General features: G+C 46.7%; 2 long non-coding RNA genes across 3 annotated transcripts; one reads left to right on the forward strand and one right to left on the reverse strand.

The window, feature by feature from the left end:
- Positions 1 to 11,845: 11,845 nt before the first annotated feature.
- Positions 11,846 to 31,842, reverse strand: LOC140458902 (uncharacterized). 2 transcript variants are annotated; one of them, XR_011953731.1, is made up of 3 exons: positions 31,204 to 31,842; positions 12,782 to 13,129; positions 11,846 to 12,187 (listed from the first exon to the last, which is right to left on the reverse strand). It is a non-coding gene; the product is annotated as an uncharacterized lncRNA (long non-coding RNA). The 2 variants fall into 2 exon arrangements; XR_011953730.1 differs by having other exon boundaries at positions 12,782 to 12,991; positions 31,204 to 31,840.
- A 22,894-nt stretch (positions 31,843 to 54,736) lies between these two features.
- On the forward strand, positions 54,737 to 56,752 carry LOC140459030 (uncharacterized). The gene is made up of 2 exons (XR_011953827.1): positions 54,737 to 54,905; positions 56,015 to 56,752. It is a non-coding gene; the product is annotated as an uncharacterized lncRNA (long non-coding RNA).
- Positions 56,753 to 64,690: the final 7,938 nt, after the last annotated feature.

Consider the following 64,690-nt stretch of genomic DNA (forward strand, 5'->3'; position numbering starts at 1 on the left):
AAGGAGTTTGGGGTGGGTTATATCTGGTATAACAGGTACCTGGGAGTGAGTTACCGACTGGAATCTAATCAATGGGATTGAAATGGTAGACAATCTGTGACTGTGTGGAGTTTGCACATTCTCCCCGTGTCTGTGTGGGTTTCCTCCAGGTGCTCTGGTTTCATCCCACAATCCAAAAATGTGCAGATTAGGGTGGATTGGCCATGGTAAATTGCCCCAAACTGTCCAGGATGTGCAGGTTAGGGTGGATTGGCCATGGTAAATTGCCCCACACTGTCCAGGATGTGCAGGTTAGGGTGGATTAGCAATGGTAAATTGCCCCACACTGTCCAGGATGTGCAGATTAGGGTGGATTAGCCATGGTAAATTGCCCCACACTGTCCAGGATGTACAGATTAGGGTGGATTAGCCATGGTAAATTCTCCCACACTGTCCAGGATGTGCAGATTAGGGTGGATTAGCCATGGTAAATTGCCCCACACTGTCCAGGATGTGCAGATTAGGGTGGATTGGCCATGGTAAATTGCCTCACACTGTCCAGGATGTGCAGATTAGGGTGGATTGGCCATGGTAAATTGTCCCACACTGTCCAGGATGTGCAGATTAGGGTGGATTGGCCATGGTAAATTGCCCCACACTGTCCAGGATGTGCAGGTTAGGGTGGATTGGCCATGGTAAATTGCCCCACACTGTCCAGGATGTGCAGATTAGGGTGGATTGGCCATGGTAAATTGTCCCACACTGTCCAGGATGTGCAGGTTAGGGTGGATTAGCCATGGTAAATTGCCCCACACTGTCCAGGATGTGCAGATTACACTGTCCAGGATGTGCAGATTAGGGTGGATTAGCCATGGTAAATTGCCCCACACTGTCCAGGATGTGCAGGTTAGGGTGAATTAGGCATGGTAAATTGCCCCACACTGTCCAGGATGCGCAGATTAGGGTGGATTAGCCATGGTAAATTGCCCCACACTGTCCAGGATGTGCAGATTAGGGTGGATTAGCCATGGTAAATTGCCCCACACTGTCCAGGATGTGCAAATTAGGGTGGATTAGCCATGGTAAATTGCCCCACACTGTCCAGGATGTGCAGGTTAGGGTGAATTAGCCATGGTAAATTGCTCCACACTGTCCAGGATGTGCAGATTAGGGTGGATTAGCCATGGTAAACTGCCCCATCGTCTCCAGGGATGTGCAGATTCGGATGGATTAGCCATGGCAGATGTTGGGGATAGGATTGGGAGGTGGGGTTCTCTTGGGAGGGTCGGCACAGAGCTGATGGGCCAAATGTCCTCGATCGACATTGTAGGGTTTCAATGAACAAATCTGTAAGGGGGTAGGGCAGGAGGCTGATAGCTGAGTGAGTTGGTCTGTGTGGAGGCTGTTGGGGGTGAGGTGGGGGGATGGTCAAGGGCCAGTTGGGTGGCTGAGTTGAGAGGTAGGTGAGAGGATGGATGGATGGAGTGACAGGTAGGTGAGGTGCTCAGTGGACAGTCAGGCTGGGAGGCTTAGTTCTGACTGGAGCTGGTCAGGTCCGTCTGGAGTTAGTCAGTTAGGTTGTGGGGCTAGTCACCTCTCACAGGGGAGGTGGTTGTGTCATACAATCATGGTTAGATTTGTAGGGGTGCAGTCTGGGCTTCTACAGGTACCAGGGAGGTTGAGCTGCAGTGTCAGGTGACGAGTGGAGGGTGTTGGGGTGGGGGCTGGAATGACTGTGTTGTCAAGGAGTATGTTGGGGCTGGAGTGTTCAGTGTGAGTGATCAGAGTGTCAGCCATGAAACAATAGTCAGACAAGCTTAATTTAATTCCCTTGTTATAACTATCCAGCTGAACACTCTGTTACTTTTCAATGTCTCTGACTATCCTTCAGAGCCTTTTCTGCAAACACCTGCAGTTTGTGTCTGTTTGATGTTTAAACTTCCTGCACAATTCCCATGTGTCAGGAGGTCTGCGCTGGTGAATGCACCCTTCTTTGGCGATATCGCAACAACATCTCTCACCATGACTCAGATACCTGACTATCCAGAGACCCGGAAATTCAGGCCAGTGCAATTCTGAGTGAATCCAGCTCCTCTTTTACTGATAAAGCAGTGTGGTGGCTGGATTGCCGTGCAGACTGATGTCAACAACACTGTTTCAATCCCTGTCCCAACTGTGCCAGTTTAGGCAGGTCTGACTCCCAGTCTTGACCCAGACACTGATGTGGAGTGGGGCTAATTATTTCTGATTGTTTTCCCTCGCTCAGATAGAGAGACAGCTATGGTCCCTTGAAGGGGCTACACCTCCTTCCTTGTTAACCAACAAACCCCCCGTATCATTTGACAATATGAGCGCAAACAAAAACGAAAAGAACAAATTAAGTAATGATGGTAAACCATTTGAGGTAAGGTCAAAACTTCATCAAAGTATGAACAACTGATTGATATTCGTGATCATTGATGCTTTATTAAGAGAATGGAAGAACAAGTTGAAGCAAGAAAAGCAACGTTCAGACTGACATTAACAGAACAACATTTGCTGTGGAGATTTTGAATTAAACTCTTCAGATACAACAGGGACAGGTGGGACTTGAACTGAGCTGCTTTCCCTGAGTCTATCCATTTCAGTAATCTGTGGACATTTCACCGCACAGCTAAGGCACTCGTGCCCACTCCCTGGTATGTCAATGTGAACAGGGTTCACCTGCCCACTATCACAGTGATGTCACACAGCCCCTGAAGGTCTGCCGATCTCATTATGGCTTTAAGTTGCTACAAGCCGGTTTATAGGCATGACAATGTTACTGAAGGTTCTGCCATCCAGATCAATACACAGTCGAAGCCAGAATACACCTCATCACCCTTATAGATTGCATTAATACATGTCGATTATAATTGTTACATTAAGACAGTTGCACAGCCAATTAAAAGAGTTAGAAGCCAATACAGCTTTGCAATGCTCTTTCCAAGAGTCTAGCTGTCCCAACCCAGTAATGGTTACTGGCTGGAACAGACTCTACTCCAACCCTGTCACCTCTTCAATCTGACGTATCAGGGGCTCGGTTGCATCATCACTGGAAGATTCTGCTGAGCTGTCTGCTGAAAGATTCAGTATAGATTGAAGATTTGAAGGTGCCACATTGGCTTCCATTGCCTTCATCACGCTGCGAGCATTTGCAGCTGGTGTGTTAGTTGACATCATTGTAGTTGAGACATCACATAAGCACAGAAAAGGGGAGGAACAAAGAAAACACTTTGGTTAAAAAAAACTCTTTGCAATGCCAGAGACAAGCTTCCTTGACAGTAGAACTCCATTATCATTTGATGCAGTGGATGTTTTAAGTGACATGTAATTAAATTCTTCGGCACAATATACAGACTAGTTCCAAAGCCTGGACATGTTCTGCAGTGAAAGTCAAATGAGGATCTGGTACTGGGTTCAGTTCTCTCACATTGTTCCTTGGTCTTTGTTCTCAAAACATTCACACATTTCTCAGCAAGGGGTTGACTTTGAGGTTTGCACCGAATCATTCTACATTGCTGATTGAGGAATTAATGATTACTGTGCTTTCTTGATCCTGGTGTAGGATTAGACTCTGAGATCGTAATAGGGCAGGAGACTAAGACTATTAAAACTAGGCTTTGGAACATCTGACCCCAGATCTCTTGAGAACTCGGGAGTTACCCTTTTCTTTTCATTCTCCTTCTGTGGAGCTCCTTGGGAACTTTTGATTTGAGGGAAAGACATTTGGGGTGGCACAGTGGCTCAGTGGTGAACACTGCGGCCTCACAGCACCAGGGACCCGGCTGTGATTCCAGACTGCAGTGATTGTCTGTGTGGAGTTTGCATGTTCTCTCCATGTCTGCGTTAACACCTCAGGTGCTCCAGTTTCCTCCAACATACCAAAGATATGAAGACTGGGTTGATTGACCATGCTAAATTGGCCATAGTGTCCAGGGATGTGCAAACTAGGTGGATTAACCATTGGAAATGCAGGGTTACAGGGATACTGGAGCAGGGCTGGGTCTAGGTGGGATGCTCTTCGGAGAGTCAGTGTGGGACTCAATGGGCCGAATGTCGTCTCTTTGCACTGTAAGGGTTCAACAATATATCAGTGTGTAACCATTGATTGGTTAGCAAACTGATTCCAGGACGGGAATGGGTATTGGTGTCCCTCTCTGAGTGTAAATAACTACTTGTTGGACACTTCAGTGTCTTTGGGGGTAATTGAGGATTGAGTTCAACATCAGAGAAATCCCAAAAATAAATGAAAACAGAACAGACTTACCGTGAGCAATGCACAAACAGATAATGGTGAAAGCAAGAACCAACTTCATTGTCAAGCTTTGATGGGGTCTGTCAGAGACACAGGTCAGTCACTTCTGTCTGTTATTGAGCTGCTGTTGTCTTCCTGATCACAGCTCTCCACTCCTCACTGCAGATACTCACTTGGTGTCTGCTTTATATTGAGACAGGACCATGACTCATGATGTTACACACACCTCAACTGACCGAATTATTCCTGTCAAGTTACTTGTGAAGTAAATCACATGATTAGTCAATCTTCTGGAAAATTCCTCTGTGGTCACAGCCAATGGAATTTGGACAGGACGGGATGCCATTGCATTGGAGGCTTTTCGAGAACGTTCTCCAGATAATTCCAGAGATGAAAGGTTTGTCTTCTGAGGAGATATTGAGCAGTTAAGGCCTGGGTTCACTCGAGTTGGAAAGGACCTGAAGTAATCGAATTGAGGTACATAAGATGCAAAGGGAGACTGATAAAGTCAACGTGGAGCAGATATTTTCCCTTGTGAGTCGATTTCGGTTACCAGTTTAAGGGAAAGTGGCAGCAAATGTAAAACAGAGATCAGGAGGATTTACTTCTGTCAAACGGGTTGTGATTCTGTGGCGTTCAATACCCCAGAGTGCAATGAATGCTGGGACACTGAATAAATTTAAGGAGGAGATCGACACATTTTTAATTAGTAACAGTTTAAAGGGCTTTGGAGACCAGGCAGGAAAGTGGTGTTGAAGTTGAGATGAGAACAGCCGCGATCGTATTGTATGATGGAACAGGCTTGAGTGGATGAATGGACTGCTCCTACTCCTATATCTTCCAACACTGGGTGCATTCCCCTGGTCACTGTATTGACCAATCAGAATCAACTGGCCTGATTCAAATTTAAACAAAAGCTTTGCAGGTAACTGCTCTCTGGTGAATCCTCCAGCACATTGCCATGACCAATCAGTGTATTTATCACAAGCGCCCTGTCTACATCTAGCCTAAATTGGTGTTCTCTTTGAGACTTGGCTTTCTTGTGATTCTGTCCTGATAAGTATGAGACAAATATCTTTGAAAGCACATTTCTTTCCTCAGTAACGTATAGCTGAACGATTGATCGGATTTTGCTGTCTCAGTACAGGGACGCAGATGCACAAAAACAGACTCAAATACCAGTTTGTCAATGTCCCTGCTCATGGTCAAATACCAATTTCCAGATTCCGTTAGTTAGATTCACAATTGCTGAGCAATAATTGTGGAATTTTCAGATTAATTTTGAAGTAATAGTCTCAATAAGTATTGAGCCCTTGATTCTGTCAACACAGTTTTGGTCCCCGCACTGACAGAAGGATGTGAATGCGTTAGACGTAGCTCAGTGAAGGCTTACTCGACTCATACCTAGAATGAGTGGTTCACCTTATGAGGATAGGCAAGGTAGGCTGGGTCTGTATCCTCTGGAGTTTAGAGCCATAGAGTTGCAGACTCTTTGGTCCAACTCATCCTTGCTGACCAGATATCCCATGGTCCTGTAGTCCCATTTTCCAGCATTTGCCCCATCTCCCTCTCAATTCTCCATACTCATGGACCCATCCCGATGCCACTTAAATGTTGAAATGTTACCCACCTACAACACTTCCTCTGGCTGCTCGTTCCATACCTGCACAACCTACAGCATGAAACAGCTACCCTTGAGGTCCCTTTTATATCTTGCCTCTCTCACTTTAAACCTATTCCCTCTGGTTTGGACCCCCCTGCCTTGGTATAAAGGTCTTCGCCACTCACCCAATGCATGCCCCTCATGACCCCATGGACCTCTATGAGGTCAACCCCCTGCCTCCAACACTCCAAAAGAAAAAGCCACAGCCAATTCAGCCTCTCCCAATGGTCAAAAGTGAATCATTTGAAACAGGAATCTTGATCAGATGGGCCGAAGAGCTGAGAGGTACCAGATGGAGTTTAATTTAGATCAATGTGTGGTGCTGCATTTTGGGAAAGCAAACCTGAGCAGGACTTATACACTTCATGGTAAGTTCTTGGGGAGTGTTGCTGAACAAAGAGACCTTGGAGTGCAGGTTCATAGTTCCTTGAAAGTGGAGTTGCAGGTAGGTAGGATAGTGAAGAAGGCATTTGGTATGCTTTCCTTTATTGGTCAGAGTACTCAGTTCAGAAGTTGGGATGTCATGTTGCTGCTGTACAGGACATTGGTTTGGCCACTTTTGGAATATTGCATGCAATTCTGGTCTCCTTCCTATCAGAAGGATATTGAGAAACTTGAAAGGGTTCAGAAAAGATTTACAAGGATGTTGCCAGGGTTGGAGGATTTGAGCTATTGGGAGAGGTTGAATAGGCTGGGGCTGTTTTCCTTGGAGCATGGGATTGACGGGTGACCTTGTAGAGGTCTGTAAAATCATGAGGTGCATGGATAAATAGACAAAGTCTCTTCCCTGGGGTTGGGGAGTCTAGAACAAGAGGGCAAAGGTTCAGAGTGAAAGGGGAAAGATATAAAAGAGACATAAGGGGCAACCTTTTCACACAGAGGGTGGTACGTGCATGGAAAGAGCTGCCAGAGGAAGTGGTGGAGGCTGGTACAATTGCAACATTTAAAAGGCATCTGGATGGGTAAAGGAATAGGAAGGGTTTGGAGGGATATGGGCCAGGTGCTGGCAGGTGGGACTAGATTGGGTTGGCATATCTGGTCGGCATGGACAAGTCGGACCGAAAGGTCTGTACATCTCTATGAACCTATGACTCAATATAACGCCCTGAGGGGACCTGACAGGGTGCGTGTAGAAAGGATGTTTCTTCTTGTGGGAGAATCTAGATCTCAGGGGTCACGGTTTGAAAAGAAGTGAGTACCTGTTTGAAACAGAGGTGGGAAAACATTTTTTCTCTCAGAGAGTGAGAGTCTTTGGAATTGCGTTCATCAACAGGCAGTGGATGCAGAATCTTCAAATATTTTTAAGGCAAAAGTAGATCGATTCTTAATGACCAAGAGTGGGTGGGATTATTGGGAAAGGTGCAGGAATGTGGAGTTGATGTTAAAATCAGATCTACTGTGATCTTTGTGGAAGGCAGAACAAACGTGAAGGGCCATGTGGCCAACATTTGTTCCTTCTTTGGCTGTTCTTCCTGATGTGCGATTCTCTGTCAGGAATGTGTTGATCTGCAAATCAGGTCTTGAATATCTCAGAGCCTGAACGGTAAATTCTCTATTAATGATCTGACACAAACATCCCACTTGGAATTTTTCATTGGCAATACCAGTGTTTATCACCCATTCCTAATTTGATGAAGGGCTGTTCAAAATCAACCACATTGTCGTGGGACTGTAAATGTAAGGTGTTGCATTTTGGTCAGGCCAATCAGTGCAGGGCCTACGTACTTAATGATAGGGCTGTGCCAGTGTTGCTGAAAGAGAGACCTCAGGGTACAAGTTCATAGTTCATTGAAGGTGGAGTCGCAGGTAGACAGAGTGGTGAAAAAGGCGTTAGGTACGCTTGTCTTGAAAGGTCAGTGCATTGAGTATAGGAGTTGTGATGTCATACTCTGACAGTACAGGACATTGCTTTGGCCATTTTTGTAATACTGCACATTAATCTAATGTCCCTGCTTTCAGAGAGATGTCACTACACTTGAAATGATGCAGAAAATACTCACAAGGATGTTGCCAGGGTTGGAGGTTTTGAGCTACAGGGAGAGGCTGAATGGGCTGGGGCTGCTTTCTTTGGAGCATCGGAGGCTGAGGGGTGACGTTAAAGTTTATAAAATCATGTGGGACATGAACAGGGTGAAGAGCCAAGATCTTTTTCCCAGGTTAGGGGAGTCCAAAACTAGATGGCAAAGCTTTAAGGTGAGAGGGGAAAGATTTGAAAGGGACTCAAGGGGCAGCTTTATCATGTGTGTAGAATGATCTGCCAGAGGGGGTGTTGGAAGCTAGTGCAATTGCAACATTTAAATGGGTGGGTCCCTGAATAGGAAGGGTTTAGAGAGATATGGTCTAAATGCTGGGAAATGGGAATACATTAAATTAGGACATCTAGTCGGGATGGAAGAGTTGCAGCAAAGGATCTGTTTCCGTGCTGTACAATTCCATGACTGTATGAATGGTGGTATGGTTCCAAGTCAGTGTGTTGAGTGTCTTGGAGTTGAGCTTATAGCTTATTGTATGCGAATTCTTTTGCTTCCCCTGACTGTCTTGGTTATGGGTTGGGAAGGTTTTTCCTCAGGACTCTTGCTTTGGTACTGCATTGCATCTTGTCCCTGTGCTGTTGCAGGCATGTTAGATGGGTCCATGACCATTGCAACATTCTGTGCCTTCCGTCATTCCTTGAAGTCACATGGACTGAATCAAATTGGCTAATGGCTGATGCTCATGATGCTGGGAATCTCATGGGGGAGACCGAGATGGATCACCCACTTGGGACTTCTGGCTGAAGGTGTTGTAGATGCTTCAGCCTCATCTTTTGGACCTGATGGGTTGGGATCCTCCAGTCAGTGAGGTTGGAGGTTAATGATGTCGTCCAATTAATGATTTAATTGCCCACCACCAGTCACAATGGAATGTGGAACGACTGTGTAGGATTACTTATCCCTGCCTATTGCAAGTTGATCTCCTACCGTTGAGCAACCCTGTGTTGTGACATGAGTAAATTAACTCCTTGTTTGCGAATGTTTGGTGTTGTTCCATTGTAGCCCTCCTACACTGCTCATTTGACCAGATTTGATAACCCCAACACGGTCAGTTCTTCTATCACGCGATGGTTGCATTAGGCATCCTGCCAAGGAATGGTGATTCGGAATTGATAAGAGTTTGATGCATCATCACTATACATGTGTAATGTTTGTATTAATATTGAATTCTCTCCACAGTTTCAAGATCAGATCATCAAAACTTGAAAAAACACAGTAAGCATTGCAGAAACTCAGCAGGTCTGGCAGCATCTGTGGAGAGAGAAACACCATTAACACTGAATCTAATGTGACTCATCTTCACAACATCAAACACTGACTAATTTGACAAACCTTTGAAGTTTATTCGGGATTTGGTGCTCCACAGTGTCACTACCGTCTGAAGGGAGCTGTGGCGTGGGGAAGGGCTTCACCAAGAATCCCGTGGGATCTGTCTTGACAACATCTCCTACCTGAGGCATTGTGGGAATTGTTTCTTCATGTGATTTATCTGTAACATGTGTTTGCCTTGGGTGTCTTAAAATGCATAAAAGTGGGTAAACCCCCACGACCTGATCAGGTGGGCTCGAGAACTCTGTGGGAAGGCAAGGAATTGAACCCAGGTCCCTCGTGCTGTGAACCAGCAATGCCAACCGCTGAGCCACCATTTGGATGTAGTTGTGATTGCACCAGATGGGGTATGGAGGAGATTCCCCACGATGTTGGCTGGCATGGAGCAGTTCAGTGATGAAGTTTGGGTTGTTTTCTTTGGAGCAGGGAGGATCGAGGAGGGACCTGATAGAGGTGTATTAGAGTGTGATGGGCACGGACAGCTTGGATATGAAGCAACAGTTCCCCATAATCACAGGGTCAATAACAGGGGGGGGCTCATTTTAAGGTGATATGCAGGAGGTGAGAGGGGATTTGAGGGGCACTAACACCCAGAGGGTACAGAGAATCTGGAATGTACTACCTGAGAGAGTATTGATCTCATAATCTTTAAAAAGCACTTGGAGGAGCAGTTGAAATGTCAAGGCTCTGGGCCTAATGCAGGGAAGAGGGGCTGGTGTACACAGTGGTGTTCTACTGGGAAGGCTGATACCAAGTAGAGTCATAGAGTCAGAGAAATGTACACCTGCCAGCACCCGGCCCATATCCCTCCAAACCCTTCCTATTCCTTTACCCATCCAGATGCCTTTTAAATGCTGCAATTGTACCAGCCTCCGCCACTTCCTCTAGCAGGTCATTCCACATACGTACTACCCTCTGCGTGAAAAAGTTGCCCCATAGGTCTCTTTTAAATCTTTCTGCTCTCACCCTAAACCTATGCTTCTCTAGTTCTGGACTCTCCCATCCCAGGGAAGAGACTTTGTCTATTTATCGTAACCAAGCCCCTCACGATTATATAAACCTCTATCAGGTCACCCCTCAGCCTTCGACGCTCCTGAAAAATCAGCCCGAGCCTATTCAGCCTCTCCTATCGCTCAAATCCTCCAACCCTGGCAACATCTTTGTGAATCTTTTCTGAACCCTTGCAAGTTTCACAACATCCTTCTGACATGAAAGAGACCAGAATTACATGAAATATTCCAAACGTGGCTTAACCAATGCCTGATGCAGAATACTCATTTAGTATCTTCCCCCATCTCCTGCAGTTCCACACGTGGGCTCTCTTGCTGATCATGATGGGACACTGTTCTCTCCCTCGTTATCCTTCTGTCCTTCATATATTCATAATATCTCTTTGGATTCTCCTTAACCCTATTTGCCACAGCTATCTCATGTCCCCTTTTTGCCCTCCTAATTTCCCTCTTTAGTGTGCTCCTACTGCCTTTGTACTCTTTTACAATTGACTCAATCTCTGCTGTCTACCCTGGACACGTTTCCTTCTTTTTCTATACCAAAGCCTCAATTTCTCTCATCTCCCATCATTCACTACAACTACCAGCCTTGCCTCTCACCCTACAGGAATATGTTGTCTCTGGACTCTCAAAATCACATTTCTGAAGGCTTCTCATTTTCCAACCTTCCCTTTCCCTTTGAACATCTGTCCCCACTCAACTTCTCAATGTTCTTCCCTAATACCATTAAATTGGGCCTTCGTCCAATATTGAACTTCAACTTTTAGATGCGGTCTATCCTTTTCCATCACTAATTTATTTTAAAACTAACAGATTTACAGTCACTGGCCCCTAAGTACTCCCCCACTGACACCTCAGTCATCTGCCCTGCCTTATTTCCCAAGAGGAGGTCACGTTTTGTAGCTGCCCTCGTAGGTACATCCAGATGCTGAATCACAACATTTTCTTGTACACTAAACCCTGAAAACTATGGCAGTCCAGGTCTAAGTTTGGAAATTACCATCCAATTTTTCTTACACATAACTGAGATCTCCTTTAAGATTTGCTTCGCGATTTCCCGCTGCCTCTTGGGGTGTTCAAGAATATAATCCCAAGAAGGTCATCGTCCCTTTCCTATTTCTCGGTTCCACCCAAATAACTTCCTTGGATGCATTCCCAGGAATATCCTCCCTCAGTACAGCCATAATGCGAACACTTACCAGAAACACTGCTCCCCCTCCTCTCTCACCCCCTTTTGTATCCTTCCTATTGCATTGGTATCCTGGAACATTAAGCTGCCAGTCCTGTCTGTCCCTGAGCCACGTCTCTGTAATTGCTTTGATGCCCCAATACCATATCCCTAACCATGCCCTCAATTCATCTGCCTTCCCAATTAGGCTTCTTGCATTGAAATAAATGTAGTTTAATTTATCAATCCTATCTTGTTCTCTGTTTTTGTTCTGCCTGCCCTGACCGTTTATCTCACTCCTTTTCCCAACTGTACCAGTCTCAGATTGATTTGGAGATGCTGGTGTTGGACTAGGGTGTACAAAGTTAAAAATCACACAACACCAGGTTATAGTCCAACAGGTTTAATTGTAAGCACTAGCTTTCGGAGCGCTGCTCCTTCATCAGATGGTTGTGGAGTACACAATTGTAAAACACAGAATTTATAGCAAAAGTTTACAGTGTGATGTAACTGACATTATACATTGGAAAATAGCTTGATTGTTAAGTCTCTCATCTGTTGGAATGACCATGATAGTTTCACTACTTTCATATGTAAATCACAAAACCCTTTTTAAAAGTTACATTCTCAGGTTAACTGTAACAATTGGTGTCAGGCCAGATAAGATGTTGAAGGTATTAGCCCCCTGTGTTCTGTTGTCTGTGCCATAATATATCGACTGATTCCAATCTAAAAAATGAGTTAACAGAGATGGATTCATACAGGTTTTGGTCAAAGTACAACGCAACTCTGCAAGTCCAAATTCACCCCACAAACGTATATGTGTGTGTGTGTGTGTGTGTGTGTGTGTGTGTGTGGTGAGGGCTTGTGAGTGTCTGTGAGAGAGAGTGCATATGTGTGTGTGAATGTAAAGGGGTCTAAGTCTGTGAGAGGGTGCATGTGTGAGTTTGGGAGTGTGTGTGCCTGCAGGTGTGTGTGTGAGTGTCTGTGTGTAAGTGTGTCTGTGTATGTATAGGAGTGCCTGTGTGGGTGATTGTGTGTGTATATAGGTGCGTTTGTATGTGTGAGTATAGGAATGCCTGTGTGTGTGTGTGTGCGTGCGTGTAGAAGTGTCTGTGTGTGTATAGGACTGCGTCTGTGTGTGTGTATTGGAGTGCTTGTGAGTCTGTGTCTGTGTCTGTGTGTATCTCTGTGTGTGTGTGTAGGTGTGCCTGTGTGTGTATAGGTTTGTGTGTGTGTGTGTATTGTGCAATGGTGGTCACCTGGAGTGTGACATGAACCTAAGGTCCCGGTTGAGGCCCACCCCATGGGAACAGAACATACCTATTGACCACTTTACGCTGCTGCCTGTCCCAAAGTCCAACTTCAAGGATGGTCACCCGAAGGTCCAAGGTCGAATGTCCTGGACCACTGAAGTGTTCCCCAACTGAGAGGGAACCCTCCTGTCTGTTGATTGTTGTGCGGTGCCCATTCATGTGTCGCCATAGTCTCTGCTCGGTTTCCCCAATGTACCATGCCTCGGGGCAATCCTGCCTGCAGTGTATAAGATAGACAACGTTGGCGGGGTCACATGATCTCCTCAGGAGTCAGACACGTGCTGCAACTGACAGGGTCCCCTTCGTTGTCCAGTATTTCCCAGGAACCGAAACACTATGCCATGTTCTTCGCGACCTGCAACACATTATCAATGAGGATGAGCACCTCATCAAGACCTTCCCCACACCTCCACTACTCACCTTTAAACATCCGCCAAACCTCAAACAGATCATTGTTCGTAGCAAACTGCCGAGTTTCAGGACAACTCCACACAACACTGTCACGGTCAGCGCTGCAAGACGTGTCAGAGTGTGGACATGGATACCATCATTACGCATGGGGACACCTCCCACTATGTACGTGGCAGGTACTCATGTGTCTCAGCCAACGTTGTCTATCTTATACACTGCAGGCAGGGATGCCCGGAGGCATGGTACATTGGGGATAAAGAGCAGAGGCTACGGCAACGGATGAATGGGCACCGCAAAACAATCAACAGACAGGAGGGTTTCCTCTCAGTTGGACAACACTTCAGTGATCCAGGACATTTGACCTTGGACCTTCGGTGAACATCATCCAAGGTGAACTTCGGGACAAGTAGCAGCGAAAGGTGGCCAAGCAGAGCTGATAGCTAAGTTCAGTTCCCGTAGGGAGGGCCTCAACAGGGACCTTGGGTTCATGTCACATTACAGGTGATCACCATTGCACTATATACACACACAGATACTCCACACACACACACACACACACACAAGCGCACACTAACACACTCCTATACACATGCAGACACACACACAGACACTTACACACACTCCTGCAGGCACACACACTCCCGAACTCACACATGCACCCTCTCACAGACTTCGACCCCTTTACACTCACGTACATATATACACTATCTCTCAAAGACACTCACAAGACCCCACCCCAGACATACACACACACACACACACACACACACAAACCCAACTGCACACATATACGTCTGTGGGGTGAATTTGTACTTGCAGAGTTACATTGTACTTTGCACAAAAACTGCATGAATCCATGTAAGACTGTTAACTCATTCTTTAGATTAGAATCAGTCGAAATATTATGGCACAGACAACAGAACACAGGGGGCTAACACCTTCAACATCTTATCTGGCCTGACACCAATTGCTACAGTTAACCTGAAAATGTAACTTTGAAAAAGAGTTTTGTGATTTACATATGAAACAAGTGAAACTATCATGGTCATTCCAACAGATGAGAGACTTAACAATCAAGCTATTTTCCAATGTATAATGTCAGTTACATCACACTTTAATCTTTTGCTATAAATTCTGTGTTTTACAATTGTGGACTCCACAACCACCAGATGAAGGAGCAGCGCTCCGAAAGCTAGTGCTTCCAAATAAACCTGTTGGACTATAACCTGGTGTTGTGTGAGTCGTAACTCAGTCTCACAGTGATCTCTTTCCTCACTAATTCCCTGGACCCTCCCCAAAACTACGAGTTTCAACCCTCCTGAGCAGCTCTTGCAAATCTCCCTGCTAGTATATTAGTCCCCGAGAAGACAAAAGCTTTGCGGTTACTTTGTTAAGCAAAGTTTAATTAACTTATTACAAAGAAAATTTACTTGAGAAGACCGATGTCAGTGACACTGTGGATCCCAAATCCCTCGTAAACCTCACAAGGCTGTCAAAAATTGGTCAGTTTTTGATGTCGTGAATATGAGTCACATTAGACTCAATGTTAACGGTGTTTCTCTCTCCACACATGCTGCCAGACCTGCTGAGTTTCTACAATGTTGATTGTGTTTGTTTCAAGTTTTGATGATCTTCTCTTGAAACTGTGGAGAGATTTCGATATTAATATGAACATGACCCATCTATATCACTGATGCATAAAACTCTTATCAATTCCTCACCAACATTTTTTCAGATTGTCTGATCTTTTTTGTCCAGAATTCCAATTGATTTTTTTTTTAACCTTGAATCTCTCATTCTGTTATAATGTGTGTTTCATCAACGTGAATTTGCTGGAACACGATTGAAGAATTGGGGACACTTTTGACAATATGAACTTTTAAAATGTGCGTTGGCTGTGACATGATTGGTACCAACATGTTAAGTGCTGTTCCTGAAGGGTGATTTTACTATAACATGGAGTTGCACATGAATGGAGTGTAGGTTCATAGCTCCTTGAAAGTGGAGTCGCAGGTAGATAGGATAGTGAAGAAGGCGTTTGGTATGCTTTCCTTTATTGGTCAGAGCATCAAGTGTCGGGGTTCGGAGGTCATGTTGTGGTTGTACAGGACATTGGTTCGGCCACTTTAGGAATATTGCATGCAATTATGGTCTCCCTCCTATTGGAAGGATGTTGTGAATCTTGAAAGGGGTCAGAAAAGATTACAGGAATATTGTCAGGGTTGGATGATTTGAGCTATAGGGAGAGACTGAATAGGCTGGGGCTGTTTTCCCTGGAGCATCAGAGGCTGGGGAAGACCTTATAGAGTTTTATAAAAACATGAGAGTCATGGATAGGATAAACAGACAAAGTCGTTTCCCTGGGGTGGGGAGGTTCGAAACTAGAGGGCATAGGTTCAGGAGGAGAGAGGAAAGATTTAAAAGCGACCGAAGGAGCAGCATTTTTTTATGCAGAGAGTGGTGTGTGCTTGGAATGAGCTGCCAGAGGCAGTGGTGGAGGCTGGTACAATCACAGCTTTTAAAAGGCATCTGGATGGTTACATCAATAGGAAGGGTTTAGAGGGATAAGGGCCAGGCACTGACGAATGGGACTAGGTTAGGTAGAATATCTGGTTGACATGGATGAGTTGGAGCGAAGGGTCTGATTCCGTGCTGTACATCTCTATGACTGATGCAATCGTCATGTTACAGAAGAACTGGTTGTGCTGGCATCATCAAATCAGCTAAAATGTGATGTGTAGGAGGGCTACCACAGAGCAATACCAAACATACTCCAAAGAAGGAGTTAATTTACTGATTTCACAGCACAGGGTTGCCCAACAGTGGTAAATCAACTTGCAATAGGCAGGGATCAGTAATTCTACACAGTTGTTCAACATTCGGTTGTGACTGATGGTGGATAATTAAATAATTAATTGGGGGGAAGTCAATCACCTCGAACCTCACTGATTGGAGGACACCAACCCATCAGGTCCAAAAGATGAGGCTGAAGTATCTGCAACACCTGCAGATATCTGCAAGTGGGTGATCCATTTCGGTCTCCCCCATGAGATCCCCAGCATCATGAACATCAGCCATTAGCCAATTCGATTCAGTCCATGTGACATCAAGGAATGACTGAAGGGACAGGATATTGCAATGGTCATGAATGCATCTAAAATGCCTGCAACAGCACTGGGACAAGGTGCAATGCAGGACCAAAGCAAGAGTGGTGCAGAAAACCCACCTCAACTCATGACGTTGAAAGATCAGGGGAAGCAAAAGAATCGGCACACAAGAAGCTACCAGCTCAACCCCAACACACTGACTTGGAACCATATCACCATTCATACAGTCAGAGAGTTAGACAGCACAGAAACAGATTCTTTGGTGCAACTCTTCCATACCGAGCAGATATCATCATTTAGTCTAATCCCATTTGCCTGCATTTGGCCCATATCCCAAATTTACAGCTGTACTCATGTTTTGAAGTGGACAGGGTGAGGTAAATCACAAAGGTGGTCTGTAAAAATGGTAATATGGAAGACTGTTATCTCACAGCATCACGAACCTGGGTTTGATTTCCACCTCAGGCTTCTATCTGTGTGGAGTTTGTGCATCCTCCCCTTGTCTGCATGGGTTTCATCTGGGTGCTCCGAATTCCTCCCACATTCCAAAGATGTGTAGATTCGGGTGAATTGGCCATGCTACTTTGTCCCACAGTGTCAGGAATATGCAGAATAGGGTGGATTGGCCGTGGTAAATTGTCCCATAGTGACCAGGGATGTGCAGGTTAGGGTGGATTGGCCATGCTAAATTGTCCCATAGTGTCCAGGGATGTGCAGGTTAGGGTGGATTGGCCATGCTAAATTGTCCCATAGTGTCCAGGGATGTGCAGGTTAGGGTGGATTGTCCGTGCTAAATTGTCCCATAGTGCCCAGGGATGTGGAGGTTAGGGTGGATTGGCCATGCTAAATTGTCCCATAGTGTCCAGGGATGTGCAGGTTAGGGTGGATTGGCCATGCTAAATTGTCCCATAGTGCACAGGGATGTGTAAGTTAGGGAGAATTGGCCATGCTAAATTGTCCCATAGTGCCCAGGGATGTGTAGGTTAGGGTAGAATACTAAAGGGATGGGTCTGGGTGGCTTACTCTTCGGAACTTTGGTGTGGACATATTGGGCCAAAGGGCCAGTTTCCACACTGTAGGGATTCTATGGGAACAGATTGGGGGTGAGGGGTATGTTATACCACCTTTCACACTTACTTTTATTAGATTACGAGGCGATCTTCTCTGTGTGTTTCAGTTTTATTATCAGAGGGGTGTCAGCCTCTGCTCTGTAACAGATAGACCAAACCATGAGCCAACATTTCATGTTGTAGATCACCTCCGAGGCAACACACCAAACAGCAGCAGCTGAAATAACAAATAGGCTGCAATCAAAGCTGCAACTGCTGGAGCAGTGATGACAATTCCAGACACAATAACTGGGTGAATTACAGAAGCTGACAGCTCCATGATGTTTGATGTGTCCTTCTTTATGATTCAGTGAAATTCATCCTAAAAACATTCAACTGCATTTATATTTGCTGTTAATATCTCCATCATGTCTTTTGATGTCACAGATTCATGATCGAGATTGGAGTTGTTCACACTGTGATGTTGGACCATCAGATACAGGAGCAGAATTGGCCCATCGAGTCTGTTTCCCATTGGATCATGGCTGATATGGTTCTCAACTCCATTCTCCTGCCTTCTCCCCCTAACCTATGGTCCCCCTCACTAATGGAGAACCTATCTGTCACTATATTAAATACACTCAGTGACGTGGCCTCCATAACCTTCTGCAGCAGTGAGTTGTACAGAGACACCACTCTCTGTCTGAAGAAACTCTTCCTCATCTCCGTTCGAAAGGGTCACCCCTTCACTCTCAGGATGTGCCCTCGGGTCCTAGTCTCCCCTCCCCGTGGATATATCTCCACCACGTCCATTTTATCCAGGCCTGTCAGAATTCTGTAGGTTTCACTGAGATCATCCTCATCCTTCTGAACTCCATTGAGAACAGACCCTGAGTCCCCAATTGCTCCGAGAATGATGATCAAATTTTGTACATTAAAACCTCCAAAAGGATTTCATAAATACATTAAGTACAAAAGGGTAACTAGGAGGACAATAGGCCCCCTCAAAGATCAGCAAGGCATCCCACATGTGGTGCTGTAGGAGATGGGGGAGATACTAAATGAGTATTTTGCATCAATGTTTACTGTGGAGAAGAACATGGAAGACATAGAATGTGGCGTCTTGTTGAAAAATGCCCATATTACAGAGGAGAAGGTGCTGGATGTCTTGAAACACATAAAAGTGGATAAATTCCTAGGACCTGATGAGGTGTACCCCCGAAATTTGTAGGAAGCTCGGGAATTGATTGCTGGGCCTAGATTAGAGTGGTGCTGGAAAAGCACAGCAGTTGAGGGAGCATCCGAGGAGCAGGAAAATCGATGTTTCGGGCCCAGATTGCACCAGATTGGGAACGGAGGAGATTCCCCAGGATGTTGGCTGGGATGGAGCAGTTCAGTGATGAAGAGAGGCTGGCTAAGTTTGGGTTGTTTTCATTGGAGCAGGGAGGATTGAGGGGGGGGACCTGATAGAGGTGTATAAGAGTATGAGGGGCACGGAGAGCCTGGATACGAAGTAACAGTTCCCCTTAATCACAGCGACAATAACAGGGGGGGCCTCATTTTAAGGTGAAAGGCAGGAGGGTTCGAGGGGATTTGAGGGGCACTATCACCCAGAGGGTGGTGGGAATCTGGAATGTACTACCTGAGAGGGTATTGATCTCATAATCTTTAAAAAGCACTTGGAGGTGCAGTTGAAATGTCAAGGCTGTGGGTCTAATGCAGGGAAGAGGGGCTGGTGTACACAGTGGTGTTCTACTGGGAAGGCTGATACCAAGTAGAGTCATAGAGTCAGAGAAATGTACACCTGCCAGCACCCGGCCCATATCCCTCCAAACCCTTCCTATTCCTTTACCCATCCAGATGCCTTTTAAATGTTGCAATTGTACCAGCCTCCAACACTTCCTCTGGCAGCTCATTCCACACACAGACCACCCTCTGCATGAAAACTCTTTTATATTTTTTCCCCTCTCACTCTAAACCTACGCCCTCGAGTTCTGGACTACCCAAGCCCCAAGAAGAAACTTTGTCTATTTATCCTTTCCGTGTCTCTCATGATTTTATAAACCTCTATCAGGTCATCCCTCAGCCTCCGATGCTTCAGAGAAAACAGCTGCAGTATATTCAACCTCTCCCTTTAGCTCAAATCCTCCAAACTTACAGTCATAAATTCATAGAGATGTACAGCATGGAAACAGACCCTTCAGTCCAACCTATCCATGCCAACCAGACATCCCAACCCAATCTAGTCCCACCTGCCAGCACCCGGCCCATATCCCTCCAAACCCTTCCTATTCATATCCACATCCAAATGCCTTTTAAATGTTGCAATTGTACCAGCCTCCACCACTTCCTCTGGCAGCTCATTCCATACATGTACCACCCTCTGTGTGAAAAAGTTGCCCCTTGGTCTCTTTTATATCTTTCCCCTGTCATCCTAAACCTATGCCCTCTCGTTCTGGACTCCCCGACCACAGGGAAAAGACTTTGTCTATTTATCCTCTCATAATAATGTAAACCTCTATAAGGTCATCCCTCAGCCTCCGAAGCTCCAGCGAAAACAGCCTCAGTCTGTTCAGCCTCTATAGCTTAAATCTCCAACACTGGCCAACATCCTTGTAAATCTTTTCTGAACCCTTTCAAGTTTCACAACATCTTTCCGATAGGAAGGTGACCAGAATTGCATGCAATATTCCAACAGTGGCCTAACCAATGTCCTGTACAGCTGCAACATGACCTCTCAACTCCTGTACTCAATACTCTGACCAATAAAGGAAAGCATACCAAACGCCTTCTTCACTATCCTATCTACCTGCAACTCCACTTTCAAGGAGTTATGAACCTGCATTCCAAGGTCTCTTTGTTCAGCAGGACTCTCTAGAACCTTACCATTAAGTATATAAATCCTGCTAAGATTTGCTTTCCCAAAATGCAGCCCCTCCCATTTATCTGAAGTAAACTCCATCTGTCACTTCTCAGCCCATTGGCCCATCTTGTCAAGATCCTGTTGTAGTCTGAGGTAACTTTCTTTACTGTCCACTACACCTCCAATTATGGTGTCATCTGCAAACTTATGAATTGTACCTCTTATACTCACATCCAAATCATTTATGCAAATGACAAAAAGTAGAGGACCCAGCACCCAACACTGATCCTTGTGGCACTCTACTGGTTACAGGCCTCCAGTCTGAAAAACAACCCTCCACCACCACCCTCTGTCTTCTACCTTTGAGCCAGTTCTGTCTCCAAATGGCTAGTTCTCCCCGTATTCCATGAGATCTAACCTTGCTAAGCAGTCTCACATTGGGCATCACTGTCAAAGGCCTTACTGAAGTCCACGTAGATCACATCTACTGCTCTGCCCTCATCAATCCTCTTTGTTACTTCTTCAAAAAACTCAATCAAGTTTGTGAGACATGATTTCCCACGCACAAAGCCATGATGACTATCCCTAATCAGTCTATGCCTTTCCAAATACATGTACACCCTGTCCCTCAGGATTCCCTCCAACAACTTGCTCACCACTGACGTCAGTCTGTCGTTCCCTGGCTTCTCCTTACCACCCTTCTTAAACAGTGGCATCAAGCTAGCCAACCTCCAGTCTTCTGGCACCTCACCTGTGACTATCGATGATACAAATGTCTCAGTAAGACGCCCAGCAATCACATCTCTAGCTTCCTACAGAGGTCTAGGGTACACCTGATCAGGTCCTGTGGATTGATCCACCTTTAACCATTTCAAGACATCCAGCACTTCCTCCTCTGTAATCTGGACATTTTGCAAGGTGTCACTATATATTTCCCAACATTCCATATCTTCCATATCCTTTTGCACAGTAAACACTGATGCAAAATACTCTGGAAACATCCTTGTAAATCTTTTCTGAACTCTTGCAAGTTTAACAACATCGTTCTGATAAGAAGGAGGCCAGAATTGCACACAATGTTCCAAAAGTGGCCTAATCAATATCTGATGCAGAATACTCATTTACTATCTTCCCCCATCTCCTGCAGTTCCACACGTGGGCTCTCTTGCTGATCTTGATGGGACGCTATTCACTGCCTAGTTACGCCTTTGTCTTTCGTATAGTCATAAAATCCCTTTGGGTTCTCCTTAACCTTGTTTTCCACAGCTATCTCATGTCCCCTTTTTGCCCTCCTGATTTCCCTCTTAAGTATACTCATACTGCCTTTATACTCTTTTACAGATTGACTTGATCTCTGCTGTCGACCCTGGACATGTTTCCTTCTTTTTCTGAACCAAAACCTCAATTTCTCTCATCATCCATCATTCCCTACACCCACCAGCCTTGCCTTTCACCCTAACAGGGATATACTGTCTCTGGACTCTCGTTATCTCACATCTGAAGGCTTCTCATTTCCAGCCATCCCTTTACCTGCGAACATCTGTCCCCACTCAACTTTTGAATGTTCTTGCCTAAAACCATCAAACTTGGCCTCCCTCCAACTTTGAACTTCAACGTTTCGATGCGGTCTATCCTTGTTCATCGCTAATTTATTTTTAAACAAACAGATTTACAGTCCCTGGCCCCTTACACAAGTAACAGATAAATCACATGAATAAACAATCCCCACAATGCCTCAGGGAGGAGATGTTGTCAAGACAAATCCCACTGGTTTCTTAGTGAAACCCTACCACACGCCACAGCTCCCTTCAGATGTTAGTAACACTGTGGATCCCAAATCCCTTGTAAACCTCACAAGGCTGTCAAATTGGTCAGGTTTTGATGTTGCAAAGATGAGTCACATTAGACTCAATGTTAATGGTGTTTTTCTCTCTCCACAGATGCTGCCAGACCTGCTGAGTTTCTGCAATGCTTCTCAAGTTTGTTTCAAGTTTTAATGATCTGATCTTGAAACTGTGCAGAGAATTCGATATTAATACGTATATTACGCATATATATTGCTGGTGCATCAAACTCTTATCAATTCCTTCCCACCATTTCTTCAAACTGTTATTTTTGTCCAAAATCTCAATTGCTTTTTTTAAAAATCACCATTCCCTCAGGGGCCAATTGCTGGTCATTCTGCTGTAACGTGTGTTTCATCAACGCAAATTCGCTGTAACACAATTGAAGAATGGGGGACACTTTCTACAGCGTGAACTTTTAAAATGTATGTTGGCTGCAACATGATTGGCATTGAAGTGCTGTTTCTGAAGTGTGATATTTCTATAATGTGGAGTTACTAATGCAGTGCAGGTTCATAGCTCATTGAAAGTGGTGACGCAGATAGATAGGATAGTGACGAAGGCGTTTGGTATGTCCTCCTTTATTATTGGAGCATCAGGTATAGATAGGAGTTGGGAGATCGTGTTGCGGCCGCACAAGTGATTCGGCCACTTTTGGAATACTGTGTACAATTCTGGTCACCCTCTTATCGGAAGGATGTGGCGATACTTGAAAGGGTTCAGACAAGATTCGCAAGGCTGTTGTCGGGGTTGGATGGTTTGAGCTGTAGGGAGAGACTGAATAGGCTGGGGCTGTTTTCCCTGGAGCATCGGAGGCTGAGAGGTGACCATATAGAATCTTATACAATCATGAGGGGCATGGATAGGATAAACAGGCAGGATCTTTTCCCTGGGGTGGGGGAGTCCAAAACTGGGGGGCACAGGTTCAGGACAAGTGGGGAAAGATTTAAATGGGACCTAAGGGGCAACTTTGTTTGTGCAAAGGGTGATGTGTGCATGGAATGAGCTGCCAGAGGAACAGGTGGAAGCTGGTGAAATTACAGCATTTAAAAGGCATCTGGATGGCTACATCAATAGGAAGGGTTGAGAGGGATAAGGGCCAGGCACTGGCAAATGGGACGAGGTTAGGTAGAATATCTGGTTGACATGGACGAGTTGGAGCCAAGGGTCTGATTCCGTGCTGTACATCTCTATGACTGATGCAATCGTCATGTTCCAGAAGAACTGGTTGTGTTGGTGTTATCAAATCTGGTCAAATGTGATGTGTAGGAGGGCTACCACAGAGCAATACCAAACATACTCCAAACAAGGAGTTAATTTACTAATGTCACAACAAAGGGTTGATCGACTCTGGGAAATCAACTTGTAGTAGGCAGGGATAAGTAATCCTACACAGTCATTCCACACTGGGTTGTGACTGGTGGTGGACAATTAAATCATAAACTGGGGGAGGTCCCACACTAGCGTCTAAGAGCCTGACTGTAGCCCCCCTTGACACACACTGGGCTGGGAAGAGAGGGGGATATTTGCTGAGGATCTGTCGGGATTTTCCTACTGTATGTGTGGTTCCAAGGACCAAACTCTCTGTCTCTGTCCCTCGCTGTCTCTCTCTCTCTCTCTCTCTCCCTCGCTGTCTCTCACTCGCTCTCTCCCTCTCAGTGTCTCTCTCTCTCTCTCCCTCGCTGTCTCTCTCTCTCTGGTTCCAGCTCTGGTCTGACGACTCCTCGGGGCAGAAATGATTTGATTCCCTCTGTCTCTGCACCGTCCCGAGTTTCAGCTCCTGGAGCTAATCCCCCCCTCAGGGTGGGGTGGCGGGGAAACAGACTGAGAGGGAACTAAGAATCGACTTGAAACAAAATACAGCAGTGACACCAAAAGCACAGCAAGATCCCACTGCTCTCTGCCTGCCAGTCTCCCACTTTACCCTGCGATACTGGGTCAGTTTAATCACTGCATCATTAATGCATTGCAGAACATCACAGCAACATCGAAATACAAAGCAATCACTAAAGAGCAATTGGCCTGAGGCTAGAAACACACAGCAAGATCCCACAAGCAGCAGTGTGACCACAGATAGATCATCTGTGTTACTGACCCTGGTTAAGGGTTCGATCCTGTCTCCATGATGACAGAAGGACCAATCCTACTGTCTGACAATTCCCAAACAATACTCCCGTCTTCTCTGTTCCTCTCTCCCCCTCTCTCTCTCTGTTCCCCCCCTCTCTGTTTCTCCCCCTCTCTCTTTGTCCCTCCCCCGTCTCCCCTCTCTCTCTCTGTTCCTCCCTCTCTCTCTGTTCCCCGCGCTCTCTCTGTTCCCCTCCTCTCTCTCTGTTCCCCCCTCTAAGTTTCCCGCTCTCACTCTGTTCCCCCATTCTCTCTGTTCCCCTCTCTCTCTGATCCCCCCCTCTCTCTATTCCCCCGTTCCCCCCTCTCTCTCTCTCTGTTCCCCTCGCTCTCTGTTCCCCCCCTCTCTCTCTCTCTTTATTCCCCCCGTTCCCCCCTCTCTCTCTGTTTCCCCCATTCTGTCTCTGTTCCCCCTCTCTAACTGTTCCCCCCCCTCTCTGATCCCCCTCTCTCTATTCCCCCGTTCCCCCTCTTTCTCTGTTCCCTCTCTGTTCCCCCCCCTCTCTGCTCCCCCCTCTCTCTCTGTACCCCCTCTCTCTCTGTTCCCCCATTCCCCTCGCTCTCATCCCCCTCTCTCTGTTCCCCCTACCTCTCTCTGTACCCCCTCTCTCTCTGTTCCCCCGTTCCCCCTCTCTCTGTTCCCCCTATCTCTCTCTGTTCCCCCTCTCTCTCTGTTCCCCCGTTCCCCCTCTCTCTCATCCCCCTCTCTCTGTTCCCCCTATCTCTCTCTGTTCCCCCTCTCTCTCTGTTCCCCTCTCTCTGTTCCCCCTCTCTCTCTCTCTGTTCCTCCTCCTCTCTGTACCCCACCTCTGTTCCCCCCCTCTCAGTTCCCACCCCCCTCTCTGTTCCCCCTCTCTCTCTGTCCGCCCTCTCTCTCCCTCTCTGTTCCCCCCCCTCTCTCTGATCCCCCCTCTCCGTTCTCTGTGCTCTCTCTCTCTCTCTCTGTTCCCCCCCCTCTCTGATTTCCCCTCTCTGTCTGTTCCCCGCACCCTCTCTGTCTGTTTCCCCCTCTCTCTCTGTCGACCCCCGTTCCCTGCGTGCTCTCTCTCTATTCCCCCCTCTCTCTGTTCCCCCCTCTCTCTGCTCCCCCCTCTCTGTCTGATTCCCCCCTCTCTGTTCCCCTTTCTCTCTCTATTCCTCCTCTCTCTGTTCACCCCTCTCTATCTGTTCCTCCCCCTCTATGTTCCCCTTTCTCTCTCTGTTCCCCCCCTCTCTCTCTGTTCCCCCCTCTCTCTGTTCACCCCTCTCTATCTGTTCCTCCCCCTCTATGTTCCCCTTTCTCTCTCTGTTCCCCCCCTCTCTCTCTGTTCCCCCCTCTCTCTGTTCTACCCGCTCTCTCTGTTCCCCCCTCTCCATCTGTTCCCCCCCTCTCTGTTCCCCCTCTCTCTGTTCCCCCTCTCTCTCTCTGTTCCCCCTCCTCTCTGTACCCCACCTCTGTTCCCCCCCTCTCTGTTCCCCCCTCTCTCTCTGTTCCCCCTCTCTCTCAGTCCGCCCTCTCTCTCTCTCTCTGTTCCCCCCCTCTCTCTCTGATCCCCCCTCTCCGTTCTCTGTGCTCTCTCTCTCTCTCTCTCTCTGTTCCCCCCCTCTCTCTGATTTCCCCTCTCTGTCTGTTCCCCGCGCCCTCTCTGTCTGTTTCCCCCTCTCTCTCTGTCGCCCCCCTGTTCCCTGCGTGCTCTCTCTCTATTCCCCCCCTCTCTGTTCCCCCCTCTCTCTGCTCCCCCCTCTCCGTCTGATTTCCCCCCTCTCTGTTCCCCTCTCTCTCTCTCCATTCCTCCTCTCTCTGTTCACCCCTCTCTCTGTTCCCCCTCTCCCTCTGTTCCCTACCACTCTATTCCCCCCTCTCTCTCTGTCTCCCCTCTCTATCTGTTCCTCCCCCTCTATGTTCCCCTCTCTCTCTATGTTCCCCCCTCTCTCTCTGTTCCCCCCTCTCTCTGTTCTCCCCGCTCTCTCTGTTCCCCCCTCTCCATCTGCTCCCCCCTCTCCATCTGTTCCCCCCCTCTCTGTTCCCCTCTCTCTCTCTATTCCCTCTCACTCTCTATTCCCCCCTTCTCTCTGTTCCCCCCTCTCTCTCTCTGTACCCCACCTCTGTTCCCCCTCTCTCTGTCCCCTTTCTCTCCCTCTCTGTACCCCCTCCTCCGTTCCCCCTCTCTCTATTCCCTGTGCTCTCTCTCTCTGTTCCCCCCACCGTTCCCCGCGCGCTCTCTCTCTGTTCCACCCCCTCTCTCTGTTCTCCTGTCTCTCTGTTCCACCCTCTCTCTCTGTTCCCCCTCTCTCTATTCCCCCGGTTTCCCCTCTCTCTCTGTCCCCCCTCTCTCTCTGTCCCCCCTCTTTCTCTGTTCCCCCTCTCTCTGTTGCCCCACTCGCTCTCTGTCCATCTCTGATAACTCTCTGATTTAATCCTGCACAGTGAATCTTTATCCCTCCCCTTCCCCACCTACCCTCCCCCCCACCCGCCCTCTCCCCACTTTAAATAATGACAGGGTAAAAACAAAGACTGCAGATGCTGGAAACCAGAGACAGATTACAGTGGTGCTGGAAAAGCACAGCAGGTCAGGCAGCATCCGAGGAGCAGGAAAGTCGATGTTTAGGGCAAAAGCCCTTTGTCAGGAATAGAGGCAGAGTGCCTGAAGGGTGGAGAGATAAATGAGAGGAGGGTGGGGGTGGGGAGAAAGTAGCATAGAGTACAATAGGTGAGTGAGGGTGGGGATGAAGGTGACAGGTCAGGGAGGAGGGTGGTGCAGATAGGTGGAGAGGGAGATAGGCAGGTAGAACAGGTCATGGGGTCAGTGCTGAGCTGGAAATTTGGAACTGGGGTGAGGTGGGGGAGGGGTAAATGAGGAAACTGGTGAAGTCCACATTGACGCCCTGGGGTTGATGTGTTCCAAGGCCGAAGATGAGGTGTTCTTCCTCCAGGTGTCTGTTGGTGAGGGAGCGGCGGTGAAGGAGGCCCAGGACCTCCATGTCCTCGGCAGAGTGGGAGGGGGAGTTGAAATGTTGGGCCACAGGGCGGTGTGGTTGATTGGTGTGGGTGTCCCGGGGATGTTCCCTAAAGCGCTCTGCGAGGTGGCATCCAGTCTCCCCAATGTAGAGGAAACTGCATCGGGAGCAACGGATACAATAAATGATATTGGTGGATGTGCAGGTAAAACTTTGATGGATGTGGAAGGCTCCCTAGGTGAGGGAGGAGGTGTGGGCACAGGTTTTGCAATTCCTGCGGTGGCAGGGAAGGTGTCAGGATGGGATGGTGGGTTTTTTGTGGAGGTGGACCTGACCAGGTAGTCACGGAGGGAACGGTCTTTGAGGAAGGCGGAAAGGGGTGGGGAGGGAAATATATCCCTGGTGGTGGGGTCCGTTTGGAGGTGGAGGAAATATCGCTGGATGATGTGGTTTATGCGAAGGTTGTTAGGGTGGAAGGTGAGCACCAGGGGTGTTCTGTCCTTGCTACGGTTGGAGGGGTGAGGTCTGAGGGCGGAGGTGCGGGATGTGGATGAGATGCATTGGAGGGCATCATTAACCACGTGGGAAGGGAAATTGCAGTCTATGAAGAAGGAGGCCATCTGGTGTGTTCTGTGATGGAACTGGTCCTCCTGGGAGCAGATACAGCAGAGGCGGAGGAATTGGAATACGGGATGGCATTTTTGCAGGAGGTAGGGTGGGAAGAGGTATAATCCAGGTAGCTGTGGGAGTCGGTGGGTTTGTAAAAAATGTCAGAGTCAAATCAGCCGTCATTAATGGAGGTGGAGAGGTCAGAGATGGTCCAGGTGAATGCCTCATCTTCCGCCTCGGAACACTTCAACCCCAGGTCATCAATGTGGACTTCACCAGTTTCCTCATTTACCCCTCCCCCACCTCACCCCAGTTCCAAATTTCCAGCTCAGCACTGTTCCCATGACTTGTCCTACCTGCCTATCTTCCTTTCCACCTATCTGCACCACCCTCCTCCCTGACCTATCACCTCCATCCCCACCCCCATTCACCCATTGTACTCTTTACGACCTTCCTCCACCCTCTCCTCCCTGACCTATCACCTCCATCCCCACCCCCATTCACCCATTGTACTCTTTACTACCTTCCTCCACCCTCTCCTCCCTGACCTATCACCTCCATCCCCATCCCCCACTCACCTATTGTACTCTATGCTACTTTCTCCCCACCCCCACCCTCCTCTCATTTATCTCTCCACCCTGCAGGCACTCTCCTCTATTCCTGACGAAGGGCTTTGGCCTGAAGCGTCGACTTTCCTGCTCTTCAGATGTTGCCTGAACTGCTGTGCTTTTCCAGCACCACTCTAATTATTACATAGTGACAGCGCATTTCGTTGTGTGTGGGTTGGTTTTATTTGTTTGAAAACTCAACAAAAGAAACCTGGAGAGAAAGACAGAGACCCCCCTCCCAGAGACACAGTGAATTGAATTGAAATGGGCATCCTGTATGTATTTCTATTATCTGACATTAGCACTGGTCTTTGGAGGGAGTTTCCCATTGAAGGTTTCAATTCCCTCCTCAGGGAGTCCTGCCTCCCAGATCCTGGGGATTAACCTGTTTGTGTCACAATCCCGAGTCCTCGGTTACTTTAACCCCAGGCTTCAAACCCGTTTTAAACCAATGAACCTTCCACTGGAACAGTCAGCTCTCTCCCTCTCTCTCACCCTCTCACTCACTCCTCCCCACCCTCCCTCTCTCGTTCTCCCTTTCTGCCCCTCTCTCTGCCCCTATCTACGTCTCCATCTCGGCTCAGCTTTCTCCTACTCTCGAGAATTGATCTATGTCTTTCCCACACCCTCTCTGTCCTCTCTCCACCCCATCCCCCACCCGTCCCTTCTCTCTCTCCCCCTCCCCCACTCTCCATTCCCCCTCCGTTCTGACAGAAATGCCCTCTCCTCTCCTCCCTCCCTCCCTCCCATTTAACGTGGGTTCCCATCTCCCTGTCCTGTAGCCATTAGCCAGGTCAATACCACATTCTGAGGGGAGGGGGAGGAGAGAATGGGTGGGGGGAGAGTGAGGCATGTCTTGGGGGAAGGGGGGGAATGATACACCCCCTCCCGCTGTCACACCATCAGCAAACACAGCCTGGGCCCTGTCCACAGGCTGCTCTGATGTGTAAGGGGTGACCCACAGGCAGAGGGGTGCACAGCAAGATCCCACCGGCAGCTGGGTGTGGCACCCCTGGGGTATTTCACCTTCTTTGTCCCATGCCAGAACACTCCACCCCATCCCCAGCAACAATCTCTCCACAAGCACACCACCCTCCCCCATGTACTTTTCACACAGCAAGATCCCAATCGTGCCAGCAATTTCACAATTCAGTTTGTGATTGGGGGTCTCCCTGACTTGCTCTCCCAGCCTGTCTCTCTCCTGGTCCTGTCTCACTCTGTGTCACCAAATGCCCCTTCTCTGTGTCACCATCACCCCCTCTCTCTCTCTGTCACCATCTCCCCCTCTGCCCCCTCTCTCTGTGTCACCATCTCCCCTTCTCTCTCTATGTCACCATCTCCCTCTCTCTCTCTGTGTCACCATCTCCCCCTCTGCCCCCTCTCTCTGTATCACCATCTCCCCTTCTCTCTCTGTGTCACCATCACCCCCTCTCTCTCTCTGTGTCACCATCACCCCCTGTCTCTCTGTGTCACCACCTTCCCCTCTCTCTCTCTCTGTCACCATCTCCCCCTCTCTCTCTGTCACCATCTCTCTCTCTCTCTCTCTGTCACCATCTCCCCCTCTCTCTCTGTGTCACCATCTCCCCCTCTCTCTCTGTGTCACCATCTCCCCCTCTCTCTCTGTGTCACCATCTCTCGCTCTCCCTCTCTCTCTATGTGTCACCTTCTTCCGTTCTCTCTCTCTGTGTCACCATCTCCCTTTCTCTCTCTCTGTGTCACCATTTCCCTTTCTCTCTCTCTGTGTCACCATTTCTCCCTCTCCCTCTCTCTCTGTCACCTTCTCCCTTTCTCTCTCTGTGTCACCATCTCCCTTTCTCTCTCTCTGTGTCACCATTTCTCCCTCTCCCTCTCTCTCTGTCACCTTCTCCCTTTCTCTCTCTGTGTCACCTTCTCCCTTTCTCTCTCTCTGTGTCACCATCTCTCCCTCTCCCTCTCTCTCTGTCACCTTCTCCCTTTCTCTCTCTCTGTGTCACCATCTCTCCCTCTCCCTCTCTCTCTGTCACCTTCTCCCTTTCTCTCTCTCTGTGTCACCATCTCCCCACTCTCTCTCTTTGCGTTGCCATCTGCCCTTCTCTGTGTCACCATCTCTTCATCTCTTTCTGTCACTATCTCCCCCCCTCTCTCTCTGTCACCATCTCCCCATCTCTCTCTTTGTGTTGTTATCTCCACCTCTTCCTCTCTGTCACCATCTCCTCCCTCCTCTGTGTTGCCATCTCACCCTCCCCCCCTTCTCCCTGTGTCACCATTTCCCCCGCCACCTCACTCTCTCTCTCTGTTGCCATCTTTCCCTCCCCCTCCATCTCTGTTGCCATCTCCTTCTGTCTCTCTATGTGTCACCATCTCCTTCTCTCTGTCTCTCTATGTGTATTGCCATCTCCCTCTTAAATCTATCCATCTCTCTCTCTCTGTCTGTCCAATCTGTATTTGTTTGAAAAATCCAACAAAAGAAAATCAAGAGGGTTCACAATAGGGGACATAGAGAGAAAGACAGAGAGAAGCTCACTCCCAGATACTCAGTGAATTGAATTGAAATGGCCAACCTGTGCCTTATTTCTACAATTTTCACATTTAAGCCCATGGCCTATACACATCTCACATTACTCTGACATTAGAACGGGTCTATGGAGAGAGTTTCTCATTTAAGCTTTTAATTGCCTCCTTGGGAGTCCTCTGTCTGTCAAACACTCGCTGCGATTGACATGTTTGTGTTAAATCCCAAGGTCCCAGTTACTTTAAGCCCAGGCTTCAAACCTGTTTTAAAACTGCTAGGGCCGCAATCTGACAGGACCCAATTAACCAGAGGCCCCGTAAAAAGCCAGTCCACCCATCCCCCAGGGAGGGGATTAAATCACAGGGTAATATGCAGACAAAACTCACCTGGGCCCCCACAGGGTGCAGCCTGTTGAACAGGCCTCAGAACTGTGTTCCCCCACTGGAGAAAGTTCTTGTTCAAAGGTTTCCTGGTCTCAAACTCTCTCTCTACAAGTCTTCAAGTGGCTGGAAAGTTCCCTTTGGAAGGTACGAGGCAGCATTCGTTGAAAGGCAAAGCAAGAAAATCTTTTGGGGGGAGATGGCACAGCAAGATCCCAGGGCTTTTCCCCTGTCAGTGACACAGACAATCTCGCAGCAACATCCAAACACAAACATGGTGGGCGATGAGTTTAATTTTCATGTTGAAAAGCTTTTCAATTGACGAGTCAGCTGATTAAAACACTCACTACCTGCAACGGTGTCCTCAGGGCAACTGATGCACAACGAGATCCCACATGTGACAATTCTGCAGCAGCTCGGTAATCTGATCGTTTTTATTTCACTCTGTGATGCTGGTTCAGTTTAAATATTTCCAGTCAGCCCAGAATTGAAAATTACAGCTATTTCACAATCTCACAAGACCTCTCCATCTCTCTCCTTATGTTTCTCCCATTGTCTCCATTTATCGATTCTTTCTCTCACTCTCCTTCTCTCCCTGTTGAATTTTATCAGCCTGCCCTCTCAATGACCCATATTCCTCTGACAGTGTGACAAGTTTTTACAGAACGTCAGATATTTTGGGTTTTAATTCCCTCCTGAGGGAGTCCTGCCTCCCAGATCCTGGAGCTTATCCTGTATGTGTCACGGTCCCGAGTCCTGGTTATTTTAACCCAAGGCTTCAAACCCTTTTTAAAAATGACAGGGCCACAATCTGACAGGACCCAGTTAACCAGAGGCCTCTGCAAACCAGGCTCTTTCCCACCACACTCCCCACCCCCAGAGGAGATGAAACCTTGGGGTAATAAACAGGCCACAACTCACCTGGGCCCAACGGGGTGCAGCCTGGTGAACAGGCCTCAGGCCTGTGCTCCCCCTCTGGAGGTTGTTCTTGTCCAAGGCTTTCCTGGCCCCAGTCATTTTGGACCTTCACTTTACAGCTTTCCCAAAAAAAGGTCCCTCGGGACAAAAGAGAGAAAAGATGAGACTGGTTTTGTTGGGGTGGGTGGGGAGGTGGGGAGTGAGAGCACGTTGATGCAAAATTACACAGCAAGATCCCAGGTTTAAACGCAACCCACCAACCCTAATACATTATGTAACATCACCACAACATCGAAATACAATCAAATTGTAAGAAAGCAATTACCCGGCGGCACGGTGGCGCCAGAGACCCGGGTTCATTTCCCGCCTCAGGCGACTGACTGTGTGGAGTTTGTACATTCTCCCCGTGTCTGCGTGGGTTTCCTCCGGGTGCTCCGGTTTCCTCCCACAGTCCAAAGATGTGCAGGGCAGGTGAATTGGCCATGCTAAATTGCCCGTAGTGTTAGGTAAGGGGCAGATGTAGGGGTATGGGTGGGTTGCGCTTCGGCGGGGCGGTGTGGACTTGTTGGGCCGAAGGGCCTGTTTCCACACTGTAAGTAATCTAATCTAATCTACCCAGTTGCTGAAACATTAACACACAGACACACACACACTCACAGACACACACATGCAGTGTTTTAGAATGAATCTAACAATTTCCTGTCCACATATCTCCTCACCACAATAGACATCTCACAACAACTAACAGACAGGAGTGTTCCCTCCCAGTCAGAGAATACTTCAGTGGTCTGGGACATTCCACCTCAGCCTTTTGTTTGACCCTCCTCCAAGGCAGACTTCGGGACAGGCAACAACACAAAGTGGCCGAGCAGAGACTGACAGCCAAGTTTGGTTCCCATGGGGATGGCCTCAACTGGGACGTGGGGTTCATGTCACACTGCAAGTGACCCCACTGCACTACACACACACACATACACATGCACACTCACAGACAGACAGACAGACATTCCTGCACACACACACACACACATGCTCTCCAACAGACTCTCTCACATGCGCTCACACATACACTCCCACACTCACACAAACCCTCTCACAGACTTATACTCTTTTACACTCACACACGCACGCGCGTGCACACACACACACTCTGTCACAGACACTTGTATCACCCCCTACACACCCACAAGTGGACACACACTCTCTCTCTCCAAAATTCCTTCACTCACAAAGTCTGTCATACCCTCTAACACACACACGCTCACAAACACACTCTCTCACACTCATGCCCACACACACACACGCTCTTTCTATTGTGCATCCACAGTCTCACATGCACACACTCTTTCTTTCACGCACGCAATCTCTATTTCTCTCACACGCAGGCTCAGACAGTCGTTCCCTCTCGTGCACACCCTCTCTCTTGCGTGCACATATTCTCTCTCTCATGTAAGCACACACCCACTCTGTCTCACAAGGGCATGCTCTCTCTCTCTCGCTCACACACACTCTCACAAACACACTCTCCTTCTCTTGCAGGCACACTCACACAAAGTGCACACACGTACACACCCTCTCATACACACACACACACTCGCTTTCACACACGCAAACAATCTTTCTCGGGCAGGCTCTCTCACAAGCATACCGTCTCTTTCTCTCATGCAGGTACACGTTCTCTCACACGCTCTGAAACATGCTGTCTCTCACTCACACACTCTCTCTCTTGCATGTGCTCACTCACTCTAGCACGCCTACACTTTCTCTCACAAGCACACTCACATGTATACACATTCTTCCTCTCGCACACACGCAGATCTCTTTCACAAACATGCTCACTATCACACTCACGTTCACGCACAGTCTCTTCCTCTCACATACCCAGATACTCACATATCTCTCTCACTTTTGTGTGCTCTCTTTCGCACACTCTCTCATGTATGTACTCTCATGTGCACACACACTCTTTCACGCTCGCACATTCTCACACACACACTCTCGCGCTTGCACTTACTCTGTCACGTTCATACATCCTCTCTCTCATGTTCATGCACATTCCCTCTCTCACATTCGCACACACACTCCCGCGATCGCGTGCACTCTCTCTCACGTTTGCTCACACACACTCTCTCGCATTCACACACATATAGTCTCTCGTGTTCGTGCACACACACCTGCATTCGCATGCTCGCTCTTGTGCTTGCACCTTCTCTCGTGTTCACACAGTCTCTCTTGTGCATTCATGCTCACTCTCTCGCTCACGCACACTACCTCTCTCGCATTCCAAACACACTCTCTCTCTTTCACTTTCATTCACACTTTCTCTTGTGTTCACACACACTCTCTCATGCACTGTCTCTCTCTTGCGTTTATGCAATCTCTTTCTTGTGCATTTGCATACTCTGTCTTGCATTCACACATACTGTCTCTCTCGCACTCACTCAAACACTCTCTCTTGTATTTGGGTACTCTCCCTCTCTCTCGTGTTCGCACACTCTCTTTTGCATATGTTCACCCACTCTCCCTCTCGCACCTTCGCACTCTTTTTCTCCTGATTTCTGGACATACGCTCTCTCATGCTTTTGTGCACTCTGTATCTCACGTATTTGCACACACTCTCTCATGTTTGCACAATCTCTCTCTCGCATTTGTGCACTCTTGCGTTTCTGTACACACTTTCATGCATTTGTGCAAACTTTATCTCTTGTGTTTGCACACTCTCGCTCTCTCGCGGTCGCACACACTGTCCCTCAAGCTCGCACAGTCTCTCGCGTTCGTGCACACTGTCTCTCTCGTGCACACTCTCTCTCTCGTTCACACACACTCTCTCACATTCGTGTACACTCTCATTCTTGCATTAGCGTGCACTCTCCCTTGCTCACGTTTGTGCACACTCTGTCTCTCACATTTGCACACACTCTCTCACGTTAGCACACTGTCTCACTCGCGTTTGCCCACACTTTCTCCTCACATTCTCTCTCTTTCTCTCTCGCGTTTGCACAGACTCTCTCTTATGTTGGCACACTCTCTCTCATGAATTTAAGCACTCTCTCTCGCATTCACACATTCTCTCTTGTGTGCGTACACTCTCTCGTGCTCGCACACACACACACACACTCTCGCACTGGCACACACTCTCTCGCGCTTGCACACAATGTTCCTCTTGCACACGCACTCATTCTCTGTCCCATTCACACACACTCCCCTCTCTCACATGCATGCACTATCTTTCTGTCTCACGCTCACACACATTCTGTTCAAACTGATATCCAGGGATTCTTTCATGGAGCTTTAATATTTGAAAGTTCCAGTGTACTTGGTCATTCCATGTTCCTGTGTAACTGTGTGAGCATGTCTGTGACTCTGTGTGTGTGTGTGTGTGTGTGTACCACCAGGGTCCTGCATTATTAGGTCCAATATGACTTTACTCCAGGACTTAATAAATATTCAGCAATATTTTCCACATCCTTGTTCAGAAATCGCAGGAAGCCAATGGGATGGTGTCCCCAAATTTGAAAAATGCTTTTGAGACATTTTCCCCTCTCCTGTGCTGACAGGATTCCAGAGCCATCACTGAAACCTTCTCTGCTCCTGTCCCCCCCAAGGTTAACATTGTACCATTTAGTCTGGATTGTCTCTCTGCAGGCTAACATCCAAACACCATCGCTTCCCACCTCACTGTAGGAGGCTGAGAAATGATCGTGGACAAACTGTGAGGGGCTGTTTTAATCGACAAAGCCAGCACAAAGGATTCTGAAGGTGTCTGCCATCTTAGGTATGTTGGCAGCCATTTCATGTTAGCCCAGCACTGACATTGACTTTACAAATAGGGAGAGGCAAGAAAGACTGGGAAGTTGGGGAGTGTGTGTGTATCTGAGTGCAGTATAGATTCCCCAGAATGATAACTAGACAGGAAGGGGTCACTGGGGAGGGAGGGAAGTGAACGAAACGCAGGATTGTCTCCCTGGGATTTACCAGGATCAGAGGGAATAGATGTTTTTGAGACAATAATGACAACTGCTGGGATAGAGAAAGAGAAAGGTGTCTTGCTGCTTCTGGGTCTAGGATTAGAATCAATGTCTAAAACTCTAACAATACTCTGAAACAGTTTCAAGATTAAAATGAAGGAACAAAGCCTCCCATTTCTGTCTGTGATACTGCAAAGACTATGTCTTACTCACTCAATGAACCTGTCCAACTCCCTTCCCACCCTTTCTGCGTGCGCCTTGCATTTTACTGTCCCACATCACTTTGTATTATCGGTAAATGGAACACGGGATCCCATCATCTCAGTCATTCACAGAGACTGTGTCCAGCGCACTGTGGGTACCAGTGAATAATTCACTCCCATCTGCTACTGTACAACTCATGTCTGTCTCAGAGTGAGCTCTGAAACATCTCCAGGACACTCCCATCCTGTTTCTGTGTGTGTCTGGCTCTGTATCTGTGTCTGTAACTCTCTCGCTATCTGCCTCTGAAATTAGTTTCCCTATTCCCTCAATCACACACTGAGGACATTACAAAACTGCTCCATTCCCTCGAACCCAGTTTGAAATTACACTGAAGGCATGGAATGTGTTTTATAAATGTCCATCCCTCAGTTATTTTGTGGGGTTGCAGTGTCAGGCTGTGATTTGGGTTAAATCCAGGCCAGGCCTCTTCCCCCAAGGACATTGGGTGACCATTTTGCTCTTTCTGACAAACAGAGAAAGCCCTCAGCCCTCACATGGCTATTTCGCTGGAATTCTGTGCTTCATATTAATTGGCCAACAACAGGAAGGAGGTCTCTCTGTGAGTGTTTTACTGAGATACCACCAGCAATCCTGTGGACCACTTTCATCCTCAGACATCTTCCCAATGACAGTAAACAGCACCTGCTTGTATCCTCCGATAGTCTACTGCTCTTCCCTGTATACTCCATTGGCGATTTGTGTATCATCCGCACATTCCAATGATATGTCCTGTTTAATGGGACGGAGTAAAGCTGCCTCGACACTCTGCATTAATGACTCCCAGAACAGGTACAGCATGGGGAGAGCTCTCTATGATGTTGCAGTCAAATATCTGAAGGATAGGCATTCCCCAAGCAGAGGCTCAGAGTGAGCTAAGTTTAAGCTGTCTCCATCACACCCCCCCCACACTCAGATACAAATAAAGATACAGTCCTGAACTCTCATCCGTGGTACAACAGGTTCACTACATCACTGACTCGACATTCTCTACTCTACACTTCCACTAATTCAACACAATGTTCTTTGTTTGATCCTCTCTGTTCTGTTGTCATTCTCTGCTGGATTCCTGGTTCTGAGCATCCTCATGACCAGATGTTCTAATTCCACCGGACATGTCCTGCTCCTAAACACAGCGTCTGATTTCATTCTGGTGTGTGATACAGGAGCCCCTCAGTGTCAGGGAAGGTGAATCTCTCACGTACAAACTCTCTTTCTATCTCTGTCTCGTGCACGATCTCACTGTTTTTCTCTCTCTCATGTAAAATCTCACAATTTCTTTCTCCTTCCCATGTACGATATCACTATCTCCCTCTCTCTCAGCACGTCTCATAAATTATAGAGTCATTGAGTATACAGCATGGAAACAGACCCTTCTGTCCAACCCGTCCATTCCGACCAGATATCCCAACCCAATCTAGTCCCACCTGCCAGCACCTAGCCCATATTCCTCCAAACCCTTCCTATTCATATATCCATCCAAATGCCTCTTAAATGTTGCAATTGCACAGCCTCCACCACTTCCTCTGGCAGCTCATTCCATACAAGTGCCACCCTCTGTATGAAAATGTTGCCCCTTAGGTCTCTTTTATATCTTTCCCCTCTCACCTATGCCCTCTCGTTCTGGACTCCACCACACAAGGGAAAATACACTGTCTATTTATCTTATCCATGCTCCTCATGATTTTATAAACCTCGACAAGGTCACCCCTCAGCCTCCAACGCTCCAGGGAAAACAGGCCCAGCCTATTCAACCTCTTCCCATAGCTCAAATCCTCCAACCCTGGCAACATCCTTGTAAATCTTTTCTGAACCCTTTCAAGTTTCACAACATCTTTCCAATAGGAAGGAGACTAGAATTGCACGCAATATTCCAACAGTGGCCTAACCAATATCTTGTACAGCCGCAACATGACCTCCCAACTCCTTTACTCTGACCAATAAAAGAAAGCATACCAAACGCCTTCTTCACTATCCTATCTATCTGCGACTCCAAGGTCTATTTGTTCAGCAGCACTCTCTAGAACTTTACCATTAAGTGTATAAGTCCTGCTAAGATTTGCTTTCCCAAAATGCAGCACCTCACATTTATCTGAATTAAGCACCATCTGCCATTTCTCAGCCCATTGGCCCATCTGGTCAAGATCCTGTTGTAATCTGAGGTAACCCTCTGCACTGTCCACTACACCTCCAATTTTGGTGTCATCTGCAAACTTACTAACTGTACCTCTTATGCTCGCATCCAAGTCATTTATTTAAATGACAAAAAGTAGAGGACCTAGCACCGATCCTTGTGGCACTCCACTGGTCACAGGCCTCCAGTCTGAAAAACAACCCTCCTCCACCACCACCCTCTGTCTTCTACCTTTGAGCCAGTTCTGTATCCAAATGGCTAGTTCTCCCTGTATTCCATGAGATTTAACCTTGCTAATCAGTCTCCCATGGGGAACCTTGTCGAATGCCTTACTGAAGTCCATATAGATCACATCCACCGCACTGCCCTCATCAGGCCTCTTTGCTACTTTTTGAAAAAAATCAATCAAGTTTGTGAGACATGATTTCCCACACACCAAACCATGTTGACTATCCCAAATCAGTCCTTGCCTTTCCAAATACATGTACCTCCTTTACCCTCAGGATTCCCTCCAACAACTTTCCCACCACTGAGGTCAGGCTCACTGGACTATAGCTCCCTGGCTTGTCCTTACCACCCTTCTTAACAGTGGCACCACGTTTGCCAACCTCCAGTCTTCCGGCACCTCACCTGTGACTATCGATGATACAAATATCTCAGCAAGAGGCCCAGCAATCACTTCTCTAGCTTCCCACAGAGTTCTCGGGTACACCTGATCAAGTCCTGGGGATTTATCCACCTTTAACCATTTCAAGACATCCAGCACTTCCTCCTCTGTCATCTGGACATTTTGCAAGATGTCACCATCTATTTCCCTACATTCTATATCTTCCATATCCTTTTCCACAGTAAACACTGATGCAAAATTCTCATTTAGTATCTCCCCCATTTTCTATGTCTCCACACAAAGGCTGCCTTGCTGATCTTTGAGGGGCCCTATTCTCTCCCTAGTTACCCTTTTGTCCATTATGTATTTGTATAAACCCTTTGGATTCTCCTTAATTCTATTTGCCAAAGCTATCTCATGTCCCCTTTTTGCCCTCCTGATTTCCGTCTGAAGTATACTCCTACTTCCTTTATACTCCTCTAAGGATTCACTCGGTCTATCCTGTCTATACCTGACATATGCTTCCTTCTTTCTCTGAACAAAACCCTAAATTTCTTTAGTCATCCAGCATTCCCTATACCGACCAGCCTTTCGTTTCACCCTAACAGGAATTTACTTTCTCTGGATTCTCAATACCTCATTTCTGAAGGCTTCCCATTTTCCAGCCGTCCCTTTACCTGCAAACATCTGCCCCCAGTCAGCTTTTGAAAGTTCTTGCCTAATACCATTAAAATTGGCCTTTGTCCAATTTAGAACTTCATCTTTTAGGTCTGGTCTATCCTTTTCCATCACTATTTTAAATCTAATAGAATTATGGCCGCTGGCCCCAAAGTGCTCCCCCACTGACACTCAGTCACCAGCCCTGCCTTATTTTCCAAGGGTGGGTCAGGTTTTGCACCTTCTCGAGTAGTTACATCCACATTCTGCTGGCCCCGCTCTCCCGTGAGAACATTCGAAGTGCTCTCTGAAACATCATTGATCCTGGCGACAGGGAAGAAACACACCATTTGCTTTCTTGCTGTCGGCCACAGAAACGTCTGTCTGCACCTTGGACGACAGAATCCCCTAACAAAATTGATCTCTTGGAACCCGACGTACCCCTTGTTGCGTTAGAGCCAGTCTCAATACCAGAAACATGGCTGTTCGTGCTACGTTCCCCTGAGAATCCATCACCCCCTACATTTTCCAACCAGCAAACCTGTTTGGAATGGGTATATCCATAAAAGACTCCTGAACTAGGTGCCTACCTGTCTTACCTTTCCTGCAGTTAACCCATCTATGTGACTGTATCTGAGACTTTCCCCCCTTCCTATATCTGCCATCCATCACATACTGTTGCTGTTGCAAATTCCTCACTTTCAGACATTCAGACCCAGGGTGGTTTTGTCCCTGAGGGAGGGCAGGTTCAGATCTGCAGGAAGAATAGAAATATCAGAACGCGTCTGTTTAAAGTGGTGAGAAAATCTGAAATTAATGTCTGGGGGTTCAGCTGATCTTGTACACATATGTCAGAGAGTTAACGCAATGATAGTGTCAGGAAATAGGAGGACAAACATTATTTCAATGTAAGGGAACTAACAGGGAAGGCCGATGAGCTCAGGGCACGGTTAGGAACATGAGGCTGGGATATCATAGTGATTACAGAGACGTGGTTCTGGGATGGACAGGACTGGCAGCTTAATGTTCCCTGATACAAATCCAATAGGCAGTATAGGAAGGTGGGGCAAGACAGGGGAGGGAATGGCATTTTTGATCAGGGATAATATCACAGCTGTACTTGGGCAGGATATTCCTGAGAATACATGGAATGAAGTTATTTGGGTGGAACTAAGGAATGAGAATGGGATGATCACCTGATTGGGATTGTATTATAGACTGCAGGAGAAAGTGAGGGCTGAAGATGCTGGAGATCAGAGTCGAGAGTGTGGTGCTGGAAAAGCACAGCAGGTCAGGCAGCATCCAAGGAGCAGGAGAATCAACGTTTCGGACGTTTCACGTTCCTGATGAATGGATTATACCCGAAAAGGCAATTCTCCTGCTCTTCAGATGCTGACTGACCTGCTGAGCTTTTCCAGCACCACACTCATGTACTATACCCTTATTCAGCAGGAAATTGAAGTGTCAGTGGGAGAACACTTTGGGGCCAGCGAACATAATTCTATAATTCTATTAGTTTTAAAACAACGATGGAAAAGGATAGACTGGGTCTAAAAGTTAAAGTTCTAAATGGGAGGAAGGTCAATTTTGACGGTATTAGGCAAGAACATTCAAAAGAACAGTGTGGGAGTTGGGGGAGGGATGATTTGCTGATAAAGGGATGGCTGGAAAATGGGAAGCCTTCGAAAATGAGACAATGAGAGTCCAGAGACAACATATTGCTGTTAGGGGGAATGGTAAGGAAAGGTAAGGTATTGGGAAAGCTGGATGACGGGAGATATTGAGGTTTTAGTTAAGAAAAGAAACATATGTCAGGGATAGACAGCAGAAATCGAGTTAATCCTTGGAAGAGTATAATGGCTGCAGGAGTATACTTAAGAGGGAAATCAGGAGGGCAAAAAGGGGACATGAGATCGATTTGGCAAATGGGGTTAAGGAGAATTCCCAAGGGATTGTATCAATACATTAATGACAAAAGGGTAACGAGGGAGACAATAGGGCTCCTCAAAGATCAGCAAGGCAGCCGATGAGTGGGACTGCAGGAGATGGGGGTAGATATTAAATGAGTATTTTGCATCAGTGTTTACTGTGTTTTCAGAGTGGAGGCCTGTGGCCAGTGGTGGGCCACAAGTGTCACTGCTGGGTCCAATGTTTTTTATCACTTATATAAATGGTTTGCATGTGAATGCAGGAGGTATAGTTAGTAAGTTTGCAGATGACACCAGAATTGGAGGTGTCGTAGACAGTGAAGAAGGTTAGCTCATAGTACAACGGGATCCTGATCAGAGGGGCCGATGGGTCAAGGAGTGGCAGGTGGAGTTTAATTTAGATCATTGTGAGGTGCTGCATTTGGAAAGTCAAATCAAGGTGTGATGCACTTAATGGTAAGGTCGAGGGGAGTGTTGCTGAACCAAGAGACCTTGACATGCAGCTTTATAGCTCCTGGAAAGTGGAGTCACAAGCAGATAGGATAGTGAAGAAGGCATTTGGTATGCTGTCCATTATTGGTCAGAGGATAGGAGTATTGAATAAAGGAGTTGGGAGGTCACATTGCAGCTGTACAGGACATTGGTTCGGCCACTTTTGGAATATTGTGTGCAATTCTGGATGATGTCGCAGTCAGAAATGTGAAGGACAGGCATTCCCCAAGCAGAGACGCAGAGTTCAACTCAGTTCAAACTGTCTCCATCAAATGTATCCCACACCCAGACACAAACAACCTCTCGACTGTGCAACAACAGGGTCGGTATATCACTGGCTCTGTATTCTCAACAGGAACTGTACTCTTCCACAAATTCAGCACCGAGTTCTTTGATGATTCTCTCTGTTCTGCTGTCATTCTCTGATGGATTCCTGGATCTGAATGTCCTCATGAACAGACGTTCTAATTCCACCGCCATGTCCTGCTCCGAAACACAGTGTCTGATTTCATTGCGGTGTGTGATACAGGAGTCCCTTGGTGTCAGGGGGAGGTCAGTCTCTCTCGGGTACAATCTCACTATCGCTCTCTTGCACACAATCTCTCTCTCTATCTCTCTCTCTCTCTCTTTCCCCCTCTCCCATAAACGATCTTGCTTTCGTTCTTGTGTCTACATGAACCAAGGGACATGAGGGGGAGAATGGGATTAGAGAATTGCGCTTGATGATCGCACTCACTCTCTCACAGTCTCTCCTGCACGTACTTTCACACATGCAAGTGACTGTGTGTGTGTGTGTGTGTATGCATTTCTGGTGTCCTTCTTATCGAAAGGACGTTGTGAAACTTGCAAGGGTTCAGAATAGATTCACAAAGACGTTGCCCCTCAAATCCCCTCAAAACCTCCTGCCTTTCACCTAAAATGAGGCCCCCCCCCTGTTATTGACCCTGTGATTATGGGGAACTGTTGCTTCATATCCAGGCTGTCCGTGCCCCTCATACTCTTATACACCTCTATCAGGTCCCCCCCTCAATCCTCCCTGCTCCAAAGAAAACAGCCCAAACTTAGCCAGCCTCTCTTCATCACTGAACTGCTCCATCCCAGCCAACATCCTGGGGAATCTCCTCTCTACCCCATCTGGTGCAATCTGGGGCCCAGCAATCACTTCCTGAGCTTCCTACAAATTTCAGGGGAGCACCTCATCAGGTCCTGGGGATTTATCCACTTTTATGTGTTTCAAGACATCCAGCAACTTCTCGTCTGTAATATGGACATTTTTCAACAAAACACCACATTCTATGTCTTCCATGAAGGGGAACTGTTGCTTCATATCCAGGCTGTCCGTGCCCATCACACTCGTATACACCTCTATCAGGTCCCTCCTCGATCCTCCCTGCTCCAAAGAAAACAGCCCAAACTTAGCCAGCCTCTCTTCATCACTGAACTGTTCCCCTTTGTATTCTACCCTAATCTGCACATCCCTGGACACTATGGGACAATTCACCACGGCCAATCCACCCTATTCTGCATATTCCTGACACTGTGGGACAATGTAGCATGGCCAATTCACCCGAATCTACACATCTTTGGAATGTGGGAGGAATTCGGAGCACCCGGACGAAACCCACGCAGACACGGGGAGGATGCACAAACTCCACACAGATAGAAGCCTGAGGTGGAAATCAAACCCGGATTCATGGTGCTGTGAGACAACAGTCTTCCATATTACCATTTTTACAGACCACCTTTGTGATTTACCTCACCCTGTCCACTTCAAAACATGATTACAGCCGTAAATTTGGGATATGAGCCAAATGCTGGCAAATGGGATTAGACTAAATGATGATATCTGCTCGGTATGGAAGAGTTGCACCAAAGGATCTGTTTCTGTGCTGTCCAACTCTCTGACTGTGTGAATGGTGATATGGTTCCAAGTCAGTGTGTTGGGGTTGAGCTGGTAACTTCTTGTGTGCTGATTCTTTTGCTTCCCCCGACCATCCACGTCATGGGTTGGGGAAGGTTTTCTGCACCACTCTTGCTTTGGTCCTGCATTGCATCTTGTCCCAGTGCTGTTGCAGGCATTTTAGATGGGTTCATGATCATTGCGATATCCTGTCCCTTCCGTCATTCCTTGATGTCACATGGACTGAATCAAATTGGCTAATGGCTGATGTTCATGATGCTGGGAATCTCAAGGGTGAGACCGAGATGGATCACCCACTTGGCACTTCTGGCTGAAGGTGTTGCAGATGCTTCAGCCTCATCTTTTGGACCTGATGGGTTGGTGTCCTCCAATCAGTGAGGTTCGAGGTGATTGACTTCCCCCCAATTAATTATTTAATTGTCCACCATCAGTCACAACCGAATGTTGAACAACTGTGTAGAATTACTGATCCCTGCCTATTGCAAGTTGATTTCCCACTGTTGAGCAACCCTGTGCTGTGAAATTAGTAAATGAACTCCTTGTTTGGAGTATGTTTGGTATTGCTCTGTGGTAGCCCTCCTACACATCACATTTTAGCTGATTTGATAACACCAACACAACCAGTTCTTCTGGAACATGACGATTGCATCAGTCATAGAGATGTACAGCACGGAATCAGACCCTTCGCTCCAACCCGTCCATGTCGACGAGATATCCGAACCTAATCTAGTCCCATTTACCAGCACCTGGCCCTTATCCCTCTAAACCCTTCCTATTGATGTAACCATCCAGATGCCTTTTAAAAGCTGTGATTGTACCAGCCTCCACCACTACCTCTGGCAGCTCATTCCAAGCACACACCGCACTCTACATAAAAAAAGTTGCTCCTTTAGTCGCTTTTAAATCTTTCCTCTCTCCTCCTGAACCTATGCCCTCTAGTTTTGAACCTCCCCACCCCAGGGAAACGACTTTGTCTGTTTATCCTATCCATGACTCTCATGATTTTATAAAACTCTATAAGGTCACCTGCAGCCTCAGACGCTCCAGGGAAAACAGCCCCAGCCTATTCAGTCTCTCCCTATAGCTCAAACCATCCAACCCTGACAACATCCCTGTAAATCTTTTCTGACCCCTTTCAAGATTCACAATATCCTTCCGATAGGAGGGAGACTCGAATTGCACACAATATTCATAAAGTGGCTTAACCAAAGACCTGTACAGCCACAAAATGGCCTCCCAACTCCTACACTTGATGCTCTGACCAATAAAGGAAAGCATACCAAACGCCTTCTTCACTATCCTATCTACCTGCGACTCCACTTTCAAGGAGCTATGAACCTACACTCCATTCATGTGCAACTCCATGTTATAGTAAAATCACCCTTCAGGAACAGCACTTAACATGTTGGTGCCAATCATGTTACAGCCAACACACATTTTAAAACTTCACATTGTCAAAAGTGTCCCCAATTCTTCAATCGTGTTCCAGCAAATTCACGTTGATGAAACACACATTATAACAGAATGACCTGCAATTGGCTCCTGAGGGATTCAATTGGAATTCTGGACATAAAAAAGAACAGACAATCTGAAAAAATGTTGGTGAGGAATTGATAAGAGTTTTATGCATCAGTGAGAGAGATGGGTCATGTTCATATTAATATCGAAATCTCTCCACAGTTTCAAGAGAAGATCATCAAAACTTGAAACAAACACATTAAGCATTGCAGAAACTCAGCAGGTCTGGCAGCATCTGTGGAGAGAGAAACACCATTAACACTGAATCTAATACGACTCATCTTCACGACATCAAAAACTGACCAATTTTTGACAGCCTTGTGAGGTTTACGAAGGATTTGGGATCCACAGTGTCACTGACATCTGTCTTCTCAAGTAAATTTTCTTTGTAATACGTTAATTAAACTTTGCTTAACAAAGTAACCACAAAGATTTTGTCTTCTCGGGGACTAATATACTAGCAGGGAGATTTGCAAGAGCTGCTCAGGAGGGTTGAAACTAGTAGTTTTGGGGAGGGTCCAGGGAATTAGTGAGGGAAGAGATCACTGTGAGACTGAGTTACGACTCACACAACACCAGGTTATAGTTCAACAGGTTTATTCGGAAGCACTAGCTTTCAGAGTGCTGCTCCTTCATCAGGTGGTTGTGGAGTACACAATTGTAAAACACAGAATTTATAGCAAAAGATTAAAGTGTGGTGTAACTGACATTATACATTGGAAAATAGCTTGATTGTTAAGTCTCTCATCTGTGTTCTGTTGTCTGTGCCATAATATTTAGACTGATTCTAATCAAAAAAATGAGTTAACAGAATCTTACATGGATTCATGCAGTTTTTGAGCAAAATACAATGTAACTCTGTAAGTACAAATTCACCCCACAAATGTATATGTGTTTATGTGCATGTGGGTTTATGTGTGTGTGTGTGTACATGTATGGGATGGGGGCTTGTGAGTGTCTGTGAGAGAAAGTGTATATGTGTGCGTATGTGTGTCTAGGGTGGGGGCTTGTGAGTATCTATGAGAGAGAGTGTATATGTGCGTGTGTGAGTGTAAAGGGGTCTAAGCCTGTGAGAGGGTGCATGTGTGAGTTCGGGAGTGTGTGTGTGAATGTCTGTGTGCGTGTCTGTGTGTAGGCGTGTTTGTGTGTCTGTATAGGAGTGCCTGTTTGTGTGTGTGTGTGTGTGTTTGTGTGTGCGTATAGTGCAATGGTGGTCACCTGTAGTGTGACATGAACCCAAGGTCCCCGGTGAGGTCCTCCCTATGGGAACCGAACTTAGCTATCAGCTCTGCTTGGCCACTTTTCGCTGCTGCCTGTCCCAAAGTCCGCCTTGGAGGATGGTCACCCGAAGGTCCAAGGTCAAATGTCCTGGATCACTGAAGTGTTGTCCAACTGAGAGGAAACCCTCCTGTCTGTTGATTGTTTTGCGGTGCCCATTCATCCGTTGCCGTAGCCTCTGCTCTTTATCCCCAATGTACCATGCCTCCGGGCATCCCTGCCTGCAGTGTATAAGATAGACAACGTTGGCTGAGACACATGAGTACCTGCCACGTACATAGTGGGAGGTGTCCCCATGCGTAATGATGGTATCCATGTCCACACTCTGACACGTCTTGTAGCGCCTACAGGGTTGTATGGAGTTGTCCTGAGAGCCGGGCAGTTTGCTACGAACAATGATCTGTTTGAGGTTTGGCGGTTGTTTAAAGGTGAGAAGTGGAGGTATGGGGAAGGTCTTGGTGAGGTGCTCATCCTCATTGATAATGTGTTGCAGGTCGCGAAGAACATGGCGTAGTGTTTCGGTTCCTGGGAAATACTGGACAACGAAGGGGACCCTGTCAGTTGCAGCACGTGTCTGACTCCGAGGGAGGTAATTATGGTTCTCATGTGACTCAACCAGCGTTGTCTATACACACACACACACACACACACACACACACACACACACGCGCAGTCCTTTCTACACACACACACACACACACAGTCCTATACACACACAGACACTCCTACACACACGCACACACACAGGCACTCCGATACTCACAGATACAAACATACCTATATACACACACACAGTAACTCACACACACACACACAGGCACACCTATACACAGACACGTACACCGACACTCACACACACACACACACACACACACACACGTTTGTGGGGTGAATTTGTATTTGCCAAGTTACGTTGTACTTTGACCAAAACCCGTATGAATCCATCTCTGTTAACTCATATTTTAGATTAGAATCAGTCGAAATATTATGGCACAGACAACAGAACACAGGGGGCTAACACCTTCAACATCTTATCTGGCCTGACACCAATTATTACAGTTAACCTGAGAATGTAACTGTTAAAAAGAGTTTTGTGATTTACATATGAAACAAGTGAAACTATCATGGTCATTCCAACAGATAAGAGACTTAACAATCAAGCTATTTTCCAATGTATAATGTCAGTTACATCACACTTTAATCTTTTGCTATAAATTCTGTGTTTTACAATTGTGTGCTCCACAACCACCTGATGAAGGAGCAGCGCTCCGAAAGCTAGTGCTTCCAATTAAACCTGTTGGACTATAACCTGGTGTTGTGTGATTTTTAACTTTGTACACCCCAGTCCAACACCAGCATCTCCAAATCAATCTGAGACTGGTACAGTTGGGAAAAGGAGTGAGATAAACGGTCAGGGCAGGCAGGACAAAAACAGAGAACAAGATAGGATTGATAAATTAAACTACATTTATTTTAATGCAAGAAGCCTAATTGGGAAGGCAGATGAATTGAGGGCATGGTTAGGGATATGGTATTGGGGCATCATAGCAATTACAGAGACGTGGCTCAGGGACAGACAAGACTGGCAGCTTAATGTTCCAGGATACCAATGTTATAGGAAGGATACCAAAGTGGGTGAGAGAGGAGGGGGAGCAGTGTTTCTGGTAAGTGTTAGCATTATGGTTGTACTGAGGGAGGATATTCCTGGGAATGCATCCAAGAAAGTTATTTGGATGGAACCAAGAAATAGGAAAGGCATGATGACCTTCTTGGGATTATATTCTCGATCACCCCAAGAGGTAGCGGGAAATCGCGAAGCAAATCTTTAAGGAGATTTCAGATATGTGTAAGAAAAATTGGGTGGTAATTTCCAAACTTAGACCTGGACTGCCATAGTTTTCAGGGTTTAGTGTACAAGAAAATGTTGTGATTCAGCATCTGGATGTACCTACGAGAGAAGCTACAAAATGGGACCTCCTCTTGGGAAATAAGGCAGGGCAGGTGACTGAGGTGTCAGTGAGGGAGTACTTAGGGGCCAGTGACTGTAAATCTGTTAGTTTTAAAATAAGTTAGTGATGGAAAAGGATACACCGCATCTAAAAGTTGAAGTTCAAAATTGGACGAAGGCCAAATTTAATGGTATTAGGCAAGAACGTTCAAAAGTTGAGTGGGAGATAGATGTTCAAAGGGAAAGGGAAGGTTGGAAAATGAGAAGCCTTCAGAAATGTGATTTTGAGAGTCCAGAGACAACATATTTCTGTTAGGGTGAGAGGCAAGGCTGGTAGTTGTAGTGAATGATGGGTGATGAGAGAAATTGACGCTTTGGTATAGAAAAAGAAGGAAACGTGTCCAGGGTAGACAGCAGAGATTGAGTCAATTGTAAAAGAGTATAAAGGCAGTAGGAGCGTACTTAAGAGGGAAATCAGGAGGGCAAAAAGGGGACATGAGATAGCTGTGGCAAATAGGGTTAAGGAGAATCCAAAGAGACAATATGAATATATGAAGGACAGAAGGATAACGAGGGAGAGAACAGCGTCCCATCAAGATCAGCAAGAGAGCCCACGTGTGGAACTGCAGGAGATGGGGGAAGATATTAAATGAGTATTCTGCATCCGGCATTGGTTAGGCCATTTTTGGAATATTGCATGCAATTCTGGTCTCCTTCCTATCGGAAGCATGTTGTGAAACTTGCCAGGGATGGAGGATTTCAGCTACAGGAGAGGATGAATAGGCTCGGGCTGTTTTCTCAGGAGCGTCGAAGGCTGAGGGGTGACCTGATAAAGGTTTATATAATCATGAGGGGCATGGTTAGGATAAATAGACAATGTCTCTTCCCTTGGGTGGGGGAGTCCAGAGCTAGAGGAGCATAGGTTTAGGGTGAGAGGGGAAAGATTTAAAAGGGTGCAACTCTTTCCCACTGAGGGTGGTACATGTGTGGAATGAACTGCCAGAGGACGTGTTGGAGGCTGGTACAATTGCAACATTTAAAAGGCATCTGGATGGGTATAGGAACAGGAAGGGTTTGGAGGGATATGGGCCGGGTGCTGGCAGGTGTACATTATGACTCTATGACTCTACTTGGTATCAGCCTTCCCAGTAGAACACCACTGTGTACACCAGCCCCTCTTCCCTGCATTAGACCCACAGCCTTGACATTTCAACTGCTCTTCCAAGTGCTTTTTAAAGATTATGAGATCAATACCCTCTCCGGTAGTACATTCCAGATTCCCACCACCCTCTGGGTGTTAGTGCCCCTCAAAGCCCCTCTCATCCTCCTGCATTTCACATTAAAATGAGCCCCCCCCTGTTATTGACCCTGTGATTATGGGGAACTGTTGCTTCATATCCAAGCTGTCCGTGCCCATCACACTCTAATACACCTCTATCGGGTCCCTCCTCGATCCTCCCTGCTCCAAAGAAAACAACCCAAACTTCATCACTGAACTGCTCCATGCCAGCCAACATCCTGGGGAATCTCCTCCATACCCCATCTGGTGCAATCACAACGACATCCAAATGGTGGCACGGTGGCTCAGCGGTTGGCATTGATGGTTCACAGCACCAGGGACCTGGGTTCAATTCCTTGCCTTCCCACAGAGTTCTCGAGCCCACCTGATCAGGTCGTGGGGGTTTACCCACTTTTATGCATTTTAAGACACCCAAGGCAAACACATGTAACAGATAAATCACATGAACAAACAATTCCCACAATGCCTCAGGTAGGAGATGTTGTCAAGACAGATCCCACGGGATTCTTGGTGAAGCCCTTCCCCACGCCACAGCTCCCTTCAGACGGTAGTGACACTGTGGAGCACCAAATCCTGAATAAACTTCAAAGGTTTGTCAAATTGGTCAGTGTTTGATGTTGTGAAGATGAGTCACATCAGATTCAGTGTTAATGGTGTTTCTCTCTCCACAGATGCTGCCAGACCTGCTGAGTTTCTGCAATGCTTACTGTGTTTTTTCAAGTTTTGATGATCTGATCTTGAAACTGTGGAGAGAATTCAATATTAATACAAACATTACACGTGTATAGTGATGATGTATCAAACTCTTATCAATTCCTAATCACCATTCCTTGGCAGGATGCCTAATGCAACCATCGCGTGATAGAAGAACTGACCGTGTTGGCGTTATCAAATCTGGTCAAATGAGCAGTGTAGGAGGGCTACAATGGAACAACACCAAACATTCCCAAACAAGGAGTTAATTTACTAATGTCACAACACAGGATTGCTCAACGGTAGGAGATCAACTTGCACTGGGCAGGGATAAGTAATCCTACACAGTCGTTCCACATTCCATTGTGACTGCTGGTGGGCAATTAAATCATTAATTGGACAACATCATTAACCTCCAACCTCACTGACTGGAGGATCCCAACCCATCAGGTCCAAAAGATGAGGCTGAAGCATCTGCAACACCTTCAGCTAGAAGTGCCATGTGGGTGATCCATCTCAGTCTCCCCCATGAGATTCCCAGCATCATGAACATCAGCCATTAGCCAATTTGATTCAGTCCATGTGACACCAAGGAATGACTGAAGGTACAGGATGTTGCAATGGTCATGGACCCATCTAACATGCCTGCAACAGCACAGGGACAAGATGCAATGCAGTACCAAAGCAAGAGTCCTGAGGAAAAACCTTCCAACCCATAACCGAGACAGTCAGGGGAAGCAAAAGAATTCGCATACAATAAGCTATAAGCTCAACTGCAAGACACTCAACACACTGACTTGGAACCATACCACCATTCATACAGTCATGGAATTGTACAGCACGGAAACAGAACCTTTGCTGCAACTCTTCCATCCCGACTAGATGTCCTAATTTAATGTATTTCCATTTCCCAGCTTTTGGACCATATCTCTCTAAACCCTTCCTATTCATGGACGCACCCTTTTAAATGCTGCAATTGCACCAGCCTCCAACATCCCCTCTGGCAGCTCATTCTACACACATGATAAAGCTGCCCCTTGAGTCCCTTTCAAATCTTTCCCCTCTCACCTTAAAGCTTTGCCATCTAGTTTTGGACTCCCCTAACCTGGGAAAAAGATCTTGGCTCTTCACCCTGTTCATGTCCCACATGATTTTATAAACTTTAACGTCACCCCTCAGCCTCCGATGCTCCAAAGAAAGCAGCCCCAGGCCATTCAGCCTCTCCCTGTAGCTCAAAATCTCCAACCCTGGCAACATCCTTGTGAGTATTTTCTGCATCATTTCAAGTGTAGTGACATCTCTCTGAAAGCAGGGACATTAGATTAATGTGCAGTATTACAAAAATGGCCAAAGCAATGTCCTGTATTGCTGCAACATGACATCACAACTCCTATACTCAATGCACTGACCTTTCAAGACAAGCGTACCTAACGCCTTCTTCACCACTCTGTCTACCTGCGACTCCACCTTCAATGAACTATGAACTTGTATCCCGAGGTCTCTCATTCAGCAACACTTGCAGGGCCCTATCATTAAGTGCAGCAGGTCAGGCAGCATCCAAGGAACAGGAGAATCGACGTTTCGGGCATCAGCCCTTCTTCAGGAATCCTGTTCGATTCTCTTGTTCCTTGGATGCTGCCTGACCTGCTGCACTTTTCCAGCAACACATTTTCAGCTCTGATCTCCACATCTGCAGTCCTCACTTTCTCCCCTATCATTAAGTACGGAGGTCCTGCACTGATTGGCCTGACCAAACTGCAACACTTTACATTTACAATCACACGACAATGTGGTTGATTTTTAACAGCCCTTCATCAAATTAGGAATGGGTGATAAACACTGGTATTGCCAATGAAAAATTCCGAGTGGGATGTTTGTGTCAAATAATTAATAGAGAATTTACCATTCAGGCTCTGAGATATTCAAGAGCTGATTTGCAGATCAACACATTCCTGACAGAGAATCGCACATCAGGAAGAACATCCAAAGAAGGAACAAATGTTGGCCACAACAAAGAAGGAACAAATGTTGGCCACATGGCCCTTCACGTTTGTTCTGCCTTCCACAAAGATCACAGCAGATCTGATTTTAACATCAACTCTACATTCCTGTACCTTCCCCAATAATCCCACCTACTCTTGGTCATTAAGAAACGATCTACTTTAGCCTTAAAAATATTTGAAGATTCTGCATCCACTGCTTGTTAAGGAAGGGAATTTCAAAGACACTCACTCTCTGAGAGAAAAAATGTTTTCCCATCTCTGTTTCAAACAGGAGCTCACTTATTTTCAAACCATGACCCCCGAGATCTAGATTCTCCCACAAGAGGAAACATCCTTTCTACACTCACCCTGTCAGGTCCCCTCAGGACGTTATATTGAGTCATACGTTCAAACAGATGTACAGACCTTTCGGTCTGACTTGTCCATGCCGACCAGATATCCCAACCCAATCTCGTCCTACCTGCCAGCACCCGGCCCATATCCCTCCAAACCCTTCCTATTCATAAACCCATCCAGATGCCTTTTAAATGTTGCAAACGCACTAGACTCCACCATTTCTTCTGGCAGCTCATTCCATACACATACCACCCTCTGCGTGAAAACGTTGCCCCTCAGGTCTCTTTTATATCTTTCCCCTTCACTCTGATCCGATGCCCTCTAGTTCTGGACTCCCCAACCCCAGGGAAGAGACTTTGTCTGTTTATCCTATGCATGCCCCTCATGATTTTACAAACCTCTACAAGATCACCCCTCAGCCTCTGACACTGCAGGGAAAACAGCCCCAGCTTATTCAACTTCTCCCTGTAGCTCAAGACCTCCAACCCTGGCAACATCCTTGTAAATCTTTTCTGAACCCTTTCAAGTGTCACAATATCCTTCAGATAGGAAGGAGACCAGAATTGCACACAATATTCCAAAAGTGGCCAAACCAATGTCCTGTACAGCAGCAACATGACATCCCAACTTCTGGACTCAGTACTCCGACCAATAAAGGAAAGCATACCAAATGCCTTCTTCACTATCCTATCTACCTGCAACTCCATTTTCAAGGAACTATGAACCTGCACTCCAAGGTCTCTTTGTTCAACAACACTCCCCAAGAACTTACCATGAAGTGTATAAGTCCTGTTAAAATTTGCTTTCCCAAAATGCAGCACCACACATTTATCTAAATTAAACTCCATCTGGCACCTCTCAGCTCTTCGGCCCATCTGATCAAGATTCCTGTTTCAAAAGATTCACTTCTGACCACTGGGAGACGCTGAATTGACTGTGGCTTTTTCTCTTGGAGTGTTGGAGGCAGGGGTTTGGCCTTATAGAGGTTCATGGGGTTATGAGGGGCATTCATTGGGTGAGTGGCCAAGATCTTTATACCAGGACAGGGGAGTCCAAACCAGAGGGAATAGGTTGAAAGTGAGAGAGAAAAGATATAAAAGGGACCTCAAGGGGAGCAGTTTCATGCTGAAGGTGGTGCAGGTATGGAACGAGCAGCCAGAGGAAGTGTTGTAGGTGGGTAACATTTCAACATTTAAGTGGCATCTGGATGGGTCCATGAATATGAAGAATTGTGAGGGAGATGGGGCAAATGCTGGAAAATGGGACTACAGGACCATGGGATATCTGGTCAGCAAGGATGAGTTGGACCAAAGAGTCTGCAACTCTATGGCTCTAAACTCCAGAGGATACAGACCCAGCCTACCTTGCCTATCCTCATAAGGTGAACCACTCATTCTAGGTATGAGTCGAATAAGCCTTCACCGAGCTACATCTCACGTATTCACATCCTTCAGTCAGTGCGGGGACCAAGATTGACTAATCGTGTGATTTACTTCACAAGTAACTTGACAGGAATAATTAGGTCAGTTGAGGTGTGTGTAACATCATGAGTCATGGTTCTGTCTCAATATAAAGCAGACACCAAGTGAGTATCTGCAGTGAGGAGTGGAGAGCTGTGATCAGGAAGACAACAGCAGCTCAATAACAGACAGAAGTGACTGACCTGTGTCTCTGACAGACCCCATCAAAGTTTGACAATGAAGTTGGTTCTTGCTTTCACCATTATCTGTTTGTGCATTGCTCACGGTAAGTCTGTTCTGTTTTCATTTATTTTTTGGGATTTCTCTGATGTTGAACTCAATCCTCAATTACCCCCAAAAACACTGAAGTGTCCAACAAGTAGTTACTTACGCTCAGAGAGGGACACCAATACCCATTCCCGTCCTGGAATCAGTTTGCTAACCAATCAATGGTTACACACTGATATATTGTTGGACCCTTACAGTGCAGAAAGATGACATTCGGCCCATTGAGTCCCACACTGACTCTCCGAAGATCATCCCACCTAGACCCAGCCCTGCTCCAGTATCCCTGTAACCCTGCATTTCCAATGGCTAATCCACCTAGTTTGCACATCCCTGGACACTATGGCCAATTTAGCATGGTCAATCCACCCAGTCTTCATATCTTTGGTATGTTGGAGGAAACTGGAGCACCTGAGGTGTTAACGCAGACATGAGAGAACATGTAAACTCCCCACAGACAATCACTGCAGTCTGGAATCACAGCCGGGTCCCTGGTGCTGTGAGGCCGCAGTGTTAACCACTGAGCCACTGTGCCACCCCAAATGTCTTTCCCTCAAATCAAAAGTTCCCAAGGAGCTCCACAGAAGGAGAATGAAAAGAAAAGGGTAACTCCCGAGTTCTCAAGAGATCTGGGGTCAGATGTTCCAAAGCTTAGTCTTAATCGTCTTAGTCTCCTGCCCTATTACGATCTCAGAGTCTAATCCTACACCAGGATCAAGAAAGCACAGTAATCATTAATTCCTCAATCAGCAATGTAGAATGATTCAGTGCAAACCTCAAAGTCAACCCCTTGCTGAGAAATGTGTGAATGTTTTGTGAACAAAGACCAAGAAACAATGTGAGAGAACTGAACCCAGTACCAGATCCTCATTTGACTTTCACTGCAGAACATGTCCAGGCTTTGGAACTAGTCTGCATATTGTGCCGAAGAATTTAATTACATGTCACTTAAAACATCTACTGCATCAAATGATAATGGAGTTCTACTGTCAAGGAAGCTTGTCTCTGGCATTGCAAAGAGTTTTTTTTAACCAAAGTGTTTTCTTTGTTCCTCCCCTTTTCTGTGCTTATGTGATGTCTCAACTGCAATGATGTCAACTAACACACCAGCTGCAAATGCTCGCAGCGTGATGAAGGCAATGGAATCCAATGTGGCACCTTCAAATCTTCAATCTGTACTGAATCTTTCAGCAGACAGCTCAGCAGTATCTTCCAGTGATGCACCCGAGATCGCTGATTCGTCAGATTGAAGAGGTGACAGGGTTGGAGTAGAGTCTGTTCCAGCCAGTAACCATTGCTGGGTTGGGACAGCTCGGCTCTTGAAAGGAGCAATGCAAAGCTGTATTGGTTTCTAACTCTTTTAATTGGCTGTGCAACTGTCTTAATGTAACAATATTATTCTTCATGTATTAATGCAATCTATATGGGTGATGAGGTGTATTCTGGCTTCGACTGTGTATTGATCTGGATGGCAGAACCTTCAGTAACATTGTCATGCCTTATAAACCGGCTTGTAGCAACTTAAAGCCATAATGAGATCGGCAGACCTTCAGGGGCTGTGTGACATCACTGTGATAGTGGGCAGGTGAACCCTGTTCACATTGACATACCAGGGAGTGGGCACGAGTGCCTTAGCTGTGCGGTGAAATGTCCACAGATTACTGAAATGGATAGACTCAGGGAAAGCAGCTCAGTTCAAGTCCCACCTGTCCCTGTTGTATCTGAAGAGTTTGATTCAAAATCTCCACAGCAAATGTTGTTCTGTTAATGTCAGTCTGGACGTTGCTTTTCTTGCTTCAACTTGTTCTTCCATTCTCTTAATAAAGCATCAATAATCACAAATATCAATCAGTTGTTCATACTTTGATGAAGTTTTGTCCTTACCTCAAATGGTTTACCATCATTACTTAATTTGTTCTTTTCGTTTTTGTTTGCACTCATATTGTCAAATGATACGGGGGGTTTGTTGGTTAACAAGGAAGGAGGTGTAGCCCCTTCAAGGGACCATAGCTGTCTCTCTATCTGAGCGAGGGAAAACAATCAGAAATAATTAGCCCCACTCCACATCAGTGTCTGGGTCAAGACTGGGAGTCAGACCTGCCTAAACTGGCACAGTCGGGACAGGGATTGAAACAGTGTTGTTGACATCAGTCTGCACGGCAATCCAGCCACCACACTGCTTTATCAGTAAAAGAGGAGCTGGATTCACTCAGAATTGCACTGGCCTGAATTTCCGGGTCTCTGGATAGTCAGGTATCTGAGTCATGGTGAGAGATGTTGTTGTGATATCGCCAAAGAAGGGTGCATTCACCAGCGCAGACCTCCTGACACATGGGAATTGTGCAGGAAGTTTAAACATCAAATAGAGACAAACTGCAGGTGTTTGCAGAAAAGGCTCTGAAGGATAGTCAGAGACATTGAAAAGTAACAGAGTGTTCAGCTGGATAGTTATAACTAGGGAATTAAATTAAGCTTGTCTGACTATTGTTTCATGGTTGACACTCTGATCACTCACACTGAACACTCCAGCCCCAACATTCTCCTTGACAACACAGACATTCCAGCCCCCACCCCCAACACCCTCCACTCGTCACCTGACACTGCAGCTCAACCTCCCTGGTACCTGTAGAAGCCCAGACTGCACCCCTACAAATCTAACCATGATTGTATGACACAACCACCTCCCCTGTGAGAGGTGACGCACCCCACAACCGAACTGACTAACTCCAGATGGACCTGACCAGCTCCAGTCGGAACTAAGCCTCCCAGCCTGACTGTCCACTGAGCACCTCACCTACCTGTCACTCCATCCATCCATCCTCTCACCTACCTCTCAACTCAGCCACCCAACTGGCCCTTGACCTTCCCCCCACCTCACCCCCAACAGCCTCCACACAGACCAACCCACTCAGCTATCAGCCTCCTGCCCTACCCCCTTACAGATTTGTTCATTGAATCCCTACAATGTAGATTGAGGACGTTTGGCCCATCAGCTCTGTGCTGACCCTCCCAAGACCACCCCACATTCCAATCCTATCCCCAACATCTGCCATGGCTAATCCACCCGAATCTGCACACCTCTGGAGACGATGGGGTAATTTACCATGGCTAATCCACCCTAACCTGCACATCCTGGACAGTGTGGGACAATTTACCATGGCTAATCCACCCTAACCTGCACATCCTGGACAGTGTGAGGCAATTTACCATGGCCAATCCACCCTAATCTGCACATCCTGGACAGTGTGGGACAATTTACCATGGCCAATCCACCCTAACCTGCACATCCCTGGGCACTATGGGACAATTTACCATGGCCAATCCACCCTAATCTGCACATCCTGGACAGTGTGAGGCAATTTACCATGGCCAATCCACCCTAATCTGCACATCCTGGACAGTGTGAGGCAATTTACCATGGCTAATCCACCCTAATCTGCATATCCTGGACAGTGTGGAGCAATTTACCATGGCCAATCCACCCTAATCTGCACATCCTGGACAGTGTGGAGCAATTTACCATGGCCAATCCACCCTAATCTGCACATCCTGGACAGTGTGAGGCAATTTACCATGGCCAATCCACCCTAATCTGCACATCCTGGACAGTGTGAGGCAATTTACCATGGCTAATCCACCCTAATCTGCACATCCTGGACAGTGTGGAGCAATTTACAATGGCTAATCCACCCAACCTGCACATCCTGATCACTATGGGACAATTTACCATGGCTAATCCACCCTAACTTGCACATCTTTGGATTGTGGGAGGAAACCAGAGCACCTGGAGGAAACCCACACAGACACGGGGAGAATGTGCAAACTCCACACAGTCACAGATTGTCTACCACTTCAATCCCATTGATTAGATTCCAGTCAGTAACTCACTCCCAGGGACCTGTTATTCCATAGAAAAACCACTTTAAACCCCTTGATTAGATTCTAGTTGGTAACTCACTCCCAGGTGCCTGTTATACCAGATATAACCCACCCCAAACTCCTCGATTAGATTCCAGTCGGTAACTCACTCCCAGGTACCTGTTATACCAGATATAACCCACCCCAAACTCCTCGATTAGATTCCAGTCGGTAACTCACTCCGAGGTACCTGTTATATCAGATATAACCCATCCCAAACTCCTCGATTAGATTCCAGTCGGTAACTCACTCCCAGGTACCTGTTATACCAGATATAACCCACCCCAAACTCCTCGATTAGATTCCAGTCGGTAACTCACTCCCAGGTACCTGTTATATCAGATATAACCCATCCCAAACTCCTCGATTAGATTCCAGTCGGTAACTCACACCCAGGTGCCTGTTATATCAGATATAACCCATCCCAAACTCCTCGATTAGATTCCAGTCGGTAACTCACTCCCAGGTACCTGTTATACCAGATATAACCCACCCCAAACTCCTCGATTAGATTCCAGTCGGTAACTCACTCCCAGGTACCTGTTATACCAGATATAACCCACCCCAAACTCCTCGATTAGATTCCAGTGTGAAACCCACTCCCAGGCACTTGTTATTCCATATGTAAACCACCTAACACACCTTGATTAGATTACGTCTGTAACTCACTCCCAGGTACCTGTTGTACAATATATAAACTACCCCAAACTCCTTGATTAGATTCCAGTCTGTAATTGGTGCATTCACCAGCAGAGACCTCCTGACACATGGGAATTGTGCAGGAAGTTTAAACATCAAATAGAGACAAACTGCAGGTGTTTGAAGAAAAGGGTCCACTTTCCTCCCACAGTCCAAAGATGTGCACGTCAAGGCGGATTGTCCATGCTAAATTCCAGTCTGTAGCTCACTCCCAGGTAGCTGTTCTACCAGATATAAATCACCTCATACCCCTTCATTAGATTCCAATCTGTAACTCAGTCCCAGGTACCTGTTATACCCGATATAAACCACCTCGAACCCCTTCATTAGATTCCAGTCAGTAACTCACTCCCAGGTACCTGTTATACCCGATATAAACCACCTCAAAACCCTTGATTAGATTCCAGTCTGTAACTCACTCCCAGGTACCTGTTATTCTTTATATAAACCACCCCAAACTTCTTGATTAGATTTCAGAATCGGACAATGTTTTACTGACTCACTTACCATCTCTGCATCGTAATATCCTTCTCACAAACCCTATCCCTTGGTCAGTGTGTTTGTCTCTGTCTGTTACTCTATCCAATCCCAGAGGATCTGCAAACTGCCACATCCACCTGTTAGCCTTTTTGAGTTGGTTCATGGTGTCCATGATCCCTGTACAATCCCAGAAAGGCTTCCTCACTTCCCATCTCCCATCCCTTGCGATTAACTGGCAAATCCTAAGGTGTTCTCCAAATATTTGGTGACACCATCGCATTAGCTTTCTGTGATCTGTATACACGGATCCAGAAAGTCATTTTTCATGTCATAATAAGTACCAGATGAAAAGTTTTAATTACCCAATAATACAAGGCCCTTGTGACACTGACACTGACACACACACAGACACACGGTCTCACACATACGGTCACTCACGTGCGCACACACACACACACACACACACACACGGTCACTCATTCACAGACACACACACGGTCACTCACACACACACACACAGTCACTTGCATGAGTGAGAGTACGTGCAGGAGAGACTGTGAGAGTGAGTGTGATCATCGAGCGCAATTCTCTAATCCCATTCTCCCCCTCATGTCCCTTGGTTCATTTAGACACAAGAACGAAAGCAAGATCATCTATTGGAGAGGAGGAAAGAGAGAGAGAGAAAGAGAGAGAGAGATTGTGTGCAAGAGAGTGATAGTGAGATTGTACACGAGAGAGACTGACCTCCCCCGACACCAAGGGACTCCTCTATCACACACCACAATGAAATCAGACGCTGTGTTTAGGAGCAGGACATGGCCCGTGGAATTAGAACATCTGGTCATGAGGACATTCAGATCCAGGAAACCATCAGAGAATGACAGTAGAACAGAGAGAATCAAACAAAGAACTCGGTGCTGAATTTGTGGAAGAGTACAGTTCCTGTTGAGAATGTAGAGCCAGTGGTATACCGACCCTGTTGTAGCACAGTCGAGAGATTGTTTGTGTCTGGGTGTAGGATACGTTTGATGGAGACAGTTTGAACTGAGTTGAATTCTGCGTCTCTGCTTGGGGAATGCCTGTCCTTCACATTTCTGACTGCGACATCATCCAGAATTGCACACAATATTCCAAAAGTGGCCGAACCAATGTCCTGTACAGCTGCAATGTGACCTCCCAACTCCTATACTCAATACTCCTATACTCTGACCAATAATAGACAGCATACCAAATGCCTTCTTCACTATCCTATCTGCTTCTGACTCCACTTTCCAGGAGCTATAAAGCTGCATGCCAAGGTCTCTTGGTTCAGCAACACTCCCCTCGACCTTACCATTAAGTGCATAACACCTTGATTTGACTTTCCAAATGCAGCACTCACATTGATCTAAATTAAATTCCACCTGCCACTCCTTGACCCTTCGGCCCCTCTGATCAGGATCCCGTTGTACTCTGAGCTAACCTTCTTCGCTGTCTACTACACCTCCAATTCTGGTGTCATCTGCAAACTTACTAACTGTACCTCCTGCATTCACATCCTAACCTTTTATATAAGTGATAAAAAGCATTGGACCCAGCAGTGACACTTGTGGCCCACCACTGGCCACAGGCCTCTACTCTGAAAACACAGTAAACACTGATGCAAAATACTCATTTAATATCTACCCCCATCTCCTGCAGTCCCACTCATAGGCTGCCATGCTGAACTTTGAAGAGCCCTATTGTCTCCCTCGTTACCCTTTTGTCATTAGTGTATTGATACAATCCCTTGGGAATTCTCCTTAATCCTATTTGGCAAATTGATCTCATGTCCCCTTTTTGCCCTCCTGATTTCCCTCTTAAGTATATTCCTGCTGTCATTATACTCTTCCAAGGATTAACTCGATTTCTGCTGTCTATCCCTGACATATGTTTCTTTTCTTAACCAAAACCTCAATATCTCCCATCATCCAGCTTTCCCAATACCTTACCTTTCCTTACCATTCCCCCTAACAGCAACATATTCTCTCTGGACTCTTGTCTTCTCATTTTCGAAAGCCTACCATTTTCCAGCCATCCCTTTATCTGCAAATCATCCCTCCCCCAACTCCCACACTATAGTTTTGAATGTTCTTGTCTCATACCGTCAAAATTGGCCTTTCTCCCATTTAGAACTTTAACTTTTAGATCCAGCCTATCATTTTCCATCGTTGTTTTAAAATTAATAGACACTTCAATTTCCTGCTGAACAAGGATATAGTACATGAGTGTGGTGCTGGAAAAGCTCAGCAGGTCTGTCAGCATCTGAAGAGCAGGAGAATTGCCTTTTCGGGCATAATCCATTCATCAGGAAAGTGAAACGTCCGAAACGTCGATTCTCCTGCTCCTTAGATGCTGCCTGACCTGCTGTGCTTTTCCAGCACCACACTCTCGACTCTGATCTCCAGCATCTTCAGCCCTCACTTTCTCCTGCAGTCTATAATACAATCCCAATAAGGTGATCATCCCATTCTCATACCTCAGTTCCACCCAAATAACTTCATTCCATGTATTCTCAGGAATATCCTGCCCAAGTACAGCTGTGATATTATCCCTGATCAAAAATGCCATTCCCTCCCCTGTCTTGCCCCACCTTCCTATCCTGCCTCTTGGATTTGTATCAGGGAACATCAAGCTGCCAGTCCTGTCCATCCCTGAACCCATCTCCTTAATCACTATCCCAGCCCCATGTTCCTAACTGTGCCCTGAGTTCATCCACCTTCCCTGTTAGTCTCCTTGCATTGAAATAATGCTTGTCTTCCTATTTCCTGACACTATCATTGGGTTAACTCTCTGACATATGTGTACAAGATCAGCTGAACCCCCTAGATATTAATTTCAGATTTTCTCACCATTTTAAACAGAAGCGTTCTGCTTTTTCTATTCTTCCTGCAGATCTGAACCTGCCCTCCCTCAGGGACAAACCCTCCCTGGGTCTGAATGTGTGAAAGTGCAGAGGTTAAATCCCTGGATATATTCAGGAAAGAGCCGATGATCCTTTTCCAGATTAAAGACATCACGGAGTATGGAGAGAAAGTGGCGTCGAGATAGAGGATCAGCCGTCATCGTACTGAATGGGAGAGCAGGGTCAGAGGGGCTGAATGGCCTCCTCCTGCTCCTAGTTCCTCTGTTTCAGTTCAATGTCCTCCAGAACATCTCACCCTGAGAACTCTCTCGGACTGTATCAGGGAAGCACAACAATCTCTGTTTTCAGTCATTACTCCATCTTGAGGAGAAAGTGAGGACTGCAGATGCTGGAGATCAGAGCTGAAAATGTGTTGCTGGAAAAGCACAGCAGATCAGGCAGCATCCAAGGAACAGGAGAATCGACGTTTTGGGCATCAGCCTGAAGAAGGGCTGATGCCCGAAACGTCGATTCTCCTGTTCCTTGGATACTGCCTGACCTGCTGTGCTTTTCCAGCAACACGTTTTCAACTCATTACTCCATCTTGAGAATGGGATGTGTGTTTGCAGAAGCTGTTTCCACTCGGTCTGGGGAGGGACATGTTCCCCAGGATTCCTGACGGTGTCTCAGTAAAACCCTCACAGCAAGGCCTTCCTTGCTCTTTACCCTCTGCCATGGGGATCCCATGAAGATTGATGGGAGACAGTGTCAGTGGAATGTTCAGGGTCTAATTCCTTCATGTGGATGAGAGAAGGTCTCCAATTGGGACCGAGAGAAACATTGATGCCCGTGGGACTAAAGGGTCAGTGACAGAACGAATACACCATCGGCTCAGAGACAGAATACAGGGCAGAGGTTAATGTGGCTTTCAGATTGGAGGGAGCTCTAGGCTCAGACACGTTTGGAACTGTTTACAGCAAAACAGAATTGGTCCCTGGTCAAGTTTCACTGCAGGCTGTAATAACCTGATGCCTTTTCCTCACTCTCTTCCTCCAATCCCTGGTAAGATCTGCTCCTACACTATTTGTCCACCTAACTGCACCAGCATGTTCAATTAAGACCAGAAGACATAGGGGTGGAAGTAAGGCCATTCGGCCCATCGAGTCCACTCCACCATTTAGTCATGGCTGATGGGCATTTCAACTCTACTTACCCGCACTCTCCCCGTAGCCCTTCATTCCTTGAGAGATCAAGAATTTATCAATCTCTGCCTTGGAGAGATGTCCCTGTCTCCACTGCGCTCCGTGGCAATGAATTCCACAGGCCCACACTCTCTGGCTGAAGAAAAGTCTCCTCATTTCTGTTCTAAATTGACCCCCTGCAATTCTAAAGGCTGTGCCCATGGGTCCTAGTCTCCCCACCTAATGCAAACAGCTTCCCAGTGTCTACCCTTTCTAAGCCATGCATTATCTTGTAAGTTTTTCTTCGATCTCCCCTCAATATTCGAAACTCTAACAAAGACAATCCCATGATCCTCAGCCGTTCATCGTGTGTTAGGCCTACCATCCCTGGGGTCATCTGTGTGAATCTCCGCGGGACACGTTCCAGTGCCAGTATGTCCTTCCTGAGGTGTGGGGCCCAAAATTGGACACAGTATTCTAAATGGGGCCTAACTAGAACTTAATGAAGTCTCAGAAGCTGCTTTTATATTCCAACCTTCCTGAGATAAATGACATTATATTCACTTCCTTAATCACGGACTCCACCTTCCAGTTGACCGTGAGAGAATCCTGGGCGAGCACTCCCAGATACTTTTGTACTTTAGC

The sequence above is a fragment of the Chiloscyllium punctatum genome, chromosome 34, assembly GCF_047496795.1.
Source record: "Chiloscyllium punctatum isolate Juve2018m chromosome 34, sChiPun1.3, whole genome shotgun sequence".
Lineage (NCBI taxonomy): Eukaryota > Metazoa > Chordata > Chondrichthyes > Orectolobiformes > Hemiscylliidae > Chiloscyllium > Chiloscyllium punctatum.